The sequence below is a fragment of the Asterias rubens genome, chromosome 4 (assembly GCF_902459465.1).
Source record: "Asterias rubens chromosome 4, eAstRub1.3, whole genome shotgun sequence".
Classification (NCBI taxonomy): Eukaryota; Metazoa; Echinodermata; class Asteroidea; order Forcipulatida; family Asteriidae; genus Asterias; species Asterias rubens.
Window position 1 is genome coordinate 19,919,025 of NC_047065.1, and position 65,571 is coordinate 19,984,595.

At 38.2% G+C, this 65,571-nt stretch overlaps 2 protein-coding genes across 2 annotated transcripts; both read left to right on the plus strand.

The window, feature by feature from the left end:
• The first annotated feature begins 5,030 nt into the window (after nt 1–5,030).
• Nucleotides 5,031–9,541, plus strand: LOC117289697 (sorting nexin-21-like). The gene is made up of 3 exons (XM_033770937.1): nt 5,031–5,387; nt 7,798–7,919; nt 8,700–9,541. Exons 1-3 carry the CDS (start codon nt 5,132–5,134, stop codon nt 9,378–9,380), a joined length of 1,059 nt encoding a protein of 352 aa, XP_033626828.1. The 5' UTR covers nt 5,031–5,131; the 3' UTR covers nt 9,381–9,541.
• Nucleotides 9,542–23,822: 14,281 nt separating this feature from the next.
• Nucleotides 23,823–60,514, plus strand: LOC117289164 (adhesion G protein-coupled receptor E2-like). The gene is made up of 26 exons (XM_033770162.1): nt 23,823–23,841; nt 24,814–24,991; nt 25,284–25,450; nt 26,734–26,913; nt 27,461–27,553; nt 29,616–29,743; nt 30,770–30,983; nt 32,499–32,618; nt 33,615–33,925; nt 35,093–35,137; nt 35,617–35,664; nt 37,234–37,354; nt 40,237–40,386; nt 40,706–40,772; nt 41,456–41,564; nt 42,041–42,090; nt 42,533–42,659; nt 43,019–43,125; nt 44,341–44,446; nt 46,241–46,394; nt 48,308–48,441; nt 50,860–50,945; nt 53,219–53,345; nt 54,578–54,688; nt 58,773–58,833; nt 60,420–60,514. Exons 1-26 carry the CDS (start codon nt 23,823–23,825, stop codon nt 60,512–60,514), a joined length of 3,108 nt encoding a protein of 1,035 aa, XP_033626053.1.
• Nucleotides 60,515–65,571: the final 5,057 nt, after the last annotated feature.

Consider the following 65,571-nt stretch of genomic DNA (forward strand, 5'->3'; position numbering starts at 1 on the left):
TAATTTTTCCATCTAGTGGGGAAGTCGAAGAAGGTACCTGAAAGACGTAACGAACCTAAAGGAGCATTTGCCTAACAGGAAAAAAATAATGTATTGTTTCAACTTTGAGGGCATGTTTTTAGCTTGCGCCAAGCGTCACTATGCTGTGTTGGCACTACATGCGATTCATCGTGCCTCGATTGACGTCACGAACAGCGCCCTCTCGTTTTTTGTTTTTTTTCCAATTTGTAAATAACATGGAAACTAATTTATGTAAACCTTAGTTAGTTGTTTATTCATATTCCACTCATCAAAACACATATTTTAGTGACAAAAGCTTTATTTTGACAAAATTCCACTTCCAGGTGACTTTGAAGCCTTTTAATGTTCTGTAGTGCTGGTCCAAAATCAGGACAAGTTACCCGAGTAACTTGTCCTGATTTTGGACCAGCACTATGAACGTTAAAAGGCTTTAAACTGCGGAGTAGACAAACATTCACAGAAACATACACCTTAGGCCACAATTCTTATACATAGTCCTACATACACGTAGTATGTAACAATGTTCTGCGTATCATCCTCATTTTCAAGATATTTTTGTAGCATTCCTTAGAGTAATTCCACAAGCGCGATGTGCCCGCGTCGACTGCCATATTATTTACTTGTCGCAAAAATACACACACACAACTTACGTCGTGTCGGAAAACCATGTTTGCCTAGTCTTGTCTCAAGGTGTTGGCTTGTAATACAGCTTTTAGTAAAGCACCCTCTAATGGTGCAAGGGAACAATGATACTGAAGTACATGTACTAATGGACATCGCGTTAAACAAAAAAAGTAACAACAACGGCTCCAATGAAAAACAATCAAATCGCAATTAAAGTGCGTCCCAATTAAAGGTACGTGCTGCTTGATCTACATGTACATCTATTCAGCTCCTTGTCAACGCCAACTCGGATATACAAAAGTAGCTCGCAAGAAAAAACGTGCAATTGGAAAATGAATAAAAGGGGAAATCCACTTTCAAGCGAGGTTTCACAGGCCTGTAGTACATGTAGTTGCGATATGTAACCCTCCTCCCAACGGCCGCCAGGCCAGAAGGTTACGAGATTCTCTCGAGCGGCAAATGACAATCTGGTCCAACACGTATTATTTCGACAGCTAGTCACCAGATTTGCCCCATTTTTACCACTTTCAAAAATCATGACACAAATTCTAAGGGCGCGAACTTAATCATGTCTAATTTATTGAACACTCAAAACACCATTGAGAAAATATCTTTGAAGAAAAAGGACAACAACTTACCAGATCCCGGAGCGAATTCCCAGGTTTATGTTTTGAACATGTCGCATCGCTCTGCAAACGCTTTATTTATTGGTTGGACTAAACCATTTTGTGAAAGGGTGTTAATACAAGGCAGTGCTGCGGTGCATGTGCGCTATATTATGAGTGAAAGGCGGGCAGCGTACGAACACCTCGCACGCACTGCCTGGTGTAGTCCCATCCAAAAAATAAAACATTTGCAAAGTGATGCGACAGGTTCAAAATATAAACCTGGGAATTCGCTCCGGATCTGGTAAATTTTTGTCCTTCTTTTCTAAAAATTTTCTCAATGATGGTTAAGTGTTCATATAAGACATTGAGGATTAAGTTGGTGCCCTTCTTAGTCATTAGAATTTGTGTCACGATTTCTGAAAGTGGGAAAAATGGGGCAAGTCTGGTGACTAGCTGTCGAAATTATAGTATCGTCATTGTAAATTGTACGTGTTGGGACTGTTGTGTTTTTGGACCAGATTCAAATTGTCATTTCCCGCTCGAGAGAATCTCGTTACCCTCTGGGTCTGGCCTGGCGGCCGTCGGGAGGAGGGTTACGTCAACTAACACATTAACAGGCCCGACTACATAAGAAACCAAATAATGTACATTTTTCGCACGTACATGTACACACATCATCATCATGTACGCGTCAGCCATCACGTACGTGTACACACTTTCTAAGCAACTGGTTTGGTTGGTAACGTAAAAACGTATGCTTCTTCGAATGACGATTTTGTTAATATTAAAATAGCACGAATGAAAACTCTACTAACACCAATTTTCGACGCTACAATTGATCACTAGTTAACATAGAATGTAACAACACCACACTCACCTGAAATGAACGGATCATAAGCCGTTTTTTAACGGAAAATACATCTCAGAATATACACGGATTCCTCCTGTAGCGTAACGGGCATGGCGGTTAGTTTGTGCTAAATTTAGGTATCGTGGTATCACGTGACACACATTTTGATCAGGTGGTATAGTCCGTAGCGTCACGTGATAGCATTAATAATGAGCTGAACTAGTTGGTGTGTGTGTGTGTGTGCTGCATGCTACTTCAGGGGCATGGGGCACGGACGGTCTGGTCACACGAATTACGCAAGAAAGCTTATGAAATAATGTTTGCATAATTTATTTTAAAGATAAAGAAAGGAGCAAATAAAAATTATATTACCGATAGCTCACACACATTATTCGAATGCTTTGAACAGGGACCTATTATAGTCCGTCCAAACATGCAGCAATTAATTTTGATACGTGTAGGACACGCATCCAAAAATGGCCGTGTAACTGGAATTTGGCAGCGTTGTACACTATCAGTAAAGCCTCAAGTTATTGACAAAGTTACCCTCAATAAATCTGTCAATTGCAAACAAGTGAAGGCTGAAAAACAGTGGGAAACCATCATACAAAGAAAGAGTGACCCAAATTCATAATCAGCAGAAAATAACTGCTTGAAAAAAAAAACAATTCTGGCTAATTTGAGTGGTCTTCTCAGCAGTAAACTTCATTGTGATAACAGTCTTATAATATTGGGCCTGAGCGGTTGGTCTTCAATAATAATAGACGATGTGACCTGTGACATCAAACAAAAGAGCCACAGAGCCTGGACTTCCTGCAGGCATGATTTGTATACAGCTTAATGGAAGAAAATTGCACTGTCCAATTCTTATCAACTTTTAATATGATTAAGGAGGCACATCTCAAAACTTGTTCAGCTTTGACTTTCATAACTCTTGGTTTTATGTGGAAATTATGACACAAAATGTCAACATTCCCACAGTGTAGTAGTGCCTGCCAGACTACTTCAAGAATGTACAAGGTCACACTTATTGTAAACAAGGTTCACATGGTCTATAGAATGTCCCTGTAACGGCCAGTACCCGTATTCGATATTCTTTAAGAACACCAGTGACAGGACCTGTATGGTGTACCACCGATACGTTTTATTAAGAACAGAGGTTTACAGATGGTACATTGTAGGCCTAAGTCAATGTTTGTGAGCAGACAAAAATACAGCGGGAAATGACTAGAAAATATTTAGCCAATCAAATCATTGGTGCAAACGTTTGACCAATGACCGTGGCCTCGTAGGCCTACTGCCAAAACAGGTGGCCAGTCCATTTTCCGCCCGCCGTCCTCAGTATACTGTGCATGATGCACGATTGCCTGTCAACAGATCAAGTAAACTTGAGCTGACAACAAAAGAAAATGTTTTATGACATATCCGGGGTTTTTCGGGTCACTAACCTCTACCCTCTGATGGACCAGTAACTATAAACAGGTAAGAATTGAACTTTATTTTTTTTAGTAGACGTTTCAGTTTTTTTTTATTAAACAGGGTGAACAATGAAAACTATAACATTCGCCACACAACATGGTCATCTCGACAACTGTTAATATCAGGCCAAAAAAAAAAAAAAAAAAGTTGCCCGGACTTTTAAAAAAAGAGAGGAGGATGAGGGCCTTATTATGTATTATGTACTATTTTTTTTCAAGATGACCGCTTAGTATTTCAAATCAAACAGGCCACAAATTCTTCAGTTTGAACCCATCGCAAACTTATGTTATACCTTGCATGAGGAGCTGAGTTAACACTAACACAGGCGGATAACAATAAACAAAGATTTGCTGGTAGGAATTCACTATTGTTTTATGAAACAGACGCGTCTAGACGGCTACAAGTGTTTGAGAGCATCACGTTAGATTCGGGAAAAGCTCCTAGGCCAGTCTTTTTGTAAAGATGGATTTGAAAAAAAAGAAAAAGAAAAAAGAAATCGAAAAAATAATAACAAAATAATAGTAGAAAAAAAAGATGCAGACCCAAAAAGGATGCGGGCAAAAAAAAAGAAAAAGAAAAAAGAAATCGAAAAAATAATAACAAAATAATAGTAGAAAAAAAAGATGCAGACCCAAAAAGGATGCGGGCAGGACGATCAACTGGAACTTTTTTTATTTGGCCTGACAGTTATCTGTATCGGTTTTAAGTACTTTTTATGTGTGCCTTAAAGCCACTGGACACATATTGGTTATTGTCAAAGACCAGTCTTCTCACTTAGTGTATCTCAACATATGCATAAATTAACAAACCTGGGAAAATTTGAGCTCAATTTGTCATCGAAGTGGGGAGATAATAATAAAAGAAAAAACACCCTTGTCACACGAAGTTGTGTGCGTTTTGGTTGATTTCGAGACCTCAAATACTAAATCTGATGTCTCGAAATCAAATTCGTGGAATACTTCTTTCTTGAAAACGATGTCACTTCAGAGGAAGCTGTTTCTCACAATGTTTTATACCATCAACCTCTCCCCATTACTCGTCACCAAATACGGTTTTATGCTAATAATTATTTTGAGTAATTACCGATAGTGTCCACTGTCATTAATAATTACCGTTACGTCGTCACTTTTATTGTATGGCCCTATTTCAGAAACCTTAGTGATGAAAGAAAGTGAAAAAAAAATACAAAAAATACGTACGTCTAGACTCGAGTGCACTGCATACAATTTCGGGAATAAAATAGCAGAAACAAAACAAAGTTGCGTTCAGTTTTCCCAAAAGGTGTCTATTGACTATTTCTCCTACTTATCATTAATTATGCAGCTGCTGTGATGCTGTGAGTGCATGGAGCTATGTGAGTAGTGTGAACAGCGTTTTGATATTGCAGATTTACTTATTGGAGAAAAGACCGAACAACAAACAAATGAACTCTAGAATGTCACCAACCAATATGGCGGACGATCTTAGAGAACAACACTGACTCCGTTGGTTGGTAAAATAAAAACATGTCTAGTTCTTTAGTTTTACGTCGCATGTAAGCAGCTGAACCATGGCTTCCAAGTTAAAGAAGATAGCTTGCGATGTGAGCATCGATGACCCAATAAGCTCAACCTCCGGTAGCGATAATGATCTAGGTAGCGAAGATATTGATCTGCAATTCAGTGGAAGATTGTCGTTTCGGAGTTCCGCCCTTGTCCGTGCAGCAGATGGGGAGGCTGACAGTGATTTGTCCGCCGATGATGAGGATAGTGACTCGGTAGCTGAGTACAGGCGCGGACCCGCTTGTGGTGATGCTGCCCGTAAAGGTATTGCATGTTGATGTTATGTGATTATTTATGTTAAATAATTGTAAGCATGGTTAGATTTTATAGAATAAATATTGTTTTAATAAAAGAAGATGCCTTGAGATGCATGCAGTTGCACAGTTGCTTGATGATCAATCACGATGTTGGTTCTGTCAAACTCAAACATTGTATTATTATTATTATAATAAATGACGTGAGAGTCGTATTAATTTGATATATTATTATATTTAGTACTATAATATTCTGTTATTTATTAGTGATCGTAGCGTATGGACTGGTTGTTCTTTTGACTTTGTGTACCTTGCCAAAATCTTACGATGTGACTAAATAGTGTAGGTATTGATATTTAGTTCGGCTGTATATTTTCCTAAAATCTATTTTATGCAGAATCTTATGAAAAACTTACAACATTTCCACTTCTTTGTGTACATCATGTGTCCTACAGTTGCACTTTGCCTCATAATTATGTGTCAGCTTTAAAATAACTATGAACGTTGATCTATTTAAGTTAAATATCATGATTGGTATGAAAAACAATGTTTATGACCAAATGTAAATCCATTGGTATTATTTTTTGATAAGTTTTACAATGTTATATGGAGGTTGTAATGTATCTTCTAAGTTCTGTCTACCTTGTTTTGTAAGACAAGCATTCCATCACTCACATGGCTTACATGTACAGTATGCGATTATCGCATCATCGTCCAGCATTAAGTCAGTACACGCGTTAGTCTTGAAATCAAGTCGGTAGACTTGTCATCAAGTCTTTACACACGTGTAAACATAAAACATGGACATACATGTACGCACAATAACATATACATGTACGTTTGTCCAAGATTCGGGTACTTACATGTAGTTTCTTTAGATTATAGTGCCGAGTGCTTTGGTAAACATAATGCGATACAAGTATGTGAGAAATTCACACCATTGGAATGAAGGATGGACCCCCCTCCTCCAACATACATCATCACAGACATTTTAGTGTGTCTTGTGGCAAGGTTGAAGAATATTTAAAGGGGCACCTGCACATACATGTATGTATGCATTGTTGGTTCCAAGTTTTTTCAAGAAATTGTTTCTTCATGAAATTATGAACTTTTTTTTTCTTCAGATAATTAAAAACTCTTTCTTACTTTTTATGTGAACTAATTATTAGTTTTAAAGGAACATTACAGAATTGGTGTTGCTAGCAAAAAAGTTGCTGGCAGTGTAAGCATTTTATGTAATCCACCATATATACATAAACTGACAAACCTGTAGAAGTTTGAGATCAATCGGATGTCTGGGTCAAGAGAGAAAAGTGAAAAACCGATTAAACATTTTGCACTGCATCGATGCCAAAACAAAAATGAATAAAACGCTCACTGAGTGATAAACTCCAAATGCGAAATTGGATTACTTGTTTCTCATCAAATATGAAATTCCTTTAAGAACTTTTTTTTAAAAAGACGTATGAAAATCGCACAAACAAAAAGTATTAGATATTTGAATACATGTAGTACTATGCCTTGACTGCGCACAATAAAGTTATTTTTACATTGCATCATTAGAAAAAGGTCAAGCCCACTTTGTCCTGCCGGCTTACATGTACTTCAGTAGGTTGATGTGGTGTGTTAAAGCAATCGCACAACATCAGTAAACACACTTCGTGTTTCACAACTTTACTAAATAACAAACCTGTGAAAATTTAGGCTCAATCGACATTGGGAGAAAATAATGGGAAAACCCACCCTTGTTTCCGCACGTTTCGCCGTGTCATGACACGTGTTTAAAATAAGTCCGTTGTTCTAGATATATCAAGAATTGATAATTGTTTTAATGTTTTCTCAAAAAGTAAAGCATTTCATGGAATAATATTTCAAGGGAAGTCTTTCACCATTCTGTAAACCCTGTAAGTTATTTGTAAATCTGTGAACTTTTAATTTTTGTTCTGTTCAGAATGTGTCCAATTGCCTTAAAGGCAGAGGACACTATTGGTAATTACTCAAAATAATTATTAGCACAAAACCTAACTTGGTCACGAGTCATGGGGAGAGATTGATGATATAAAACATTGTGGGAAACGGCTCCCTCTGAAGTGCCATAGTTTTTGAGAAAGAGGTAGTTTTTCCACGAATTTGATTTTGAGACCTCAGATTTAGAATTTGAGGTCTCGAAATCAACCATCTAAATGCACACAACTTCGTGTGACAAGGGTGTTTTTTCTTTCATTATTATTTTGCAACTTCGACGACCAATTAAGCTCAAATTTTCACAGGTTTGTTATTTTATGCAAATGTTGAGATACACAAGGTGAGCAGACTGGTCTATGACAATTACCAATAATGTCCACTGTCTGGAAAGCTGATTTGTACATGTATCTTTTTATATAAAGTGTTTCAATGTCGGTATTTTCTTAATTTGACAGAGAGAACAGGCAGCGTTCACAGTCTTCAAGTTGGCTCCATGGCTAACAAGTTCATCCCTGGAAGGACAGTTTTTGAAGTTGTTTCTGCCAAAACAATGAAAGATGGAAGCAAGAAATTTGTTGTAAGTACATTTTGCTTTCTTAGAACATGGAGTCAGTATGTACATGTAGTTCTATAAAGGCCGGTTGACACAAAAAGTAGGCAGCAAACATAAAACTTTAACACAATGCACTGTTTTGGAAGCAAAAAGTTATAATAGATGGCATCTATTAGGCCTATCATTAAACACTGTTTACTCAGAAATTTCCTGAGTTTCGTAAAAAAGATCCGCAGCCAAATCACGCAGCCAAATCACGCAGCCAAATCACGCAGCCAAATCATGCAGCCAAATCACTCGGCCAAATCACGCAGCCAAATCACGCAGCCAAATCACGCAGCCAAATCACGCAGCCAAATCACGCAGCCAAATCACGCAGCCAAATCACCCAGCCAAATCACGCAGCCATATCACTCGGCCAAATCACGCAGCCAAATGATGCAGCCAAATCACTCAACCACGACATTGACATTGCTTGAGCAGATGTTTGACCACAAGACAACCGAGCTTCATGTACATGTTGCCAGATGGCTTGAAAGCAGTTTGAATCATTACAGGCATGCATCTTTTCAGCTGATGTCCTCCTTTTCTTTTCAAAACAGTGCCATAGAAAACTGAAAAGCACTGCTAAAAAGGCAAGTGTGATCACCCATTTCCTCTTTTTTTTGCAATTAGAAAGTTGCATGTCTGTCATTAGCAGCAGGTACTGCAACGATTTAGTTTGTCGTCTTTCGCATTGAAGATAAAGGGTGCAAACCAATTTTTATCATTACACTAATGATTTTTCTTTTACATGGTTGACAGCTTTACACAGTCGCTGTACTAAGAACGATTAAAAGTGACACATCACAGGCTACTGTAGAGAGGAGATACTCTGATTTCCACAAGCTGAATTGCGAACTCCGAAAGGGATTCCCACAGATCATGGACAGCATTGAATTTCCTCGCAAGACCCTCACAGGAAACTTCAAGCACGATTTTATCGCAGAGCGAAGCCGCGCCTTTGAGGTCTTCCTGGCGACTGTCTACAAGTACGAGGAGATCCGACTGTCTGAGGAGTTCCAGGATTTCTTTTATAATCACGATCTGAGGATTGCTTACCGGTACATGTCACAAGGAGACTACCAAGAGGCTATCCCGTATCTTCAGAACACTCTTCATCTTCAGGAGAAGATGCTCGGCCTGAAGCACCCAGACACGGCACGGACTCAGTGTGCGCTCATTGTTGCGTATACCTCCCTCGAAGGAGGAGAGGCACATGTCCACGGTTACGCCGAGTCCGCTTGGGAAAGCATCGGTAGGGACGAGACTAATCCTTTTATCATCCCACTTTTGCAGATCTTAATCGGCTGCCGGTGGCGTCTCCAACAAGACAAGAGAGATTTGGAGAATCGGCTATCGCGATATGTCAAACAGGGTATGACCGGGCCCATTGATATGCCAACTCTAGAGGACCTCGTCATGCAGTGTCTTTCACACCTGTAGATGATGGGTTCTTAAAGGATTATTGCAGAACTGTTTTTTGCTAATAAAACAGTTGCTGGCAGTGTAAGCACTTTGCGTATTCCACCATAATACATTTAAACTGACAAACCTGTAGTAGTTTGAGATTCGATCGGCCATCTGAGTCACAAGAAAATAGTATTAAAAAAACAATTACTATTAAAGAAAACCCCAATAAAACGCTCACTGGGCGATAAACTCAAAAGGGGAAAGTAGTTTTTTTATTTCTCATCCAACATGACATTTGAGACAGAAATATTTCAAGGCTTGTTGTCTACTAGCATCATCATTAGACCATGTGATCTTAGACTACATGTAAGTTTTTTTTCTTACCAATTATGTAACCTTCCTTCAAGTTTTTAAGTACTGAAAGTAGACATATTCCAATGACAAGGAATTTCTTCTTATTAAAAATGTGCTCAATGTTTTAAAAGTTGGAACTTTCTAGTGCACACTCCACAAAACACCACAACTGGTAGAATATTTAGCAGGCAGTACACAAAAGAAATCGCAAACTGTGCTTGTTTTTTTAATGCGATGTGTGGTTGAATTAATTTTAATTGTGAAATATCTGAATGTAAAAGAGAGAAACAAAACTAAAATCTGAATGAATTAGTTCCCTTTATTTTGCAAAACCTGATTTTATCGGGACCCAATTTCTTAGAGCTGCTTATGAGGACACACTTTTTATAAAGCCTCAAATCCTATACACTTTTTTAAAACCCCTGGCCCCAATTCAATGAGCTGCCAATTTCAAAAAGTAGCTTTAAGCATAACAACATTCCGCTTACCACAACTTGTGACTGGTATCCTGCTAACTTCTGCTTAGCAAATAAAGGTTAAGCTATAATTTCTGCTTAAGCAGCTCTATAAAATTAGGCCTTGGAGATAAATGTATATTTACTAGACTTATGAGAAACCCACAATGAGTGCATACTAGAGTTCGGGTAGTATTCAACCGGAGTGCGATCAGTATTTTCAATTAAACACTTGTTGCTGCCACTAAGAGTGATTTCTAACAATGTATGCATTTGTAGATCATATGTACTGTCTGTAGATAATTTAGTGTAATTCTCAGTCAATTTTACAACTAGCTAAAGTATTACTTGTACCTCTGGCAGTATAATATTATTTGAAATAACAAACCTTTCCAGAAACAATTCTCTTTATTCTAGAATTTAAAATAGTACTTCAAAAAAAAATGTAATCCACCTTTAGTAAATTATCGTTAATTGGTCACCAAATAAGTTATTGTTATTCCCATTTTATATTGCAATATTTTTACTGAAATTCAGTACTGTTTCTTTTTTACAGAACTAACTTTATCATTCGGCTGAATGCTTGAGAACTTGTTTTGGCAACTGTAACACACTATCAAATCTTGGCTACAGTTGCAAAAACACATACCAGATATTTTAGTTTTTCTGTTAAATTGAGTTATTGACTTAATTGTTCACTTGCCAACAACTTTATATTTTTATTTTTGTAATTACAGATTGCCTTATATTGTTGCAAATTATCGTATTTACTGTCATAATTATTAGTAGTACATGTAATTTGAATGCATTTTTGTTCAACCATAAAAGTATTATTTTTAGAGAAGCAAAGGTGAACATGAACTACAAAACTCAATAAGTAATATTTACTGGCTTATTTTCAAACAGTGTTTAAAGGCTTTTCTTTACTTTCTGTTTTACACATACGGAAAACAGATGAGTGGAAAAACTTATGTTTCAGAAAATTGCCAACTCATCAAATTAAGGAAGTGTTGCTAATGCTAACATAATTATCATTACTCAAATTATGCGCTCAAAGGAATATAAAATGTTTCCCAGCCCCCCCCCCCCTCCCCACTCCAACAAAGATGGGGGAAAAAAAAACAATTTCATAAATGAGTATTAGTATTAGACAGTTTTAATAGATATCGGCAATCTCGGTAGTCTAGTTGGTAAGACACTGCTCTAGAATTGCAAGGGTCGTGGGTTCGAATCCCACCTGAGTAATATGCCTGTGATATTTGTTTCACAGGACTCGGGAAAGTACTGAGTATACAGTGCTAACACACATCGGTGTATGGGTAAAAACCAAAACTAATATCAGAAAGTTCTTTAAAAAAAAATCGGTGGAGGGGCTTATTCAAAGTTAACAAATACTGGTATTTGATCTACGGAGGTCTTTTTGCTCCGAGAGCGTAAAAGGATACAGCCAAATGTACTTAAAACATTTTTGTAAACAAAATGTAATTACAATCTGTAAACAAAATTAGCAAATAATTTAGAGTTCTAACCACTTTCTTCACATTAAAAGTTGATAAAATTTGAGCTGCGTCATAGATCAATTAGTTTTTGTTTACTTCAATTGAGCTTTGTACAAGTCACAGAAGCCATGGCCCAGTGTCTCATGTATTTATTTTTGTAAAGATGCGTGTTAAGGAAATATAGGTCTGGTCTACTCTGGCTCAAACAAGTCTCTTTTTTTCATGTTCCTTTTTCACACCAAGATTAAGTTGGCTATGCATGGTCTCCAGCCTAAAATCATGACAGTTGTGAACAATCTAAGTTTTAAAATTAACAATTATGTAACAAGGAAATGAGATTGCAAATTCTTAATTTGAAAGGTAGTATTAATTAGTGCATGATGTTCCTACACTTAATTACTAAAAGTTAAATACTCTTGCGTGATGACACTGATCTTCGTAGAGGGCGCTCTTTGCGTCTTTAACAACACGTGGGTGCTTTAATTGATTAATAACAGTAAATTATTATATATAAATTATAGGCAATATTTATTTCAGAGTATGACAAATGTTCGTCTGTGTGGTCTGTTGACCTTGTTGTGCTTTGTGATGATAAATGAAGTGAATGGTGTAATTTATACATTGGTTGTCAAAGTCTACACAATTATTTTCTGTCCTGAACGAGAGTTGCGATTATGGAATCCATCTCGTAAAAAAATAAAACGTAAAAAAAAAACCGCGTTTTTTGGCAAATACTAAGTGCCAGACTAGTCTGTCCATTGAGTTGTGCTCTTTTGTGCTGCATTTAGACAGAAAATGGCGTCCAGGAACCACATAATCAAAGGAAACTGGTCCCAGTATGTCGCAAAGAGAGTTGCGAAATACTCGGCCAGCGGTACATGTAGGTCTGGCCTACCTAGTGTAAACTTTGGTTCCCGTACAACACTGTGACATGGTTGCTCTCAATCTTTATCCCAATAAGCTTCGGGTTTAATGTTTTCTTCCCGATACTTCAAGAAAATGTATCTTATGATTTGAATTTGATCTGCTCTTTTTCAATAGCTATTATGTGTTCTTGGAATGTTCTTTATTAAATTGTGTATTCCCGATCTAGGGTTGGCAAAAATACAGCTTGAGTTACACGTGTTGTTGTTTTATTCAAAACTCTGCAGAATCGTACGACAAATGAGCTGAAAATGACAATCTAGATATTACTATTACTACAGACCCAAACTTCATAGAGCTTCGGAAATATTACTTAACATTGTCTGCTTAGCAGAAATATGAAGCATGATATGCCTACAGGGCTCAATTTCATAGAGCTGCTAAGCACGAAAATTTGCTTAGCATGACATTTCTTCCTTGATAAAACAGGATTACCAACAAAATTGACATTTGTTGATTATTGCTTGGTACTTGTATTCAGCTGTTGTTTGATTATCCTGAAAATCACGTGGAAATTTGGTTGAGAAATCCTGTTTTTATCGAGGCAAAATTTCATGCTAAGTAAATTTGTATGCTTAGCAGCTCTATGAAACTGGACCCTGGTCACAAATTGTACATGTGACCGTGGAGGAATATGTGAGACAGCTTTGTAGTTGAAATATTTTTCTGGTGAGCGTGTTGTGCTTTAGCAATTTTTTTTTTGTGTTAGCAACTCTATGAAATTAGGCCCGCCGCCATTGGACTCCTCCGTTACATAGTGCTAGCCTCTTCCCTATTTGTTCACTTTGTTTGATTCCGGTTCGAGTCCCGCGGCAGCTTATAGGATCGGATTCTTGCAATAATGATGGACAGGTTTTGAGTCCCTGTGTAGATTTCCTCCACTTTTCATCACCAGTAAAACGGACATTTCTCCAATTAAGGGGTTTCCCTTCACAGGGATCGGTACATTCTTCTGATAGCACTCTCTTTTGAATCAACCTCCTTTTATCTGTTATTTTGCTCATTTTAATTTCATTAATTTTATTTTTTACCCATACACCGATGTGTGTTAGCACTGTATACTCAGTACTTTCCCGAGTCCTGTGAAAACATATCACAGGCATGTTACTCGGGTGGGATTCGAACCCACGACCCTTGCAATTCTAGAGCAGTGTCTTACCAAACTAGACTACCGAGGTTGCCCGGCAGCTAGAGGCAGTTCGAATCCTATGTTTTGGCAGCGGGTACCGCAACGATATAAAGAGACGTTAAATTTGCATCGGGGATAATTTTGTCAATGTGGGACAAAATCTCAGACAGAATTTCCCAGGGGTACCGGTGGTTTTTTTTTTTTTTTTTTTTTTTTTTTTTTTCAGGACAGATGAGGCCACTTACCGGGCGTATGCTAAGTGGCCTCATCTGGCCCGGTGGGAACAGACCCGAAAGTAGGTAAAAACATGCCAATGTATTGTATTGTAAGTGGCCTCATCTTTTCTGGAAAAAGAAAATACGCACACAGGTGTGGCATCAGTTAAACAAGGCGAACTTTGTTGTTAGTTCTTCTGATAGCGCCCTCTTGTGAATGAACCTTCTTCAGCCCACTGTTAATTTCCCATAATGGGGGATACAATCTCTTGAACGCCGCAATCCTCTCTTAATCATTGAACACACCATGCAAACAACCTGAACATTTCATTTATAAATAAGTCAGTTTCCACCTTTTACTTAACAAAAACGGGTTTGTTTTGATATTCTTTGTCAAGAAAATCTGACAGGCGAACTAAACCGTGGTGATTTGGAGGGTCTTCAAAAAGTGGTTTCTTGTCGAGTTGGATGAATGATATTGATAATTTCTGTCTGCTAAATTGGTCATTGAGTGACCTTTCAATCCTTGTTTTGTATTTGCTTTTTATTTAAAATACTCTCATTCTTCGGATAATATCAGCCAACCAACTGAAAGGCACATCTGCCATCATTATCTTTACTTAATTAGAAACTGGGCCCAAATTCATGGAGCTGCACAAGCACAAATGCTAAGCAAACGGTCGAGTTGGTCTTCGAAAAGCGTTTGTAACCATTTCTTATAAATGCATAACGTATAGAATATATAATGATCCACCCAGGTATCACTCGGTATTGCGCGGTTTTCTTTTAACCTCGTCGACTAACACGGTTGGCCGTTTATGGGAGCCAACTTTTTGACTACCATTATGGTCGACCGTGTTAGTTAACAAACTAAAATGAAAACCACGGGATTTCGAGGCAAATGTGTGTGGATAATTGTATTCTACTTTAAAAACATCTTTCTAACCATTATGCATTTTATAACAAACGGTTACAAACGCTTTCCAAAGACCAACTCGACCGATCCAAGGCAACGTGTTCCTTTATAAGCTAACCAGAATATGGTTACCAGCCAAAATACATATATTATTACATGTACATTTTGTGACTTGAGCCTTACTCGTTATTGTATAATTATAGGGATTTTTAAGCGTGGTTTAGTGGCCTAAACGTGTCGATCTATAATGACATACAGTATACGGTTTAAAGGAACACGTTGCCTTGGATCGGACGAGTTGGTCTATAAAAAGCGTTTGTAACTCTTTTTACAAAATGCATAATGTTTGGAAATATGTTTTAAAAGTAGAACACGATGATCCACACAAGTTTGCCTCGAAATTGCGTGGTTTTCCTTTTACTGTGCGAACTAACACGGTCGGCCATTTATGGAAGTCAAAACTTTGACTCCAATAAATGGCCGACCGTGTTAGCCGACGAGGTAAAAGGAAAACCGTGCAATTTCGAGGCATGTTTGTGTGGATCATTGTATTCTACTTTTACAACATCTTTCTACCCATATGCATTTTATAAAAAAAAAAACGGTTACAAACGCTTTCTAAAGACTAACCCGACCGATCCAAGGCAACGTGTTCCTTTAAACTGTGGGTTCCCCTTTTGGTTAATTACTTGGTTCAAATCGCATTTTAGCAGAATAGTTACATACTATGTTTCAACTCTCCTTAATACAAGTTATCACATGATTTATTTGCATAGTAATCGATTGGCTAACGTTACTTCAATATCAAACTATTGACACTTTCCTTGAACGTGAATGTACATTAGTGTGTGTTTTGCTATTATAGTATTGAAACAACCGGTGCCCACAACCCCAAGCAAAGTCAAATACAGACAGGTGCATTCTAAAGTTCCCCTTTTTTTCTTCTTCTCTTTCCATTTTTTTTTTCATTTGGTTAGTTTACATGGAGTTCTAAGTAAACAGCGGATGGTTCCTCCCTTCGTGTCGCCTTCAATTGATTTTTTTTTCTTTCTTTCACTGTATCTATAAGCCCTATAGTCATTCGAATGCATATATATGTGGATTGTAACAGTTGTCTTTTTATTAAGCAATGGGTATAGGAGCGACTTGTGATTGCTCTTATCACATCTACCGCATTATAGCGGGCTGCTTTTGTCTATAATTCCTAAAAATGTTGCCTGGGAGCTATAATGTAATATTTAGCAAAGTAAGCTTATAAAAACGCAATAGGTTTCACTACTAGTCAATATTGCGAGTTCTGCATGGTGTAAAATAGATTGATGAACTGTCTTTGCAAAAATAAGGTAAACTTATAATAGCCGGGAAAAGTTTCACAAGATCTTGATTTTGAAAACTACAAGTAGGCTTCCCGGGAATATTCATCGAGCAGATTTAAGATTGAAGCAACTTATCACTTGGAAAGTTACTAAACCGCTCACTCTCAGAGAGAACAGTAAAACTTTGAGATCTCGCTGTCTTGGACTTCATCCAGAACTAATAAGAGAACTCGAGGAATCTGTTTCTTCTTCTTCTTCTTTGAACTAACCTCCCTTTTGGTTAGGATGAAGTTCGTCGCCGCAGTGATATATTGGGCTTCTCTCCTGGTGAGTATTCATTTTCTCTATATTTTTTCTTAACAACGATGAGAAAATACAAAAAGAAAATCGTTTTAATGCCTTACAGGCAGTGGACACTATTGGTAATTACTCAAAATAATTGTTAGCATAAAACATTTCTTGGTGACGAGTAATGGGGAGGTTGATGGTTTAAAACATTGTGAGAAACGGCTCCCTCTGAAGTGCCATAGTTTTCGAGAAAGAATTAGTAATGTCCCACGAATTTGTTTTCCAGACCTCAGATTTAGAACTTGAGGTCTCGAATCAACCATCTAAACGCACACAACTTCGTGTGACAAGGGTGTTTTTTCTTTCATTATTATCTCGCAACTTCGATGACCGATTGAGCTCAAATTTTCACAGGTTTGTCATTTTATGCATATGTTGAGATACACCAACTGTGCAGGCTAGTCTTTGACAGTTACCAATAGTGGCCAGTGTCTTTAAAGACACTGGACACTATAGGTACTTGTCAAAGACCAGTCTTCTCACTTGGTGTATCTCAACATAAGCATAAAATAACAAACCTGTGAAGCTTGATTGGTCGTTGGAGTTGCGAGAATAATGAAAGAAAAAAACACCCTTTCCACACGAAGTTGTGTTTCAGATGCTTGATTTCGAGACCTCAAATTCTAAACTTGAGGTCTCGAAATCAAATTCGTTGAAAATTACTTCTTTCTCAAAAACTACTTCACTTCAGAGGGAGCCGTTTCTCACAATGTTTTATATTATCAACCTCTCCCCATTATTTATTACCAAGTGAGGTTTTATGTTAATAATTATTTTGAGAATTTACCAATAGTGTCCACTTCCTTTAAGAACAGCAGCTGTTGAGATTTTATATTTCGTTATCAATATTTATTTACTCGACATGGGCCTAGACACTATTGGTAACTACTAAAAATAAGTACTAGCATAAAACCTTACTTGGTAACGAGTAACGGAGAGCTGTTAAAATTTGTGAGAAACGGCTCCGTCTGAAGTGACGTCGTTCTCGAGAAAGGAGTCATTTTCCGCACGAATTTTACGAAGGTTTGTTATTTTATGCATATGTTGAGATACACCAAGTGAGAAGACTGGTCTTTGACCAATAGTATCCACTGTCTTTAAAGCACAGAACATACTTATTTATGACCTTCTGACCAACATCTATGCTTTAACGCCATAGCATTTAGTTGGGTTTTCGTGCATTTCGATGATAAATAAAATAACTGATTTATGATTTAAAAAACAGTTTTTATTTCAATTATTGTCTGTAAGGGCAACAGTACTGAGATATTAGTAGTCTATTTCAATAATTCATAACACTCCGTTCTCTTAACAAATTACAATTAAGTATAGTACACTTTATGCTACTTAACTACAGAGGGAACAAAGTGTTGTTTAAAGGGAAGGTACACGTTTGGTAGTTACTCAAAAACAAATATTTACTTAAAAACGGACTTGGTAAAGAGCATTGGAGAGCTGTTGATAGTATACAAAAAAACAGTGGGAAGTGACTCCCTCTGAAGTAACTTAGTTTTGCAAAAGAGGTAATTTCTCACTAAGATAATATCAGACTTCTAGCTAGAAGTCCATGCTAAATGCAACAATATGCACCAAATTTTTGAAGTTGTTGTAATTTGTTGCATTTGGCAGTCAACTCAGATGTCTTTCTTTGACTGAATTTGTTGCATTTGGCAGTCAAGTGACTGTGTGTTGGTGTTGCATTGTGTTGCACTGGGCAGTCAACTCAAATTCACACCTTGATGGAATCTGTTGCATTTAGCAGCCAAGTGATTTTCATATGTTGCATTCTGTTGTAATTAGGGTTGTTATTTCATTGGGCAACCACACAATGATGTTATTGTTATTTGGTGAATTACATATAGTTGTAAATGCTTGGGTACTTATATTGTATCGGGGTCACATCCACTAGTTTCTATTGGTTGCAAGGTCAATATACAGGGGTTGTGGGTAATGTGAGCTCTAAATCACGCCTCATTATTATGTTAACTATGCCATTGTATGTAAACTTAGAGCTTGGGTGATTCCATTGTATCTGAGCAACTTATAATGGGTGTTTACAAATAATTTATTGTGTGGGAAAAGTATTGGGAAGTAATTATGATGTAATATTGGGTAATATTTATAATTTAAATGGAATTGAAAAGAATAATGTAACAGTAAAAACATTTAAATAACAGTTACATTTAAATAACAGTTACATAAAAAAGTATATAAGGCCTCCCAAATCTCCAGCAACCCACACATTCTTATGTGGTAGCATCCTGTTAACATGTCAAGCCGTGAGGCCAAGGTTCTGCAGTTTGGATTGAAGAAAAGTGAGAGCAACATCTTTATGGATTCCATCATGGAGAAAGAGAAGAGGAAATGTAGAGGAAAGAGTCGGCCTACGGGAGGAAAGAAGAGGAATGGAGGGAAAGGGAAAGGACTCCTGGATAAGTGTGACAGGCGCTACCAGCAGCGAAAGAAGGAGGAGGAGAGGCAAGCCCTTAGAGAGTCCCTGAGAAGGAGTTGCAATGAGGCCGGCATTGCAATGACAAGAGGCAACTACCGAGCTGTAGTCGATGTGTCAGACGATTCGGAAGAGGAGTACTTAGATGGGATCGTTGATCAGCTAATGGAAGACTGCCCACCTGAGAGCCCGGTAGATGATGATGGAGAGGCAGATGAGGACTTCCAGTCAGAGGAGCAAGAGGGAGAGTTCGATGACGTAGAGTCTGTTGAAGATGAGGTTGATTCCCCGGAAGAGGCCATGGAGGTTCTAACTACATCAACTGGGAGGAAGAAGCGCCCCAGGAAGGTCTACGTTCCAGACTCGGACAACGATCCAGACCCACCGGGTGCTGATGACCACCACTATGCGCCTGATGAGTTTGGATGGAGCCGAACCCTCAGACGAGTGAAGGCGCAGAGGTTCAAGGGGCCGACACCAACTGGCCCAACCTTCAGACGGCACAGGACACCTGCCAAGTACTTCTTGGCCTTCTTTCCACTAGCTGTGCTTTCCCTCATTGCGGAATGGACCAACATCAATCTCCGTGATGGGGGGTGTAAAATTCTTTCGTCAGTGGCAGAGCTGCGTGCTTGGTTTGGTATCCGCATAGTCATGGGCCTAGTCAAGATACCCTACTACCAGGACTACTGGTCCAACAGTCCTGGGTACTACAACCGACTCATTGCTACCACCATGACGAGGAGTAGATTTGACCAGATAACTCAACATTTAGCCTGTGCAAATCCAGCAACGAACCCCGACGCATATCCCCACCGAGACCCTTCCATGTTTGCTGACAAAAAACACCACTACAGCTACATGCGGAAGCACCCCCTCTATCCCCTGCAGCCTGTTTGGGATGCTGTGCTAGCAAAATGCAAGGGGAACTACAACCTCAGCAAGAACTTGGCAATAGACGAGGCCATGGTCAAGTACTCTGGTTTCAAGGCCAAGGTTCGGAAGTTCTTTATGCCATTGAAACCCATCAGATCTGGTTTCAAGATCTACGCCCTGGCTGAGTCTTCAACTGGGTACATGGCAAACTTCATGGTCCATCCCTTCCAAACAGGCAAGCCAGCCAAGATGGTGGACATTGCGATGTCTGTGGCCAGTCCGTTTGTAGGAGTTCACCACCACATCTACACGGATAAGCTCTACACCTCTGTTGAGCTTGCTCGGAGACTTTTGGCAGCCAACACCTACCTGACTGGAGCGGTGAAGTCAACGAGCAAAGGTCTGCCCACCGATTTCAGCAAGAATTCAGAGAAAAACCCACGCCACTTCAGGAAACTGAAGGCCCTGAACAAGATGCCCCGTGGGACTTTCTACAGTAGACAAGCTGACCAACTCACTGCTGTTGCCTGGAAGGACTCCAGAGTGATGACGATGCTCAGCTCTGCTCACCAGGGGTACAGAAACAGGACTACCGACAAGCTCACACGGAAAGTCAAGGATGAGAGTGGCCGGAGGGTGTCATCGTCTGTTGCAGCCCCAAGCCAGGCAGTAGACTACACCAGGAATATGGGCGGTGTCGACAGGGGAGACCAGCTGAGAGCTTACTACACCTGCTCCAGGAAGTCTCAGTACTGGTGGAGAAAGCTGCTTTACTTCCTTGTGGACATCGCTCAAACCAATGCATGGGTAGCTTACAAGAGCCACCACGCCGCTACAGAGGGTACCACGACAACCACCACATCCGAGGATGATCTAGGCAGAAAGACAGGGAGAATGAGCCATTCTGCATTCGTCATGGAGGTGGGAAGTGGGCTAATCAAAGGCTACTCAAAGGGGAGCACTCCTCGTCAGTCCTCCACAAGGCCACTGTCATCTGCCAGCCACCATGCCTCTCCATCACAGACAGAAGATGCCGGGGAAATACGCCAAGCAGTGTAGATGGTGCCTGCGAGGCAAGAAGAAGGCGGGGAAGCGAGTAGCTATGAGTAGGCACGGCTGCCTGACTTGCAATGTTCACTTGTGCGAGGGCACCTGCTTCCTCCAGTTTCATGGCGGCCAGCAGTAAAATTGAACAAACATCCGGTACACCAAAGAGGAAAAGAAAAAGAGAGAGAAAAAAAGCCAAACAAAACAAGCCCAAGTGTAAATAATACTTTCCCAAAAAATAAGGGGGAAAAAAAAAAAAAAAGTGTACAGTGTAAATAAAAGTTCCCAAAAAGAAGAAAAAACAAGGCCAAAAAAGCCAAAGTGTACAGTGTAAATAAAAGTTCCCAAAAGAAGAAGAAACGGGGCAAAAAACATGAAGTGTATATAGTGTAAATAAAAGTTGGCAAAAAAAAAAAAAAAAAAAACATAGAGCAATGATGATTATTTCTTTTGCAGTCAGACACAAAGCAGTGCATGCAAGATTACTGAGCCCTAATAAATAGTCCCACATGTTAACTGTGCATACTGTTGCAATTAGCAGGGCAACCACCCAAAGCTAATTCCTGTCACAAACGCATGCCTGCACAATGCAACAGAATCTGTTGTTGCATTGTGTTGCATTTGGCATGGCTCTCATTTCAACTGTGTTGCATTCTGTTGTATTTGGCAGGGTAGGTGAACGGAGCCTTTTGATGGTTAGGGTTATTCCTATCTGAAAGCACACATATTCGTCCAACAAGGGTGTTTTTTCTTTCGTCATTTCCTCGCAACTTCGATGACCAATTGAGCCCAAATCTTTACAGGACTGTTATTTTATGGTTATGTTGGGATACAGTAAGTGAGAAGACTGGTCTTGGACAATTACCAAACGTGTACCTTCCCTTTAAAGAGAGCTTTACAGTTTTCGAGGGAACGAAATAATAATGTAAACGACATAAAATTCCCTTTAAGGGTTCCGTTATACAACATGGACCAAACGAACAGTTTGAGTCATTATCAAGCGAGTACATAAACACCGTCGTGGTATGCGACCCCATATATTATGAGTTGTTGTGTTGTTTCCCTCCAGGTTGCGAACATTGAATTATCCAGCTCAATTGAAAACTGTAAGTTGACCGTATTATACTTAGGGGGTGAACAAAGAATTGACTAGAGTGGGATTCAAACCAACGACCTCCGGATTAACGTGCCGGCGCTCTACCAACTGAGCTATCTAGCCCTATACTGGCGGTGTCCCTATGTTCGAATCCCACTCTAGTCAATTCTTTGTTAACCCCCAAAAATCATTTCAAAATTTACCCAGTCAGTTTCCCTTGTGGTTTATATTGTTATAGGATTTTAAAAACAAATAAACAGATTACCCAAATCACTTTCTCGTGTCATCGGGAATGGGTCCAATGTATAGGTGCCATTTTGAGTCAAGAATGTTTATTATATAGACGGGGTGAATATTCTCAAAGATAATTGACTCTTTACTAATAAATATTTGTAGTAGTTCAACGCAAAACAATGGGGGCGTTAATCACAATGACCCGCCTATAAAAGTAGCGGTTTCGATCTCGCAACTCCATGACCAATCGAGCTCAAATTTTCACAGGTTTGTTATTTAATGCTTATGTTAAGATACACCAAGTGAGAAGACTGGTCTTTGACAATTTCCAATAGTGTCCACTGTCTTTAAGATTAAAACAACAAAGCGGCTCCAAATGTGTGCGCTCCGTTTAAGTATATATACACTATGGTTTTATCTCAAATGTACAGTTGTTTTTCTTCAATCTCTTCTTTTTACTTCAGTAACACGAACAGCTGTCAAAATGTGGTTTACTTAAGTGAGGCTCACGAAGTTTAAATATTTGTAGAAATCTTCACGTATATTCAGATCGATTGACTTCTTATCCTAAAATTGAGTTTAATTAATAAATTGGTCAACATCGACATTCTCTGCGGTGCACAATGTTTATCCAGGTGCAATATCTACAGGGAATATAAAATGTGAAATTTCTAGTTTTTTCTTCAATCTTTTTTTTTTACTTCACTATTATGAACAATACACACCTCAATTTCACTGCCTATTTTCAAGAAAGCGCTTAAAAAACATATTTTCCTTAGTGTCTGTTTATTGCTTTATTGTTCATTTGTTGTATTATCTGCATTGCTATTGTTCGTTTAAAGCGCTGTGGTCTAAATGAAATGGCGCTATATAAAAACCCATTGTATTGTATTGTATTGTATTGTCAAAATGTGGTTTGCTTAACATTCTATTAATAAATGAAAAGTCAAAAACTTGTCAAAAAGTGCCCATTAGTCTTGACCGCACTGTTGTCTGGGTTCTCAATGTAAAATGCGGAGATAAATAAATAATGTTTCCCTAATTCCACTCTTTTTCTTATTTTTACAAATTTAAACTCTGGTAACATCGAGAGAGCAAAATTGAGTTACCATTAATTTGTGCTGGCCGCGACTCCGATCGTGATGCCTGTTTTACTTCTAAAACACAATCGGGAACGATGCCAGTCGCATAGCACGACACTATAAACGCACTGGGCCCAATTCCAAAAGGCATGTCAGCACAAAAATTTGCTTAGCATGAAATTTTTTCCTTGATAAAATCAAGATTACCAACCAAATTTTAATTGGTTGCATATTGCTTGTTACTGGCATTCAGCTTTTGTTTGCTTATCCTGAAAATCACGTGGAAATTTTTGTTGGTAATCCTGTTTTTATTAAGGAAGACATTTCATGCTAAGAAAATGTTTGTGCTTACAGGCTTTATGAAATTGGGGCCCGTAGAGCTGCTTTTACGTACGGAACAATTACAACGAAAACAAGTATTTGTTTAATTTTAGTTTGGAAGCATACTTCATCTAGAATCGTTTTTGTTTTCCCCATGAAATATTTCCCTCTACAATAAGAAAAAAACTCTTTCCGAAAGCCTAAAAAACGCAACATGAACATGAGATTGACAGGTAGCTAAAGGCAGTTCGAATCTCATTTTATGTTAGAAGTATGTGATGCAACGACTTATTGAATTGAACCTTTACTTTTCAAGTTTCGAAGAGCAGCTTAGTCAGAAAATAATTATTGCTTGAAAAAGAGCGCAGAATTGAGCAGGCTACCAGTCACGGATTGCACATGTTACATGGTAGTTTGGTTGGTAACCTTATACTGGTAAGCATATTTTGCTGACCATGATTAACTGCAGGCCCTAGCTGTAGGCAGTTCTTTGAAATTAAGCCCATACAACCCAAGTACAAAAACATTTCTTTTTAAATGGAAGGTACACGTTTGGTAATTATGCAAAACAAATATTAACTTAAAAACTGACTTGGTATTAACGAACATTGGAGAGCTGTTGATAGTATAAAACATTGTGAGAAACGGCTCTTTCTGAAGTAACGTAGTTTTTGAGAAAGAAGCAATTTGTCACTAAAAAAATATTAAAAGACCTCTAGCCATGAAGTCTTTTATTCCTATCTGAAAGCACACAAATTCGTCCAACAAGGGTGTTTTCATTTTCTCGCAACTTTGACGACCAATAATTGAGCTCAAATTTTCACAGGATTGTTCTTGTATGCTTATGTTGGGACACACCAAGTGAGGAGACTGGTCTTTGACAACTACTAAACGTGTTCAGTGCCTTTGACAGTATCTTTGAATCTTAGTATTTCATTTATTTATTGCTTTTTTTGTGGTGTGATATTGTTGATTGACTCGTATTGGTGTATCACATTGTTGTGTCGTTGTTTTATCTTTTTTTCCAGTCTTATTGTAAAATGTAATCTTGCTGTATTTTTAACTTAATGCTTATATTATGTAAACAATTCTGTGTATAGCGTTTTTAGGGTTTTATTTATGTCAGACGCTTTATCAACAATAAATTATTAGTATGTTTTATCATCACAAAAGAGTGATTATTTTTTATTATTTTTTTTAACTAGACGATCCACTCGTTCTTGATGAGGGTTCTCTTCTGATCAACACGACAGAGGCAACATGGAGGCACTCGTCGACCTCTAGCCCTACCGATCTGGAGGAGATTTTAACGGGTAGACTTGAGGACAGAGAGTACATCGATGAGAATAGTAATGTTTGGCCGTACCAAGTGGCGATATTTAGGTGAGTATTAAGTCTCATCCGTGATGAATGAACTACAGGGGAAAGTGTAACAAATTTATGTTGTAACCAAAATGTAACAGGAACTCGGTGCACAGTTTGCACTTTTTAGTATTTTGGCTGGGAACTTCTGGAGTACCAAATGTCACCTGTATAAGGCTATTACTTAATTTTTAGAACCAAGTTAGTTGAAAAGGCTGCATACATACAATTGATTTGCAACATGTCACAAACTTTGTATCCGGGTACAATCAATATCTTAAAGATCAGTTGTTGCTGGATTTTTCATTGCCAGACATAACGGGAGTATTATTTTTGGCGGGAGTCTGGCGGTCACTTTCACCGGTCAACCTGCTGTGTCGATTCGAAGCCTAAAAGGTGACGTCATCATTGGTACCCGTCTTCGGCTGGATGGACATATAGATGTATTCAATGAAAGGGGAACCATCGGTGGTTATGGAGGTATGTAAAACCAATTAATGCTAGTTCATAAACGGGCGAGTTTGCTTGACTTTGATTTATAATGATTTCACACACACAGATACCACTTTTTTCAGAAGGCCTGGCTAGAGTTAAGGTATGTAAATTTCAAAGTTTCTTTCAAGTGCTTAAAGACACTGGACACTATTGGTAATTGTCAAAGACCAGTCTTCTCACTTGGCGTATCTCAACATATGCATAAGATACCAAACCTGTTAAAATTTGAGCTCAACTGGTCGTCGAAGTTGCGAGATAATACTAAAGCAAAAAAGCACCCCTGTACACGAAGTTGGGTGCTTTCAGATGCTTGATTTCGAGCGAACTCGTGGAAATTTACTTCTTTTTCGAAAACTAAAAGTTACTTCAGAGGGAGTCGTTTCTCACAATGTTATATACTATCAACAGATCTCCACTACTCGTTACCAAGTATGGTTTTATGTTAATATTTATTGTGAGTAATTATCAATAGTGTCCACTGCCTTTAAAAATGAGTGGTAACCATTAGCCAATCCAATTGTTCGTTGGTAACAGTTTAACTTATTGTATTGTTTGTTAAAGGAACACGTTGCCTTGGATCGGTCGAGTTGGTCTTTGAAAAGCGTTTTGTAACCGATTGTTATAAAATGCATCTGGATAGAAAGATGTTGTAAAAGTAGAACACAATGATCTACATAAACATGCCTCGAAATTGCGTGGTTTTCTTTTTACCTCGTCGACTAACACGGTCGGCCATTTATGGGAGTCAAATTTTGGACTCCCATAATGGCCGACCGTGTTAATTCGCGACGTAAAAGGAAAACTGTGCAATTTTGAGTGATACTTGTGTGGATCATTATATTCTACGTTTACAACATCTTTCTATCCATATGCATTTCATAACAAACGGTTTCAAACGCTTTGTATAGACCAACTCGTCCGATCCAAGGCAACGTGTTCCTTTAAGCGGCTTGATCTAGTGTCTAGGATATGTGCAACCAATATAAAAACTAAATATAAAAACTATGTATATTATAACATTTTTAGTACTTCGTTTCCAGGCCTGTCTGCTAGTGTCCAACTTTATAAAGCTGGTTGAAAACAGGAATATCGTTTTCTTTGCTAAGCAGATAATGAATGGAGAACCAGTGTTGGCCTGGTAAACCTATTTCTGCCACGCGAAAAAAATTACATGTGCTAAATAAATTCATTACAGCCCCATTATCTGTGTATTTCTGTTCTAAGTTTGTGTTTTCAAAAACCTTCCTTTTGTACTATTCCCCACTCAGTGAAGAATGGTCCAGGCGGAGGGGGTGTCTTTAACGAGACCACGCCCCCTGGTGGTGCAGGCCACGGATCTTACGGTGGGGGAGCCTTTAAGACGATTACATTCCCGTCATTTAAAGTCAGCAGGTTCGGGTATCCTTATCACATGGGAGACGGTTACCATCTCCTAGGTGGAAGCTCGGGTAAGCTTAGACTTGATGACAAGTCGTTAGGCGCTGCCTATTTGTTACAAACACACATTCTGCCGTTCATGCAACAGTCACATTGCGGTTATACATTCATGTAACGGTTGTAGGTAGCGCGTGCCAATGACTCACACACATACTGGGATCGAGGATGAGTGCACCGTCCCCGTAGCTACACGGCGCTTAACAATTGCCGACTTGATTTCAAGACTAGGATAAGCTCGTTCGCCGATTGATTGATAGCCGTTTCGAAATCATGGCTGGATGGACTCCGGCTTAGCTCCGGTCAACTTGAAGCTCCGTACCGAAAGTGCACGTTTTCAACATAACTGGCAAAGCCTAAGCCGGACTCGTAGTTTCAAAAATTAAAGGGCATAAAAGCTGTAAAATCCCAGCATCTTTTTGTATGAGCGTTTTGTTCTCAGTCGTCAGGTAGTGATTTCGCAGCAGACAAGAAGACAGATAGAGTTCTGCATGTGCTCCTCGTGTAATGTTGATTCTTTTGTCTACAGTTTAAACTTTCTTCCATCGTTCTTTTTTTCAGGAGGTAAAAAGGAGTTTGCCACCGGGCTTATTCTGACAAACCCAAAGGGTGGGGGCGCTGTTGAATTTGTTGCAAAACAGAAGATCTCCATTGGTAAGAAATTTAAAACTTTTTAATACTACTCAATATAACTGGTATTGCATGCTAAATGTTTCTCAAGGGAAATACATACTATATATTGATTTAGCCGGCAAACATAATGTTTCTCCCGAAGACTAGCAAATTATATCGTAGGAGGTCCTGTTTTCGAGGTGTCCCTAAAATCGTGGCAAATCTTTTACCTCTCTGTGCGCGATGTAAACAGTCCCTAGATAAAAATGGTGTGGTTGTATTTGCCAAGCAAAGAGTCTCCTCTCCCTTGACCAAAACTTAGAAACGTGAAGGCTCCACTGGTCATTTGCACTTGTTAATGCAAAAAGTTTGGTATTTTAGGCATTTCTACAAGGTTCAAAAACATGTCATAATGTTGAGGCCATATAAAAATATTTGCCCACCGAAAAAGTTTCATCACACACTATTTCAATTCACAATTCATGATGATCAAAATCATGTGACTGAATGTTTTGCTTAGCATTCTAAAAAAAAAATACAGAGGCTTAAAGAAGCCATGTGCCTTATATCATTTTCTAATATTTTTGGAGATTTTTATTTTGTAACCCTCATATCAATATTTTTATTAATATTAAAATTTAAACATCAGCTTGTTGATTCAATTATCACTGTTTATTTATACGCTTTATTGTAAATATTAAGAAGAAAAAAAAAAGGAAAAAAAAAAAAATCAGATTTGGAAGCCAGTAATTATTCACACATTTTATATTTTTATAATTTTTGTAAATTTTTTGCAAGTTACCATGGTAATTTTGAAAAATTAATAATTTTTTTTTTAGTAAAATGAAGGCAACTGCTGGCTATAGAGTCATACTAAGAGTCTCAAAGAACACTTGTAGTCACTGCAGATGTTTCTTCCATGTATGGCTTCACCGGGAAGCCATACTTTCTCGTTTGCCGTGAAAACAGGAAAAACTCGAAACGAATGGGGCCAGTTGAAGTCATCGAAGATCGGTGTGTGGTGTGAACATTTCAATGTCCATCAAGTTTTAATATATGTTTGCATACTTCATATTAACAAATAAAGATAATTAGGGCATCGGTTGATATATGGCATCATTATTTTTTTCCCAATTCAAAGAAAAAGGCATAATAGCGTGAAAACTGGTAACCGGAGGATACTGTTCGAAACGTCAAGAACAAACTAGCTCTTCTCACAGAGCCAACAATCAAACTAAAGAGACTTACACATGGTTGTAACCGCAAGTTTCTTCCGATCAAAATGTTCGTCCAGATTTTTGTTTAATGTGATATTGCCACCAGTAAATCAGGAGCCTCCAGTATCGGGAGCCAAGCCTATCCGGGTGAAGTCCAGTGCCAAATTTCATAGAGCTGCTAAGCACACAAATTTGCTTAGCATGACATTTCTTCCTTGATAAAAACAGGATTAACAACCAAATTTCCATGTGTTGCATATTGCTTGTTACTGTGTTCAGCTGTTGTTTGCTTATCCTGAAATTCACGTGTAAATTTGGTTGGTAATACTTTTTATATCAAGGAAGAGTTTTCATGCTAAGCAAATTTGTGTGCTTAGCAGCTCTATGAAATTGTGCCCAGGGCTAATACGAGGTGTTCAGCTCAGTCTTCTTCCCCAAGCATCAGCGTGCCCCGCCAGTTTGCACAGATTCTGTTACCATTTTATGTTCTGCCAGCCACTTCAAGATAAGGGCTACACTTAACTGTTTTGGGCTATCAACCCAATTCAACTGTCACAGGGGACAAGTTTCCACCTTCTCCGGGGTTGAAATGTGGGTATCATCATCCACTAGGAGCCTGGCTGGTAGAGCATAACTTCCTAATGTCGCTTTGACGTAAAGAATATTTGAGGATGAATATATTAAATTTAACAGGTTAATTTATATGTAAGTCAAAAGATAATTATACAATTTCTGCATTCATATTTTGCTGTTTCCCCCCACTTTCTTTTTGTCGATGCGTTTTTTTTTGTTTTTTTTTTACCACAACTCTTCCAATTGTGAATCTTCAAAGTTTTCGAATGTTATTGGTGACTGTTTGTCCTTTGTTCTTTCCTTATTTCCGCAAGAGGGTCATATATCAGCTAGTGGACAGTCTGGGGTTGTCTTCGACAATGAATTCCTAGGTCGGTATCCAGACAGCGAACCGTGTGCAGGAGGAGGAAGTGGTGGGCTCATCAGAATGAAAGCCAGAGAGGTAAAGCAATATTTGACAACAGGATTCCTAAATATCTTGTTAACAACAAAAACAACTAGGGTCTAAGTTCTTAAAGGCACTGTACACGTTTGGTAATATTGTCAAAGACCAGTGTTCTCACTTGGTGTATCCCATCATAAGCATAAAATAACAAGCCTGTGAACATTTTGGGCTCATTGGTCATCGAAAGGGCGAGAAAATGACGAATTTGTGTGCTTCCAGATAGGAATAAAAGACTAGCTAGAAGTCTACTAGTAAGAAGTCTTTTAATATTTTAGTGAGAAATGACCTCTTTCTTAAAAACTACGTTACTTCAGAGGGAGTCGTACCCCACAATGTTTTAAACTTTTAAAAGTCGGTTTTTTAAGTTTTAACTTAATATTTGTTTTGAGTAATTACCAAACGTGTACCTTTCCTTTAAACAGCGCATTAATGCAATAACCGTCTCATTGTTCTTTACATTTAAAGGCCCTGGGCCAAATTTCAAAAAACCTGTAAGCACCGCAGCCGTTTTATGTTTACGAAGCGACTCTTAGCAGGTTTTAATATTCAGTAAAGCTGCTTACCGTGAAGTAAGTGCTTGCTAACCCGCGGTAAGTACACGAGTGACGTTACGATACAAATCCACGGTAAACGTGCATGATGAACGCCTACAATTGTTCTCCTTATCTTGAAAAATCATGGTGAAATACATTTATGCTTAAGCACATTTTTCTGCTACAGTAAGCACATCAATTTACAAAAACAAAAATGCTCGGCACAACAATCATGGATTTCATAAAGAGTTAAGACTAGTCTTAACTCGAGTTAGGACGAGTTACTAACTTAGGACTAGCCCTCGGATGACTAGTCCTAAGTCAGGACTAGTCCTAACTCTTTGTGAAATCCACCCCCTGTTGTGTCTACGGCTGAGGCTGTCGCTAAGAGTTTTGCTACTATGCCTTCTATGCATTAACGCATCTTCATGATAAGTCGTAGCCATAACCACAAACTCATGCACGGTCTTTGACTCTCTCTCATCTTCAGATTGAGATACGTGGAAATGGATTCCTGACAGCGACCGGTGGCGATGGCGCCCGCAACGACAACACTAGCATGTTCTGCGGTGGAGGAGGTTCAGGTGGTATCATCGCGTTCATGATTACCAAGAGAGCTCACGGGTATCTGCTTAGCGACCATCTGTTTCTTCAAGGTGGTGGAGGAACTGAACCTGGTGGTACGGGGACCTTTGAAATTACAAGTAAGACAACATTGATTCAATTAATTTGATTCATTGATTCAAATCATTTTGCGACTTGCGTAATTTATATATATATATATATATATATCTGATATCAAATAATAAACCACAAGGGAAACTGACTGGGAACATTTATATATATATATTTTTTTTTTTTTTTGGCGTTCCGATTTTAATAAAGGCACTGGACATCAATGGTTGTCAAAGACAAGTATTCTTACTTGGTGTATCCCAAAATATGTAAAACACCACAAAAAACAATGACATTTGTTGACTCAGTTCAATATATCTTCGAAGTTGCACGATTGTTCGTTGACCAAATGTGTATGTTTTCAAAGTCTTTTCATATTTGGGTGAGAATTACCCTCTTTCTTTAAAACTACGTTCTTCAGAGAGGGAGCCGTTTATCACAATGTATTATACTATGAAACAGCTCCCCATTTCTGTCTACCAAGTAAGTTTTTATGCTAACAACTATTTTGAGTAATTACCAAAAGTGTCCCCTGCCTTTGATTATGTCGCCTACCAAGGTATCATACGTGATGTAAGTGAGCTGCCGATGCCAAGAAAAATAAGATCTAGTTGGACGGGTAGCTCCAATGCAAACAGTTGGTAAATAAAACGAAAATGGGTTCCGAGGGACCCTCGAAGTGTGACGTCAGAAAGTTGCTCATACCCATCCTGCAAGCCGCACGTGCGTTTTCCATTGATGCATCATCATTTTACCTCTAAGATGACGGCGTCATTACGTCTTTGGAAAACGAGTACTTCAAAACACTGAATTCGACCATGGAACACCAAAGTAAAAACATTAACAATGTGATATAGTGTATCAACTCAAAGTAATAATCAACTCTCAAACTAACATCGTACTGTATTGATTTAAAAAAAAAATCAAATAGATGAAACAAAATCAAATATTTGAACTAATAATGTCAATACTTAAAAGCCAACATGGAAGAAGAACACCAATGCTGTGCTGTATTTGTTCTTTGTCCTTGCTAACCTGTTCTATTGACCAACTTCCGTGACTGATAGATTTCAAACTACGAAATGGTAAGTTTAGTAAATGTAACATACAGTGGCCTTAAAGGAACACGTTGCCTTGGATCGGTCGAGTTGGTCTTCGAAAAGCGTGTGTAACCGTTTGTTATGAAATGCACATGGGTAAAAAGATGTTGTAAAAGTAGACTCTGAATACAATGATCCACACAAACAAACCTCGAAATTGCACGGTTTTCCTTTTACCTCGTCGACTAACACGGTCGGCCATTTATGGGAGTCAAAAGTTTGACCCCCATAAATGGCCGACCGTGTTGGTTCGCACAGTAAAAGGGAAACCTCGCAATTTCAAGGCAAACTTGTGTGGATCATTGTATTCTACTTTTAAAACATCTTTCTAACCATAATGCATTTTACAAAAAATGGTTACAAACGGTTTTTTTTAGACCAACTCATCCGATCCAAGGCAACGTGTTCCTTTAAAGTGACATACCAAACATGTTCTGTCGACAGCGGTCATGACAATTCATAGACTTTGTCTCAAGTCGCAAATGCTGACGTTAGACTTCTTGACGTCACTTTGTTTATTTTGGATAACATCCAATCCATCCACGTTCAGTGAGGTTACAGCAGGTACAATACGCGTCTCTGGCCAAAACATTCAGAAATCTGAGAAACGATTTATGTATAAATCGGTTTCTCAGATCAACATGTTTAAGGGCAGTGGACACTATTGGTAATTTTCAAAGACTAGCCTTCATAGTTGGTGTATCTCAACTTATGCATAAAATAACAAACCTGTGAAAATTTGAGCTCAATCGGTCATCAAAGTTGCGAGATAATAATGAAAGAAAAAACACCCTTGTCACACGAAGTTGTGTGCATTTAGATGGTTGATTTCGAGACCTCATTTCTAAGTCTGAGGTCTCAAAATCAAATTCGTAGAAAATTACCTCTTTCTCGCTCGAAAACTACGTCACTTCAGAGAGAGCCGTTTCTCACAATGTTTTATACTATCAACAGCTCCCCATTACTCGTTACCACTCGAGGTTTTATGCTAATAAATATTTTGAGTAATTACCAAAAGTATCCACTACCTTTAAGTGTCAATAATTCCTGAGTTTCACACCACAATTATTACTTCGGTTACGGTCATATATTTTCGGACAACCGATACTTACCAATGTATGACCCTACTTCAAACAGACCGGCAAGAAAATTATCACGACACTTATTTTATCAAAATGAAGTTCTGAAACACAACCTTAGTTCCATAAATCGCCAATACCCCTTTGCTCACAATGTGTTGCACCAACAAAGACCATCAAACAAGGTATACACACCATTAAATTGCGATACCACTGTGTGAGATATCATGACATATAAAGTATTGGCAGAATTCATCAGCATTTACGGGTTCTTTTGAGTTCCCCCTACCCTAACAGCCTCATGATCTCGCTCCTCTCGTGTACATACTTCGTTGTTAGTTAGTTATTTAATATGAATTTTGTATACTTATTATGCGCTTTAGATTTGTTTACCTTTCTATATGTACTCATCAAAATTTAACTTTTCCTAAAAGGAATATGGACTAAACGTCGTATTGAATTGAATCAAATTATTGAATAGAATCACAGAGTGAAGGCAACTATGACGAAAGTTGTAGCTGTGGAACGTCACCACCAAGCACCGAGCCAGCCTCGGAGCCCCCGTTAACATGTCTTTCTGTAACAGCGGCATGTGACTGTAACAACACGGTTACCTCGTGTCCGGAGGTCAACGTGACTGAATCGTGTGACTGTCACACAAGCGTGCCCGATACAGGGGGATCGACCACTTCGCACCCGATGATGACCTCTCCAAACGAGGTGGATAACTCAGTTACCAATGTGATTGAAAGTACATCCCAAGCGACTGGAGAAGAGTATACGACAACTAGCGTAGGTACACCATCCCCTGCCTTTATCTGCAAAAGACATGTACTTGCTTTTCAGTGATTTCATTGGATACATTTTATGTCGTTGGATAAAGATGCAGTGATGTAGCTTCACATATCCGTGTTTTGATTGGTCGGAGGTGATGCGTGTGCAGCCGACAAACATCACCTCGGACCAATCAAAACACAGATATTGAAAGCTTACTTTACCGAACAAATAAATTGACAACTATCGGGCTAGATAGTTCAGTTGGTTGAGCGCCATTTTTCTCTGTTCAACCCCCAAATCATTCAAAACACAAGTTTAAAAATAAACAATGGTGGTATTACCCCTTACTTCAACCATTCCTATAATCTTGTTAGTAACCACCTGTTTCTTTGAAACTTTCAAATCAGTGGCTATATCATCACAAGAGACAAGTTTAACATCTTACACCCCCCCCCCCCCCACCCCTCCCGCAATTCTTATTTTTACAACCCTTAACTATTGCCGGAAATATCGAGGTAAAAATTGTCACAATTAGTTGGACAGTGCATCTTCTGCAAACGTATCTTTTAAACTATCTGTAAATTGATTTTTAGAAGCTGCTTTTTACTATGACTGTCTTAAGCTTGAGATCTCTCCCCTTCTTATCCTATTGTCTTTGATTTGGTTCGTCTCCGGATCTTCCGTCAATCTGACTCTCCTTGAATTGTATTTTCCTGTTTTCCTTAATGGATTTGGGTATTGTCTTTACATAGTACAACCTTTTAACCGGCAACACAATCTTTTAAAACTTACATAAAGGAAGGCGATTTACTATTATAACAAGATTGTCAAATGCACTAATAACACTAAAACTGCGGTTTTTAACTCCTTTACAAGTTCAATGGGTTTTTCTGTACACCATGTTATGTTCTACTTAGTGGGTAGAAAACCTATTTTGATCACTAATATGTTGGACACTAAAAAATCTCCCGAGAACAAAATCCTAAAAATCTACTCCGCGGTCATAATGCATAAAAAATATAGTAAGACTACAGAAAGTTATCTAAAAGAACAAACTGTACCTGGCAAGTAGATTAGTTTTTTTAAGTTTTTTATAGTATATTTTTGTTTAGTAGATACTAACTTTTTCTTTTATAGCCGCAAACTAAATACATACACTAATGTTAATGCTTACTGTTTCAGGCCTTCGCGTCGCTCACACCCAGTAATGCTGCAAAGTACTTGGAAGTAAGTTTTTTCATTAGTCTCACCATTGTTTTTCATCAAGCTCATCATTATTTCAATTAATTCATGTTTTGGTGGGGCGTGATAAAGACTCCAATTACGTCACCATGGCGTCATCAAAAATCACATGATGTCACCTTAAATTAACACTTAGAAAATATTTATAGAGCTATGTTTGTATTGTGTTTCTGTAGTAGAATGTGGCGTGCCTTGATATCTGAGAAATTGAGTCACACTGCAAAAAATATCCGTAAAATTTACGACACTTTACCTGGCAGCTTGGGTGCCAGGTAAAGTGCCGTAAATTTCACGGTGAAAGTTTTGTAAACTACCCCTTCACGGCACAGTTTACAAAACTTCCACTGTGAAATTTACGGCACTTTACCTGGCTGCCAGGTTAAGTGCCGAACATTTTACGGAGTTTTTTTTTTACAGTGTTATAAAAGCCTCATAAACTAACAACTTTGAAAATTTGATTGCAGGAAACTCTGGTACAAATGGAAGGTAGCAGTGGAGCGGAATCCACAAAGGTAATTGTGTTAATACCATTTAGCGTAAAGGCAGTGGGTGGACACGTTTGGTAATTACTCATAATAATTATTAGCATCAAATTTTACTAGGTAAATGGGGAGCTGTTGATATAGTATTGTGAAAAATGCTTCCCTCTGAGGTAACGTAGTTTTCGAGAAAGAAGACGTAATTTTCCACGAACTTCGTGTGTCAACTTCGTGTGACAAGGGTGTTTTTTCTTTCATTGTTACCTCGCAACTCACGACGACCAATAGAGCTCAAATTTTCACAGTTTTTGTTTTATGCATATGTTGAGATACACCAAGTGAGAAGACTAATCTTTGACAATTACCAATAGTGTCCACTGCCTATAAAGGTGTTATACCTGATTGGAAAACAACAGCATTGTTTTGTCTGAAAGTTTACTGACATGAATGGATTAAGTTTATAATAGAAACATTCTTTACCGTGAGATATTGCCATCCACAATGTATCTGAAAACCTAAACACAAAAAAAAAATTAAAAATTGAAAGATTATTTCCACCAAAGTTAATGTCAGTGTCATTGAAGTTAAAGACACTAGACACTATTGGTAATTGTCAAAGACTAGTCTTTACAATATTGGTGTATCTCAACATATTATGCATAAAATAACAAACTTGTGAAATATGAGCTCAATCGGTCGTCGTAGTTGCGAGATATTAATGGGGAAAAAACACCCTTGTCACACGAAGTTGTGTGCTTTCAGATGCTTGATTTCGAGATTCTAAATCTGAGGTCTCGAAATCAAATTCGTGAGAATTACTTCTTTCTCGAAAACTACATTACTTCAGAGGGAGCTGTTTCTCACAATGTCTTATACTATCAACAGCTCTCCATTACTTGTAAACAAGTACGTTTTTATGCTACAATTTTGTTTGAGTAATTATCAATAGTGTCCACTGACTTTAAGTGCATAGTTTTACTATTTGATACCGACTCACAAAACGGATTGGACCAGACATTTCCTCAAGTTCAGTTCATGAATGAGGTTGATCACAAAAAAGCATGAATACTGTCTGCAAGTATTTTTGCCAGCTCCAACAATCCTGTTGGGTGATTCAATTACAGAATAGAGAAACTAAAGATAAAACATAATAAATTTATCTTATTCATACATAGATAATCAAAAACAAGGACAGCCAGTGGGTGGTCGAAGTTGTTTCCATTTCGAGTTTATTCATGCAGATATTTGACTTACAAAATGAAATCTAGACAAGACTCAATTTGCAAGTGAAATCTGAAGAAAAAAAACAATTAGATTATCTAAACGGCACTTGGCAGTGAAGTCGTTAGAAATCGAAATAATGAAGTTTACTCTGAAAATATTGACTACCATTGCGTTGAAAACCTACAGTTTTTAATTTTCAGAACCACTCTAACTCAATACTAGAGAATATCATCACATGATGTAACACAAACCTTATACTAAGTCGTAATCCCCCCGATGTAAAGTTTCAAATCCTACTTATTTACTACCATGTATAATTGTTTTGTTTTGTTTTGTATTACTATTCAATATCTGTTATTAATTCCATCTTTGACTCAGGAAGAAGCCGTGCGTGTGTTGCAAGAGGCGGAAGCTTTAGGGTTGAGTCTGGGCAAACAGCTTGCGGTAACCAGGAAAGATGGCGAAACCGTTTCTACATCAGCTGCGTCAGAGACTATTGGTAAGCTGAGCCTAACGAAAACAACTAATTATTAGTAATAATAATCATATACAGTGCTTGTAATAGCGCTATTCCAAAGAACATGATCATAGCGCTTGACATTGAAACATTACGAAAACTTAATAATATACACAAAAAGATGTGAAATATATACAAAGCAGAAGAAACAATTAATTATTAGCAAAGCAGCATTCACAGACCAGGTGTGTATTTTTTATTGTGGAGGCGTCGTGGCCGACCGGTTAAGAGTACCTAATTCAAGCTCTGGAAATCAGCAGAGTTTTGGCTCCAGTCCCAGTCGTGTCCCGTTAATAAGCAAGACACTTAATCATTGCTTCGTCATTCGGTTGGAACGTAAAGCCGTTGGTCCCGTGTGTTATGTATTGCACGTGCGCTTAACAAAAAGAGAAGGGGTTTGCCCAAGTGTTCCTGGTTTGATTGGCAGTATATTGTGCCATAGCATTGTGCCGTTTAAACCATGTACAATGTAAAGGAGTAGATCACATCATTCAAACGTACTCCCATCCTTGCAAGAACACAACTGTAGTATGTTAAAGCGTCTTGAACGTCACTGTTTTTAATTAATGAAGTAGGAGGAAATAACCGCAGGATCAGCCTTGGCATCCGGATATGGAGGTGTAGATCCAATCCTCATTATTATGGAAGTTAAAAAAGCCACAAGTGCGAGGTGCTGGGTGACCTGATGGTAAGCCCATCGCCCACAGAGGCTTGGGCTTTGATCTTTTCATCAAGGAAGTGAATATTATAACACCCACCCTTGATGAATAAATAAAAGATGTTCTCATCATTCAATGAAAAACACAGAAACCCTTATTCTGGTATAGACACAATTTTTTTGTGCTGACTATTTTGCGTTGAAACAGCTCTACGAAAATTGCCGTTCAATTGTTCACTAACGCATTCTTGTAAACAATGCTATCATTGAACAATCATTATACAATTGTTGCACGCTGTGACGGGGTCCATGGCGTTTTGTACACTCGAGGGGGAAAATGGCACCCGAGGCGAAGCCGAGGGTTCCATTTCCCCTCGAGGGTGTACAAAACCCATGGTCCCCAGTCACATCGGCAACAATTGTTTTGTTATACCTTTGTACAATTGTTATTCCTCTTCTCGAAGTTCTGTTGTCATCTTCAAACATTATTACGACGGACTATTCAATGTTTAATAAGCAGACGAACAAGAAACAATTCCCTCGAACCCGCGGTTGTCTCGTACACAGCGCTGGAAATCGACCAACGCCGGGAACGATCAAGGTGATGTACACCGGTGTACATCACTTTTCATGTGACCCGGCCCGTCGAGCCATGTACACGTGTTTTTGTTGCGCGTCACGTGATTGGTTCTCGACCAATTAAACTTCACAGTTTGTTACCAAGGTATAACAACGCTTCTTGTAGGCCAACTTCAACCTCAGTTGAGAGCGCCAGTACGTTAAACCCGGAGGTCGTTTGTTTAAACCCCGCTCTAGTGATTCTTTCTTTGTTCAACCCCAAATCATTAACAAATTTACTCAATCAGTCTGCCTTGTGGTTTAAGTCTAATCTAATCTAGTCTAATCTAATCTAATCGAATCTAATCCAATCCAATCCAATCCAATCCAATCCAATCCAATCCAATCCAATCCAATCAAATCTTATCCAGTCCAATACAATTCAATCCAATCCAATCCAATCAAATCCAATCCAATCCAATCCAATCCAATCAAATCTTATCCAGTCCAATACAATTCAATCCAATCCAATCCAATCTTATCCAATCTAATCCAATCCAATCCAATCCAATCCAATCAAATCAAATCTTATCCAGTCCAATACAATTCAATCCAATCTAATCCAATCCAATTTAATCCAATCCAATCCAATCCAATCCAATCGTATCCAGTCCAATATTATCCAATCCAATCTTATCCAGTCCAATCCAATCCAATCCAATCTAATCTAATCCAATCCGATCCGATCAAATCTAATCCAATCCAATCCAATCCAATCCAATCCATCCAATCTAATCCAATCCAATCCAATCCAATCCAATCCAATCCAATCCAATCCAATCTTCTCCAGTCCAATCCAATCCAATCCAATCCAATCCAATCCAATCCAATCCAATCCAATCTTATCCAGTCCAATACAATTCAATCCAATCTAATCCAATCCAATCCAATCCAATCCAATCCAATCCAATCCAATCCAATCCAATCCAATCCAATCCAATCCAATCCAATCCAATCTTACCCAGTCCAATCCAATCCAATCCAATCCAATCCAATCCAATCCAATCCAATCCAATCCAATCCAATCCAATCCAATCCAATCCAATCCAATCTAATCCAATCCAATCCAATACAATCCAATCCAATCCAATCCAATCCAATCCAATCCAATCCAATCCAATCCAATCCAATCCAATCCAATCCAATCCAATCCAATCCAATCCAATCCAATCCAATCCAATCCAATCCAATCCAATCCAATCCAATCTTATCCAGTCCAATACAATTCAATCCAATCCAATCCAATCCAATCCAATCCAATCCAATCCAATCCAATCCAATCCAATCCAATCCAATCCAATCCAATCCAATCCAATCTAATCTAATCCAATCCGATCCGATCCAATCTAATCCAATCCAATCCAATCCAATCCAATCCATCCAATCTAATCCAATCCAATCCAATCCAATCCAATCCAATCCAATCCAATCCAATCCATCCAACCTAATCCAATCCAATCCAATCCAATCTAATCCAATCCAATCCAATCCAATCCAATCCATCCAATCTAATCTAATATAATCTAATTTAATCTAATTAATCTAATCTAATCTAATCTAATCTAATCTTATCTAATCTACTATTCAGGTATGTCCGTTGTCATAGAGGATGCTGCCATGTTTGATGGTAGCACATTCCCAGACCTTAAAGATTCGGTTTTCAAAGCTGACACAAAGTGGACAGAACCTTCTCTTTCTCAACACGTATCTGACTTCCTGCCCAAAGAAAACGCTACAGGTTAGTTCAGAGTTTCAAGGTCAACAACAGTTAATTATGATTTGAAGACATTTTCGGCGGCCATGTTCTAAAGTAACACAAAGTTTTTGAAGATTAATTATAATTTAAATCTCTCTTTTGTATTGGGTATTGTGTGACATTGATATTACATAGTTTTGGGGGATGAGGATTCTGTAAGAAAGTAGATTTGTTCGAGTGGTTTTTGTGTAACTTTAAACAATTTATTTGTTGAAATGATTTGAGGAAAATAAAATGTAGCATTTTAATGACTCATTGTCGTTTTGGTTTTTTTTTCTTCTTCTTTGTTAACCCTTTACAGGCTACATCATTGTGGTAAATATTCTCTTCTTGGGACTTGGAGAGGCTCTTGGAGGGAAACTCGAATGGTACGTCTTGAGTTTTGTTTCTTTAAGTTTGCCTGGAGAAACAGAGATTGTTTTCAAGGGTAGAAATAAAGCCCTTTTGCGCGTCACTTACTAGCTCAATGTTTTATATAAATTGAAACTTGCATCGGGGTTAATTGCAAAGGTCGATTCTAGAGCAGTGTCTTACCAGCAGTATTTCTCCCTTGATAAAAACCGGATTACCAACCAATTTTCCACATGATTTTTAGGATAAGCAAAGAAAAGCTGAATACCAGTAACAAGCAACATGAAACAAATTTAAATTTTTTGGGTAATCCCGTTTTTATCAAGGATGAAATTTCATGCTAAGCACATTTTTGTGCTTAGCAGCCATATGAAATTGGGCCCAGGACACATTAGATCTGACTGACAGTGGAGCTGGTTCCACATGGGGACAATCCGCTGAAAATAAAACGACTTATGGGACTCTGTTTTGCAACGAGGAATAGATAACTTGAAGGGATCAGAAGACAGTCTAGTGGCAGGACGGCCCTGTGTGACATTAAAACTTACACATCTATCAGCGGGGAAACCAAAACGAATATTCTATGGTCTTGTTCCTCAGCAAAAAATTGTTTGACAAAGTTGCTAGAGACATCCATGAACTGTTGTTTTAATTTTCACGTATCTAAATGTTTACTGGCAACTTCTCGTCATAATTACAGGCCAACTGAAACAGTTAACAGCCGTGTAGTTGGTACTTCGGTTTACCTCAGTGCAAACGTCACAGCAAACTTCACTAACAGTGTACGCATGACAGCAGAGAAACTTCAGGTAGAGAAAACTTGCTCAAGATTCCATACAGTATTTAAATTTGTATTTTTAACGTCGAATTAAAAGCAGTGGACACTATTGGTAATTACTCAAAATAATTATCGGCATGAAACCTCACTTGGTAACGAGTAATGGGGAGAGGTTGATTGTAAAAAAAACACTGTGAGAAACGGCGCCCTCTGAAGTGACGTAGTTTTCGAGAAAGAAGTAATTTTCCCCGAATTTGATTTTGAGACTTTAAGTTTAGATTTTGAGGTCTCGAAATCAACCATCTGAAAGCACACAACTTCGTGCGACAAGTTTATTTTTTTCTTTCATATAGTTATCTCGCAACTCCGACGACCAATCAAGCTCAAATTTGCACAGGTTTGTTATTTTATGCATATGTTGAGATACACAAAGTGAGAAGACTTGGTTTTGATAATTACCAATAGTGTCCATTGTCTTTAAAATATGAATTATTGCTTCTATTGCAGAAACACGTACTTGGCAACTCCAGCTGTCGGTTCTGGGACTTCGGTTCCACGTAAGTATAAATACCTCCTCTTTCTACCCTTTGGTACGTTGTTTGGGAGGATTGTAAGAAACACTTTTACGCAACTAAGTACGATGTGACAATGAAATCATTTCCACTACTACCAGGGCATTTGCGTGCGTATGTTTGTGAAAAAAGGAAGGCAGACTATTTATAATAATATTATGCAAATTGTGCATATTTCCCCCACTTTTTGTTTTCTACTTTGTTGATTTGTTGTAGGATGTTTCATGAGAAACACAATTCTAAAAACAAATATGTTGCAGTTTTGTCTTGGTCAAGCCACTATTTTGCAGAGATTGGCTAGACTATTTTTCCTGGCATGCGTGGACGCATTCGCGACATCTCAAAGACGCGATCACACATTTTGGTAATGAATATCCACAGGCTTTTAGCGTGTGTTGTTTACACCTATCCAATTAACCCATTTTAGAGGCACCGTAGAGGGCGCGTGGTCTGCTGAGGGATGCGCAGTAGAAACCGAGAACAATACCCACGTGACGTGTTTGTGCGATCATCTGACTAACTTTGCTGTTCTTCTCATGCCGGACAGTGTCATGGTGAGAATTTAACTAATGCATTGTTTACTTCTTATTTACATAAATTCGTTGCAATGGCAATCAGAGGGCAGTCCGGAGGCGGGGAGTGGAGGATGAAAGCCAATTTACTTTTAAAGTTTTCGTCAACAATTTCCCTGATGTTTAAGAAATTAGTACAAAAGAAACTGGGTCCTGGTTTTAATCTTGCGATAGATAATGTTAGGTTCTGCTACAACTACAGAATGTAATACTGTGAATGGGATAAACAGTAATTACAACTGTTGCATTAAATTTTGCTTTAAAAAAAGTTATTGCTGATAAATTATAATTCTAGTTTGTTTGGTTTGTTTATTTGTTGTGTTTATTTTTGTGTATTTTAGATTGGAGCTGTTGATAAGATAGCACTTGGCATCATCTCCTACATTGGTTTGGGTCTTTCGCTCTTCTCGCTGTTACTTGCTTTTATATCTATCAGCGTATCACTCAAGTGAGTATTGTGCTAGATATTTTTATTAAAGGCAGTGGACACTATTGGTAACTACTCAAAATAATCGTTAGCACAAAACCTTTCTTGGTGACGAGTAATGGGGAGAGGTTGATGGTATAAAACATTATGGAAATTGGCTCTCTCTGAAGTGCCATAGTTTTCGAGAAAGAAGTAAATTTCGAGACCTCATCGATTTAGAACTTTAGGTCTCAAAATCAATCATCTAAACGCACACAACTTCGTGTGTCAAGGGTGTTTTTTCTTTCATTATTATCTCGCAAGTTCGACGACCGATTGAGCTCAAGTTTTCACAGGTTTGTTATGTTGGGATGCATAAACTGTGAAGGCTAGTCTTTGACAATAACCAATAGTGTCCACTGCATTTAAGCCTACTATGATGCTCTAACGTGGATGGTTCAAAATTGGATGGTGGCTATGAAGGGACATCGCACATAATTAACAACAACGGAAATATTTCCGTATTACCAACTTTGGTGCAAAACCTTTAGAAATTTATATATGGAAATTATATTGATCATTGAATTCTTGTGGAGTTGATAAACTTGTTTGTGCGATGTTCTTCTTGAACTTCCATTACAAAATGTGGCTTTGGTATAGCTATCAATCAAGCTCACCGAAACCAAATTTTCGTGTTATAGCTTCTCAACAGAAAATATTGACTAACACCACTCTGCTTAGCACGAATAGTAACTGGTAACGTTGTTCTGGTATGCTCTGCGTTTGTGTGCATATAAGCCGTTTCCATGAACTGTATTTTTCTCTCTGCGTGTGTGTGTGCGTTCGTTTAGCTCCCCCGGGTCAACCCCGCGGTGCTCACTCGGGTGAGCCCCTGACAAGAGCTATTCGAACAATCACACTCGCCCTCTAGCGGTGACGTCAGGCATTTCGGGTCACCCCAAAGTGCCCCACTCCACAAGCAGGGCACTGGGGGCTGACCCGGGTGAGCCCGTGGAATGACGTCAAAGCTATATTCGAGTGTACCGGGGCAGACCGGGGTCGACCCGTAGGAGGGAAGCTAATCGAACGCACCCTCAGTATTTTTATGCAACTTCGATGATAACGAATCGATCCCAAATTTGCACAGTTTTCATGCATAATGTTGGGAAAGTTGGGGATATTAGTCTTTGACAATTACCAATGGTATATCCTACCTTTAAAGAAATATAATTAAAGACTTATTTTCTCAAACAACAGGAGTCTGAAACACTTCCAGTCTGCCGTGATTCACTTGAATCTAATCGCTGCTCTCGGACTGGCTGATTTCATGTTCCTGATTGGAGCAGACGACACTGAAAACGAGGTAATAAGTGACGTACAGTAGTCATGGTAATGACACAGTACAAAGGATGACTTGTTTGTCTGTCTGTCATAGTGTGTCTATCTCTCTTGAGACCTTTAGGTTCAATTGATCATAGAAATTACACAAGCCAGAAGTATTCTTAATAATGTACAATACTTCTGATGAACCCACATGCATACTATCAATATTTATAAGGTATTAACTCAAGTTATACAGTAATGAGTTAAAGCTTTAAAGGATTATTCTCTAACTTATAATTTTTTGTATTTTGGACTTCGAGAAGAGGTTAATGAATCGATTGTTGCACTGGCGTTTCCATAAGTGCTTTGGGTGATCAATGGTCGGTTTCACAAAGGTAGTCCCAACTTAGGTATAGTCCTAGGACTCTTTAAAGACAGTGGACACTATTGGTAATTGTCAAAGACTAGCCTTCACAGTTGGTGTATCTCAACATATCCATAAAATAACAAACCTGTGAAAATTTGAGCTCAATCGGTCATCGAACTTGCGAGGTAATAATGAAAGAAAAAACACCCCTGTCACACGAAGTTGTATGCGATTAGATGGTTGATTTCGAGACCTCAAGTTCTAAACCTGAGGTCTCGAAAACTATGGCACTTCAGAGGGAGCCGTTTCTCACAATGTTTTATACCATCAACCTCTCCCCATTACTCGTCACCAAGAAAGGTTTTATGCTAATAAATATTTTGAGTAATTACCAATAGTGTCCACTGCCTTTAACTCCAGATAAGACTAGTTTTAACCATTGTGAAATCTACCCCCAGTTGAAAACAAGTATTTGCATCAAGAGAAGTTACAATGATGTCCAGTGTCAACTTATTTGCCGCCATTCTCTTCAAGTCCCACCCCTACATCACCAGAGTTGTGTACCGACTAAACAGTACAGACGTTTATCACGCTGTCGCCATCTTGGTCATAATCCTTGTATCCAATAACAGTAATGAACGCTAACATGCATTACGCATGGCACAAGATTATGATTTCGTCCAGCCTCCGTTTGGTTACAATGAGTTGTAATGGAGTAAAATCAAGATGACCACATCGTGATAAAGGTCTATTGCTGAATGTTTTAGGGAAGTTCCCGTTGGGCTGTGTACACAAAAAGTTTTTGCACAACTCTGTTTTGTTTTTGTTTTTTTTAACAACGAAATATTTCAAAGTTAAAGCCACTGAACACTATATGTAATTGTCAAAGACCAGACTTCTCACTTGGTGTATCTCACCATATGCACAAAATAACAAATCTGTGCAAATTTGAACTCAATTGGTAGTCGTAGTTGCGAAATAATAATGGAAGAAACACAAACCTTGGCACACGAAGTTATGTGCTTTACATGCTTGATTTCGGGACCTCAAAATCTAATTCTGAGGTCTCGAAATTGATTTCAAATTTATAGGAGAAAACTACTTCTTTCTCGAAAACTACGTTACTTCAGAGGGAGCCGTTTCTCACAATGTTTTATTCTATCAACAGCTCTTTATTGCTTGTTACCAACTACATTTTTTTATGCTAACATAATTTGGTAACTACCAATAGTGTCGAGTGCCTTTAAAACTTCTTAAAATCAAGTACAGATTGACAGTCATCGGAGGTGTTCCCCCAACGGTTGTCAGCCTTTTGGTGCAGCCTCTTCGAAAATAATGTAATGCTTAACCGTCAATTTAAACCAAGAATGATATGTACCTTATACTGTTATTATAAACAATCAAATCAATTCATAATCATAAAAAAAAAATTATAATCAAATCATCCAAACCAATTTATCCCTACAGGTGTGGTGCACCGCTGTTGCTGTTATTTTGCATTACTTTTTCTTGTCGACCTTTATGTGGATGTTGTGTGAAGGTTTTTACATTTACATCCGGGTCACCAGCGTGTTTACTGATGTCAAAGGTCATATGAAGTTCTACTTCCTCGTTGGTTGGGGTAAGTGTAGTTCATTATCTCAACCTCGTACATCTATGCTGAATTAAATACTTCAAAAGCACCTCAACGACTTCAGCTCTTAATTGGTCTCAACGTTTCGACTAGCTTGCTCAAGTCATCGGTAAGTCACCAATATAGGCTTATTTATATACCTCATGTGTAGAGTCCTCTAATCTGATTAGTTTAAAAAAAAAAAAAAATCGCAGAGACGACCTTTCACCGTAGTCAGTGTTGTTGATTAGAAAAGTCTTTATTCGGTATATAAAAGAAATACTGACTGCTTAAAATCGGGGAACAGTTAAAGTTATAGGCCCCGGTGATGTCAAAGCCATAGCTTCGCTTCGGGTATAGCCATGGTTTTGACATCACCTGGGGCCTATAATTTTAGCTGTGGCCCTCAAAGCAGTCAATGTTTCAATATTATACCTCACCATGCAATACCCAATCCCAGATTATCATTCCTATATATTATTTATTTTTTTGCCAATTGAAATAAAATTTGGTTTGTGGTTAACCGTTTTCGGTTGTTGTCTAATGTTTATTGCTAACCAGCTCCTGTAACAAAAGCCCTTTTAAAATCATGAGTACTAATGACAGGTATTCAGACTCAAACAGCTTGTATGCTCAAAAGGCTGCACCGGGCTAAAAATGGTTGTCGATTTTAACAGCCTATAGGTTTCATGAATTTGAAACTTATTCCAAACGGTTTACAAATGTAGACAAATCCACAACGTATCCCTAGGGTTTGCATTAAATCGGTGGAATATTATTCAGTTTATCCAATACAAATAAATAAATAATTCTGAAAACTGAACCATTCAACTTGTTATATATATATATATATATATAAAATGCTCGTGTTGAATTCTAACCCTAACCCTAACACTAAAGAACTAGTAGATAACAACACAAAATTGTAACCAAAACGTTTTTAAAATGTGCGAACGTCCAAGCAAAGCCTTTGGTTCATTAAAGAGTTGGGTTAAATATTCATTGAATATATGTTGGGCAAAATTTCTGGGTCGTCATTTTGTTATAAATGCACTGAAATAATCCAGCAGAGGGAGAATCTCAAGAATAAGCAGAAATCAAGTCTTTGTGATGGGGTTGATGGATCGAGAAGGGATTTGGGTGGGTGGTGTCGAAGGTTGATGTCAACAAGAAATTATGTTCCCTGGGGTTCCGGTTTATACCTATGAGGGTCCCGGTGGATTATGGTAGAAAGAAAGGATGGAATAAATATCTCAATATCAATCTGTCTTTTCATACCTTTTGTGTGAATAATTTCATTGTAGTTATTTACCCTTTTTGTATCAAGTTAAAATCAACAATGCACAAAGTATTTAGTTCTAAGACGATTATTTAAAACTGGTGGTTTATTAAAGTCAGTGGACACTATTGGTAATTACTCAAAATTATTTGCACAAAACCTTACTTGGTAACGATTAAACGGAGCTGTTGATATCATATAAAACGGCTCCCTTTGAAGTAACGTAGATTTAATTTGAGACCTCAGAACTAGATTTCGAGGTATCGAAATCAAGCATCTGAAAGCACACATGTTAGTGTTACAAGGGTGTTTTATTTACTAATGAGAGTTCAAATTTCCACAGTATGTCTTTGCATGTATAATGTTGAGCTACACCTAGTGAGAAGATTGGTCTTTGGCAATGGTGTCCAGTTTCTTTAAACATTCAACAATTACTTAACAAATAAGTGTTATTTAAACTTACCAGAATTGGCAAATTGTGCAATATTGTTAATTCACTAAGTACAAGGAAAACCACACAATTGAGATGGATAGTTTTGTGATACAAAACAAAACACGTTAGTCTCAATTGTATAACAAACGATAGAGCTCCATAGTTCCTCCATGCTTCAAGTAACTTGGTATGACTGTTATTTTTGTAAAGGTGTTCCAGCCATAATCGTTGGGGTAACAGCCGGGGTGAATCTTGATGGATACGGCACGGATGCGGCCTGTTGGTTGGCTACATCCGATAACACACTCTGGACCTTCGCAGCACCTGTTGCTATTGTTATCACGGTAATATTGTCATAAGTAAAAAAAAAAAAAAGCAGTGGACACTATTGGTAATCACTCAAAAAAATTATTAGCATAAAACCTTACTTGGTGACGAGTAATGGGGAGAGGTTGATGGTATAAAACATTGTGAGAAATGGCTCTCTCTGAAGTGACATAATTTTCGAGAAAGAAGTATTTTTCCACCAATTTGATTTCGAGACTTCAAGTTTAGAATTTGAGGTCTCGAAATCAAGCATCTAAACGCACACAGCTTCATGTGACAAGGGTGTTTTTTCTTTCATTATTATCTCGCAATTTCGACAACCGATTGAGCTCAAATTTTCACAGGTTTGTTATTTTATGCATATGTTAAGAAACACGATGTGAGACGACTAGTCTTTGACAATTACCAATAGTGTCCACTGTCTTTAAGAGCACGATCAGCGGCATACATCCCAGGTAGAAGCATTAATTGACCTCCTTTGAAGTAGTTTAGGTTTAGGTATAAAGGTAGTTATCATTAAAAACATTGTGAAACTGAAAAAGGGGGCTGAGACATTTTAAAGTCACACAAGCGACAAGGGTGTTGTTTCGTTCGTTATTTTCTTACAACTACAACGACCAAATTGAGTCAACAACGTTTTCGCAATGCAAACTGTCCCAATAGGGGTGTTTTTTCCCCCTTTTACTTAAAACTCTCTCAATGAGGCAATCCACCAATGTCCCAAACAACTACCCCAAAACGGTTTGCTCCTTTTTAAACCGATCGGGATGTTCTCTTATACCCAAATGCTGAGGGTACATAATGGTCCCCGATCAGGGCCTCATGTGACACAATGCAGACGGTACAACTGATGTAGCCTGAACATCTGACGTCACACTTCAAGGCTCGTGAAACGCGCCAGAGACGTGCCTCGAGACCGGCGTGTAGATTCACCTTTGACCTACCCTCATTTCACTTAGAGATACGCAGTCAAATACTATTGCGGACGTGACAGGGGTGTTGTTCGGTCATCTATAGCTCATGTTATTGTGCACGTTTATGCAATACCATTGTATCAAATGGAATCCCTGGATCTAGCGACAGGGACCTGTCTTTATCATCGACAGGGCCCAGTCTGTGGGTGCGTCCGTTTAGCTTCCCTGGGTCGACCCCGGTGTGTGGCGGTTTTTTTTCCAGCACACGATCGTCCTTGGGAAAAAAACCCACCACACACCGGGGTCGACCCAGGGAAGCTAAACGAACGCACAGTTTCTCGATCAAAAAAACAACCGCGCAAACATTCAGTCCCTCGTGACCCCCCATTCAACATCGATGTAAAAGTATTCAGGTCGTCAGACAATACCACACGCTGATCTTATGTGAGATGTTGAAATAACTGGCTGGATATATTGTAATCTTCTTCTCTGTTATTCGAAGGGAGAGAAAGACTTCTCTGGGAACGAGACACAAGATCCTCTGGGAACGTTCGTGCAGTCACTAATAAAAGCTTTTGCATAATTCAGGTCCATTTATAGGTCCGTTGTCCGTTTCTTGTTTTGTTGGTTTCGCATTTGAAGGATTTTGTTTCTTCTTTTTGGCTACGCGAAGGGAAAATCACAGGAATTTTTGTCTTTTCCTCTTGAACTTTGGAACAAAAAAACGCAAATCATGTTTTGCAAGTTGTAATTAGACGACGGCCAACAGGTGGATTCATCATCTTTTATGCAAACTTCAGTAGTGTAGGATTAAACCATACAGGTAAAGCGAAAAATAATGTTGAACGCATTTTGCATAACGAAAATACAAGAGTATATTATTATCCCACGACAATGCACTCACACATGCAAATTGTACACCTGCTTTCCCATAAAGGTTATTTCTTCTGAAGCAACATTATACAATTTATTGCAATAATTTGTTTCTGACATTATAGTAGCCCTACATTTATTCAAAGAATTTTGCTTCTCAAGAGTAACAAATGTTTTGGCACACCATTTCAGCCTAAGAACTGTCTGATGCCCAGAATCATTAAACTTAACACATCACTCAGTCCTAGCACTTGAACAGTCATCTGTCCATTTTTAATGTCAGTATCTTTGTGACACATATTGACTGCCAATGAGGTAAATAGTGCACATCTATTCACACAAGGTGACCAGAAAATGGACCTATTTCCCCGAGTACGGGTTAAATAGAATCAACGATTGTCAGGCACCTCAAATGTTCACTCAAGACCTATAGAGATGCCCGTTTCGTGCCTGAAAACGAACCTGCATTTTCGATAGCTCTTTTGATAAGGGGCCAATCAACGACGTTGCTCTATCAAATGCCGTGTCCAGTGGTAGCAATCCATTATTTTATAAAAGGCAAACTGGTAAGAAGGTTGTCTGGAAATGTCAAAACCTCTCTCTCACCTCTCTGTCTCTCACTCTTTCGCTCCCCCTTTCTTGTGGCAGGTCAATGCCTTTTTCCTGGTGATGATAATGTTGAGGTTTCTTAAGGTGAAAAGCATAGCCAAGAAGTCCAAGTATGTACAGCTAAGGTAAGTCCAGGTCCTAGTTTCATAGAGCTGCTTAAGCACAACATTCTGTTTAAGCAAAAATAATCCATGCTTAGTAAAATCAGATTACCGGCCATGACTCCACTCAATTGGTATCCTTAGTAAACAACAGCTCAATACCAGTCACAAGCAATGTTTATGGCATAACATTTTGGTCAGTTACATGTGTAAACTAAACAAGCTATGTTCGTGCTTAACCAACTTTTTTGCTTAAGCATCCCTGTGAAATTCACTGATCAATTGGTTTTTAATCTGTCACCCCATGGAAAAAAAAACACTGGACCTGCTATTTCAGTTTATCCTGCACTTGGCCATCTGTCAACACCTCAAAGTTGAATCACAGACTTTGGCGCCCAATTTAGCTTGGGGATAGAAAAATACAGCTGGTTAGTCCATCAGTGCCTGTCTCGGGGATTGATGTACCTATATACAGTATTTAAAGCCATTGGACACTTTCGGTAAACGGTATTGTCCAAAGGCCCACACCTCGTGTATCACAAATGATATAAAAAAAAATTTAAAAACTGTGAAAAGTTAGGCTCAAACGGTCATCGGAGTCGGGAGAAAATAACGGGGGAAACCCACCCTTGTTTCCGCACGTTTCGCCGTGTCATGACATGTGTTTCAAATAAATCCGTAATTCTCGACAACGAGAGCTGATAATTGTTTTAAAGTCACCTAGAAGTGGTATTTTTTTCAAAATAAAGCTTTTGTCACTAATATATGTGTTTTGATGAGTGAAATGTGAATAAACAGTTAACTAAGGTTTTAAAAAATCAGTTCTTATGTAATTTACAAATTAAAAAGAGTAGACCACGACCCGAGAGGGCGCTGTTCGTGACGTCAATCGAGGCAGACTTTGCCTGTAATGCGTAGAGTAAACACAATCGCAAAGTACATGTACGGACCAAGTCGTGAGTTTGTACGTTTACAAAATTTAAAAAAATGTTTTTTTTCCGGCAATGCCGACCAGGTGTATTGCTGCTGAATGCAGAAAAACACTTTTTGAAATGTACCAACTCACGACTTGGACGTACATGTACTTTGCACGTGTGTTTACTATACGCATTGCAGGCAAAGTCTGCCTCGATTGACGTCACAAAAGGGGTAGGCGGAGTCAGCCCCCCAAACAACTTTATATACTTTTTAAACATATAAATCGTGACAAACAATTACTAAAAAAATTGTTTTATTGTTCGTAAGCATATACTCTTATGTTTGAAAGAAAAACAATTATATTTCCAGGTGACTTTAATGATTTCTCGAAAAGTAAAGCATTTCATGGAACAATATTTCAAGAGAAGTCTTTCACTATTACCTTCTGTAAACCCTGTAAGTTATTCGTAAATCTGTGAACATTTATTTTGTTTTCTGTGCCGAAAGTTTATAATGGCTTTAATGGTAAAAAAAAATATATATATATATATATTTTTTTTTTTCCAAAATTAAATAAATACTATCGACATCTCCTCAGGATTCTTAAAGCATCAGAAAGTTAGAAAAAAAACATAAAGAAAGTAGTTTTCCCACATTTTGAACTCAATTATGGTATGCAAAAACCTCTTAAAGGCTAATCACCAAGCACGGAGTCCATGTGCGCAAAATGTAGGGGGCCTTACCCCTAAACCTACCCTACCCTAAACCATAACCCTACCCCAACCCTAAACCTTTTTGAATTACAATATACAACCATTTTATCTGACCGGTTAATGCAACTGTTTTGATTCTTAAATGACATCCGCTATATGCAGTTTTCCCACTTTGGACAATAAATGCTTTATTTGCTAGCGAGAAAACTAATGAATAGTAATCGGTGATTTACCTGTCTCGCTGAACAGTCAGAGTACTAATCCCCCACCAGAGAGAATGAATACTGATATATGGATATACTTCGCCATTATTTATTATCAAAGAGTTTTTGTAATACATGCCCAATTAAAAGGTATGTATGAATTAGCTGTATGACTATTATACAAACGTGTGTCCCTTCTATACACGCACTGCCATTGTACTACGTTGTTAGGCGTTGTTGTGTTTTGTCCGACCGGCTTGAAAACACACACTTTTTTTCTCTCTTTTTTCGGTTATTGCTTTAGTTTATTGTTTAGGGTGTTTGTTAGGTTGCTGTGATATTTATTTATGTTGAAAAACAAATGGCAGAGCGATCTCGCACTTTCATTAATGACTTATTTTAAGTTTTTTTTTACCCATAGTACAACACTAAGCATTTTTATTGAATTCCATTTGTGACGTAGGAAAGCAACCCGGGCCGCCATTATCCTGCTTCCACTACTAGGCACAACTTGGATTTTCGGTCTCGTCGCGTTCGGATCTGGCAGTGTGGTTTTGTTTTACGTCTTTGTCATTCTGAACTCGTTACAGGTACACGACTCATACCGTGTATCTCAAAACAAAAAAAACTACACACTTTTGAAATGGCTGCCTAAATATACGATTCTGTGGGTTAAGAGTTAGATGTATGCTTATTTGACTCAACTGTCATTATGACACAACAAAGTCCGAAAATAGTTCCTGCTTGGATGAGCACTGTTCACTAAAGAATAAGTAGCCGACATCTTGGAGTGAATTTTGGAAGCTCCAAAGGACTTACCCCCCTCAATTTGGAAGGCTAATTACTGCGCAACATAATTGTTTATACCCTTCACAAAAGTGGGCAGTGTCGCCCAATCATTAATTATTTTAGGACTTTTTGGCGTCATATGAAAGTTGAGTCCATAAGCTATCCATAAATCTAAATATGTTCCCCCAGAATCATATATTTTTTAATTGGCAGCTACTTCCAAAGTGTATAGTTTATTTTTGAGACACCATGTGCTGAGTATTTATGTATCTTTTCTGAAGACGATCAGAGAACACTGATCGAAACGTCAAGTAGTAAAACCACTTCTTTTCAGAGCCACCACCATCATACAGCTACTAACATGGTGCTTTATAAATCTATGTTTTGGGGGGGAGAGGGGAGAGGGGGTTGTTTAACCAAGTTACGTCCCAACGTCTTGTTTTATATAGGTAACTATGCGATACTTTTCACCACTAAGATTTTAAACTCTGAATGGTGATACACCTATGAACTAAGAGCTTTAGTTGTTGCGAAACAAAGCTATTGGTAGACAATTCATCCTTTTGATAGTTTCCTCTGGGGAGACACTCAGAGAATACTGATCGAAACGTCGTGGTGTTACACTTATTATGAGAGAGCCAGATTTGCACGGTCATACTGCTTTACCTGAGTTCCTGTTACCAAGTTCCTCATGCATCATTTTATAATGATGCCGATACTAATATAATTATTTTTCAATGACTGCTCGCAGAATGTGTTCATTTGCATATTCCACTGTCTGACCAATGACGACGTAGCTAGCTGCTTATAATATTATTATTACTATTCTATAACTACACACAGGGTGTGTTCATTTGCATATTCCACTGTCTGACCAATGACGACGTAGCTAGCTGCTTATAATATTATTATTACTATTCTATAACTACACACAGGGTGTGTTCATTTGCATATTCCACTGTCTGACCAATGACGACGTAGCTAGCTGCTTATATTAATAATATTTTTATTACTATTCTATAACTACACACAGGGTGTGTTCATTTGCATATTCCACTGTCTGACCAATGACGACGTAGCATCAACTCTCCGCATAAAACTCCGACGATCTCGAACTCAGATTGATGTTTTCCTGTCATCCACTGTAAGTTTCAACAATTCGAAAAAGACGAGTGTTTTTCTGCTCCACCTATTTACTCATCTCTCTAGAGAGGAATTAGAGTGAAGAAGTCGCGAAACGAATCTTATGAGTCATCAATCAAAAATATTCAACTGTTTTTTTAGGCCTTTCTAAAGCTTCCCTCCCAGAGGCCCGTATTATACAAGTTTCGAATGTACGTTTCTGAGAACATTTTTTGAAATAGTTTATTTTTTTCCTCAAGAATACCACATCTTCCCTATATAGGATCTTTGCCCTTTTACTATTCATTGTTTGAAGAGTGCAGCGAGTTAAATTAACATCAGGAGCCGATTTCACAAAGAACTAATATTGATCTTAAGATGTATATCAATCTTAATTACTAAGCGTGATGTCTCCGATTACAAATCACTATTGTAATGCTAACAACTCATCTTAAACACACTGGACACTATTGGTAATTGCCAAAGACAAGTATTCTCACTTGGTGTATCCAACATATGTACATAAAAAATGTTAAAATTTGGGCTCAACTGGTCATCGAAGTCGCAAGAGAATAATGAACGAAGTACACCCTTGTGCTTTTTGTGCACAAAATTGGGTCTGCTTTCAGGTGCTTATTAAAGGCTTCAGCTGAAGTATTTTATATTTGAGTTTGAGAGAGAAATTACCTCTTTCTCAAAAGCTTTGCTACTTTCAAGGAAGCCGTTCCTTACAATGTTTTATACTATCAACAACTCTCCGCTGCTCGTTAACAAGTAAGTTGTTATGCAAATAACTATCCATAAATACCTAAGACAGTTTATCTTTTCTGATTTGTCGAGACGGCATCACGAGGTGTTGTTTGAACGGATGATATAACACCAGTAAACAGTGTTATAACATGGGCGTGACACGCGCGCTTGCACCTGTGCGTATTAGACAGTTTCTTCATTCATATTGGTCGAGAGCAACGGCTGAAACAGTTGCGCAACATCACGCGATACGCGCGACGCGCACAGCATCTCCTTATAAGGAGTTGTTTACCCGAGGGCCTAACCATTTCATAGCTGGAGGGGTGTTGTGTTGAAAGAAATCATTGAATAATTATAATTTTTACATTTGTTTTACCTCTTGACCAAAGGTGTTGATGTTCTTTGACCGTAAAGGTATTTATGAATGGGAATCAAAGTGTGTTGAACCGGTTTTCAACAAGTGGTTTAAACCCGCCGAGGCCTGGTTCTTGATAATTTACATCGACTTCGTCTCGGTAAAATTATCAAGTCCAGGCCTCGGCGCGGGTTTAAACCACTAGTTGAAAACCTCTTCACCACACATTGATTCCCTTAGCAGTGTCCAGTGCCTTTAAAGATGACTCTGACTTGTGAAATTTAGCCCTGTTAATACCCGCTATTCCACTGGGGCCTTTTTTTGATGAAGCAACTCAATCAATTATAAAGGGAAAGTGCATTGTGTAGATTTTCTAAAAGAAATCTTCGGTCAGCAAGGATCCGATCCCTGACTTCAATAATACTCGAATAATAAACACGAGTTGTGTCAACAGTAGTCATTTCGCACTGTATTCCAATTTGACATCCAGAGATGAAAAATAATTATGTCCAAGTTGATCTCTGTTCATCCCATTTTTTAATTATATTTAGAAGACTGAGTTTAGGCCAATAAAGGACTGGACACCTTTTTGGTAATAGACCCTTCCCATGAAATAATGTGAATTGCACATAGCGCGTGCGCACTAACGTTTTGGTTGGCAAAATGAGGGAACATCGCGCGGTTTTGTACACGACTAATGGCTGCGTAACGCAGACGCGATTGCGCGTCTGCTCAGTGCACAACTCTATGGCGTTTGCCAACCAACAGGGTCAGGGGTGCGTTCCACTCGCGTAAACGACTCGCAACTGTTCGCGCAAACGTTTTTTTATCGTTTGAATGATTGGTGCGTATACGCGATGTCAATATGGCGGCGCCCTGAAATGAAGATGGCGCGCACCATACGTAAGTTTTTTTTAAACTTCGTTTTTGCTGCAATAGTCCTCTTTTTGACATCATTACATCAACTAATTAACTTTGTTATTCCAAATCTGCATTATCATCCACCGAAAATACAATGTAATTATGTTTGTGACAAAGAAATAATACCGTATGCTTGTCCGCCATTTTAAAAATCACTCGCCAACACCTCCGAAGTATGTTCGCCTAAAGTTGCCAACGTTCGCCAACGGTGGCGGCGAACAACTCGTTCCACTTGAAATTGTTGGCGAACGTGCGCAACTATTGGCAACGTTTGCGCGAGTGGAACGCACCCTACTCATGCGTGAATGTGATTCGCATATTTCATGGGAAGGGTCCATTGTCAAAGACCAGTATTCTCACTTGGTGTTAAAGACAATGGACACTATAGGTAATTGTCAAAGACCAGTCTTCTCACTTGGTGTATCTCAACATATGCATAAAATAACAAACCTGTAAAAATTTGAGCTCGATTGGTCGTCGAAGTTGCGAGATAACTATGAAAGAAGAAAATAAACACCTTTGTCACACGAAGTTGTGTGCTTTCAGATGCTTGATTTCGAGACTTCAAATTCTAAACCTGAGGTCTCGAAATAAAATTCGTGGAAAATTACTTCTTTCTCGAGCACTACGTCACTTCAGAGGGAGCCGTTTCTCACAATGATTTATACTATCAACCTCTCCCCATTACTCGTTACCAAGTGAGGTTTTATGCTGATGATTATTTTGAGTAATTACCAATAGTGTCCACTGCCTTTAAATCTCATCATTATGCATAAAATAACAAACCTGTGAAAATTTGGACTCAATATTGTTCATCGAAGTTGCGAGAGAATAGAAAGAAACACCACGATTGTTGTACAAACTTGTGTGCAGATGCCTACAAATGCCTCAGACCTGAGGCGTTTTCAAATTATAGTAAGAAATTACCTCTTTCTCGAAAACTATTTTAAGTGAGAGAGAGCAGTTTCTCACAAATGTTCTTCTTTGAACGGCTCTTCATTTTGCTCGTTACCAAACAAGTTTTTATGCTAGCATTTATTTTGAGGAATTGCCAATAATAGTCAATGCCTTTAAACAACGTTTAACATATTCATCAATAATTGTACAGTCTGGTATAAAGGGGAGTAATGGGGGACTTCATTAACTATCTCCCATAGCTCTCGTTCCCTTTATCGAACAGCGTGTGGAGGATCGAGGCGGCAGCTCTGCAGCGGCAGTGCTGCCGCCTCGATCCTCTGGAGCGTCACTGCAGCCGATTTCACGACACGCTAGAATAAATCCTATCTCGAATTAGGATGAGTAAACTAGCCATAACTTAGGATATATCTTAAGGTTTTCATGTTACAGTGCAAGACTGGGGCTTCTCCTGCAGCCGATTTCATGAAACGCTAGGATTAGCCCAATCTCGAGTTAGGACGAGTGACTCGTCCTAACTTGATGGGTTCGATGCATCCTAACGACTATGTATACGGAACTCAACTCGTCCTAAGTCCTATATAGTACTAATCATAAGCTAGGAAGAGTTTGATGAAATCGACGGTTGGACCCGCTCGCACGCTCCTGTAGAAATCCAACATACGGATGTAATTTCAAAGGCAGTGGACACTTACCGTATTGGTAATTACTCAAAATAATTATTAGTACAAAACCTTACTTGGTAACGAGTAATGGGGGAGCTGTTGATAGTAAAATACATTGTGAGAAACGGCTTCCTCTGAAGTAACGTACATTTCGAGGAAGAAGCAATTTTCCACGATTTTGATTGCGAGACCTCAGAATTGGAATTTGAAGTCTCGAATCAAGCATCTGAAAGCACACAACTTCTAGTGACAAGGGTGTTTTTTGTTCCATTTGTGTTTTGCAACTTCGACGACCAATCTTTCACATGTTTGTTATTTTATGCATATGTTGAGATACACAAGACTGGTCTTTGACAATTACCAATAGTGTCCAGTATCTTTAATAAAAGTGCACGAGGAGAAACACATGCTATACCGCGATTTTATTTTCTCTCCGACTTCCTTTGTTTGGTTGAGTAAAATAACCACGAGGTGTCCTGTTATCTTATTATGTTTTTTAGGATCATCGAAGACTTCCGAAATCCAAATCAGCGAAAACAATGGAGCTAAAAACCAGTTCAGGTATGAGTCTTTGTTCTTTCAGGAACTGGTTTGTTTGTTTGTTTGTTTGTTTGTAAATGTGGTTTTTGTTTGTTTGTTTGTTACACCACTGTGGTTAAAATAAAATAACTAACACGGGGTTTTTCGCAGATTTGTGTGTAATGTAAGATCACTAAATTACTTTTTAGGATTAAAGGCAGTGGACACTATTGGTAATTACTCAAAATCATTATTAGCATAAAACCTTACTTGGTAACGAGTAATGGGGAGAGGTTGGTGCTATAAAGCACTGTGAGAAACGGCTCCCTCTGAAGTAATGCAGTTTTCGAGAAAGAAATAATTTTCCACGAATTTGATTCCGAACCCTCAGATTTAGAATTTGAGGTCTCGAAATCAAGCATTGGAAAGCATACAACTTCGTTTGACAAGGGTGTTTTTTCTTTCATTATTATCTCGCAACTTCGACGACCAATTGAGCTCAAATGTTCACAGGTTTGTTATTTTGTGCATATGTGGAGATACACCAAGAGAGAAGACTGGTCTTTGACAATTACCAATAGTGTCCACTGCCTTTAAAGGAACGTTACAGAATTGGTGTAAGAAACATAAATCGTGAAGATCACATATTTACATAAAATTTACACGGTCTAATGATGATGATAGTAGAAAACATCCCTTGAAATATTTCTGTCTGAAATTTAATATTTGATGAGAAATAAATAATGTAATTACCCGTTTTGAGTTTATCGCTCAGTGAGCGTTTTATTCATTTTTGTTTTGGCATCGATGCAATGCAAAATTTGTAATCGGTTTTCACTATTCTCTCGTGACCCAGATGGCAAATCGATCTCAAACTTCTACAGGTTTGTCAGTTTATGTACATTGTGGATTACATAAAGTGCTTACAGCAACTTTTTTGCTAGCAAAACCAATTTTATAGCTAATATTCCTTTAAGCAATAGTGATTTTTTATTTTTTTTTTTATTAGGGGGGGGGTATTTAATTGGTATTGAGAGTATTCTGTTGAGATACTGGTGTGGAATTTATAATTAATTACATTATACACTACTACTATTAATATTAAATAATATTTATAAAAAGCGCCTTTTTCAAAAATTACAAAGCGCATGTACACAATAATTGATTAAAGGTTAATCTATAATTTTTCCCGTCGGTTCTTACCATTCCATGACAAAGTAATTATTAGCATAAAACCTTTCTTGGTAACGAGTAGTGGGGAGAGGTTGATAGTATACAACTTGTGAGAAACGGCTGCCTCTGAAGTAACATAGTTTTCGAGAAAGAAGTAATTTTCCGCGAATTTGATTTCGAGACATCAGAATTAGATTTTGCGGTCTCGAAATTAAGCATCTGAAAGCACACAACTTCGTGTGACAAGGTTGTTTTTTCTTTCATTATAATCTCGCAACTTCGACGACCAATTGAGCTAAAATGTTCACAGGTTTGTTATTTTATGCATGTTGAGATATACCTGACAAGTGGGAAGACTGGTCTTTGACAATTACTAGGTTCTGATGGCTTTAATATTTTAAGGTCATCGCGTTGTGATAATATTTCAAGACTTTATTGCTTTGCCCGTACATCAGGTGGATGTCGAGATAAATCCGGAGCCTTCGATTCAGCTGCGTGTGGATCTTCCGAACAATGGGCAACCCTCCAATCCCAACCTTCGCTCAACTAAAGTGCACGTTAGAAAGCTATAAAAGATATCGCTGCCAAAACATAGGATTCGAACTGCCTCTACTAGCAATCTCGGTAGTCTAGTTGGTAAGACACTGCTCTAGAATATTGCAAGGGTCATGGGTTCGAATTTCGAATCCCACCCGAGTAATATGCCTGTGATATTATCGGTGTATGGGTACAAACCAAAATTAATAACAATAACTAGGGTAGGGAGTGTGTCTACCTGCTGGACGGAGCTCCTAATAACAAAAATATTATTGAAACGGTTACACAAAATATTAAACTGTTTTCCTTACCTCGAAACATATTTTCGTTCCCCCGAAATAAATTACCTCATTCCCTTGAAATAGTATTTCAAGGGAGCAAATAATGTTTTGAGTGAACAAAATAACATTTCGGGAACGAAATATGATTTGTGTTACCTGTTCAATATCTTGTTTTCCCTGTCCCGTATACCTGCGTGATTGTAGAAAAGCTTTTTTAACAGTTCCTTGTAACGGTATAGTGGTGCTCTGTTTAACAATAATGTTAAAAGTTATTAACAGGATCGATAAGTTGATTGAGTCTGAACTTTTAGTGGTTATGATTTCCATACAACATCAATTCTAGTCTGTGAAATATTTCCCTCTGAAATAAGGTCATATATTCGAGAAAACTGTATCTTAAACAAAAACTGTTTAAAGGGTAGGTACATGTTTGGTAATGACTCAAAAAAAATGTTAACTTAAAAACTGATTTGGTAACGAGCATTGGAGAGCTGTTGATAGTATAAAACATTGTGGGAAACGAATCCCTCTGAAGTAATGGAGTTTTTGAACAAGAGGTAATTTCTCACTAAAATAATAAAAGACTTCTAGCTAGAAGTCTTTTATTCCTATCCGAAAGCACACAAATTCATCCAAGCTAGGGTGTTTTTTCTTTCATCATTTCCTCGCAACTTCGATGACCAATTGAGCCCAAATTTGCACAGGCTTGTTATTTTATGCTTATGATGGGAATACACCAAGTGAGAACACTGGTCTTTGAAAATTACTAAACGTGTACAGTGCCTTTAAAAACGACACGGGAGGTTCTAGGACAGTGTTTTTATTTGAGCTGAACTTTGTTCATGATTTTGTAGCTGTTCATAGTTGCATCAACGGGTTAGGTCCAAGTTTTTACAGGGTTGTCTTTTCATGCATGTGGTTGATTGCAGCTCTCTTAATCCTGTATATGAATTCATTGTTGTAGTAATTGTAAAAAGTCGAATGCCTGTTTTAAGCTACTAAATGGTTATGTAAATGTGTTCGATATAAGTTGACTTTGAACTTATAACAAGTTATATTAATGCAAACATAGAAGTAAGAAATATTACGTAAGATCTTGACATTTGTAAAAATCATTTAGAAAATTGTTGTGCCTTTTGTCTAAACAGTGATTCAGTGCGATTTATGAATCTGATCTCTTGGGTTGGCATTCGGTAATTCCTGGCCAAGATACTTAATCATAGTTGCTTCGCGTCAGCCAGGAGTATACCTGTAGATATGTTTGATGAATATTTAGCAATAATTGGGTGCCTTGATATATGCATAAAGTATTGTAGTGAATAATGTTGGCCAGTATCAACTTCATCAAACTAATAAATCTTTCAGGTTATTAAATGTTTAGCAATAATAGTGTGTGTGTTCCGTTTGGTTGCGGTATTCAACGATACTCCATGAGAGGTATCAACAATTATGTTGAAGTTTGACAAATATTCCGGGAAGAGTAAGATGCCTTGATGAATACCTAAAGTATTGTAATAAATAATGTTGGCCAGTACCAACTTCATCAAACTAATTAAACTAATTCTCCTGAAGACGAGCAGAGTATACTGAAGACGAGCAGAGTATACTGTTCGAAACGTCGAGACCAAACCGGCTCCTTTCAGAGCCACCACTACTTCAAAAGAGTTTTTACCCATGGTTGTACCCGCAAGTTTACTATTAATATTTATATTTATAGTTGCTCTTATTCTCCACACCATGCAAAGCTACAAACACCATTTAAACTAATTAATATTTTAGGTTGTTAAATTAATGTTTTGCAATAACATTGTGTGTGGGTGTGTGTGGGTGTGTTCCGTTTGGTTGCGGTACTCCATGAGAGGTATCAACAATTAGGTTGAAGTTTGACAAATATTCCGGGCAGAGTTATGTGCCTTAATGTATACCTTAAGTATTGTAGTTAATGTTGGCCAGTATCAACTTCATCAAACTAAGCAATATTTTAGGTTGTTAAATTAATATTTAGCAATAACATTGTGTGTGTGTGTTCCGTTTGGTTGCGGTACTCCATGAGAGGTATCAACAATTAGGTTGAAGTTTGACAAATTTAATATTCCGGGCAGAGTTATGTGCCTTAATGTATACCTTAACTAATTGTAGTAAATAATGTTGGCCAGTATCAACTTTATCAAACTAAGCAATCTTTTAGGTTATTGAATATTTAAGCAACAATTATTCTGTGTGTCTGTTTTTGAGGTATTGCATACTCCAAGAGAGGGTTATGCTCGCTCGGCCCCATCTGCCAGTCTATCCAGGACCGCTGGGATGGGCTAATCGCTTGCACAGATTCTTGTTCAGGAAGTACGTCATGCGTACAGTGCATAGAAATAATGGAGCAGTGTGAGTGTGATGCATGATGGGACTGCGTATTATTAAACCAATGACAGTGCATGATACGTTTGCCCATCCCAGCGCCTTTGGTTAAAGCAAGGCGCTGAGGTCGAGCGAAAAGGTTATGCTGAAAACTGACACATAATCTACCGAGCAGAGAGTAAGATGCCTTGATGTATCCCTAAAACATTTTGTTTTGTTTTTTGTTTTGTTTTATGTTCATCAAATTTAGTAAGCTTTTAGGTTATTAAATAATTACAATACTTATGTAATAAAATTCAAGACTTTCTAACACAAATACATATACATGTATAAAGATAGCTTTGTTTTTCAGAATCATAGTCAATTAAACATTACTTCTATCCCCGGCATTAAATGGATTGTATATGTTTGGTTTCAATCCTAAAAATTGTAAATAATTCATTTAATCGCACAAACGATAAAATACATTATTCGCCGCAGAAGACCCCCGCTGTGCACCAGAGCCGTGCTGCAATTCACGGTGCTTACACTGGTGTTAGTGGCTTCCGCTACTGCATTGTTGTTGGGCATTAATTTCGTTTCTCGTGGTGACGTCCCGTGTTTGGGTTTGGGTTCGGACGTAAGCCATAAAGGTAACCTAACTGTTCACAGGGTAGCGAGGCTGACCTTTAGTTTGATCTTTGTTTTAGGTGGCGTAACAAAAGCATTTTACATCTGTGAAGCGGGAAAGCCTGTGCAAATTTCATTTCAGGAGGCGAATGCGCTAATGAGATATTTCCGAAAATCCAGATCGGTTTTGCTTCGCAGGAAACATAGATAATTCTGCAATGGGGGATTTAGGACGCTTGGCGTCAGCAGACTTACCAGGTAAAAACCAGGATATTTAATGGAGATCAATGGTAACAACTATGTTCTCCGTAATGTGCGCATGCTCAGAACTGCGTAAATATAGAACTTCTTTGGTAAGTCTGCTGCCACCTAGCGTTTCAAAGTCTCCCATTGGAATTCACAATCAGAGAAACGTATACTTTCCTAAGACTCAAATTTGGGGGATTAAAAGCGATATTTTTTTTCTAAAACCTTAGTACTTCGACGTGAAAAGTTTCTGAAGATGCAGTTTCCAAAGCTACGTGTACTTTTTACCAAGAAGTTGTTATTGTCATTAAATTTACCAAACGCTGGGGTGGATTTCACAAAGGTAGTCCTAACTTAGGACTAGTCCTAGGCAATGCTAAGAGATAGGACCAGTCCTAAGTTAGGATGAGTTACTGGTCCTAACTTAGGACCTTAGCATTGCCTAGGACTAGTCCTAAGTTAGGACTACCTTTGTAAAATTCACCCCAGGCCCTATAAAAAGACTGAAAAAACACGTGTTTTTGCAAACACCTTTTCTTGTTTTCAAAAAGTATCTGCGTGTGATCATACCATCTTAATCAAGCAAACTTTCTGTGACAAAGCTTCGAGTGCCTTGGGATTATTTTCTCCAATACCTGATTTGATTTTTAATTACTTTAATGTCATGTAAAAAATTCAGGGAGCAACAGGTTTGTTGTTGGAGTCACTGACCTATACAATGAATGTACTTTTAGTTCTCTCCTAACCATGGATTGTGAAATGTGAAGGGTGAATTGGTGATTGTCTTAAAGGAACACGTTGCCTTGGATCGGACGAGTTGGTATATAAAAGGCGTTTGTAACCGTTTTTTAATAAATTGCATATGGTTGGAAAGATTTTATAAAAGTAGAATACCATGACACACACAAGTTTGCCTCGAAATTGCGTGGTTTTCCTTTTACTGTGCGAACTAACACGGTCGGCCATTAACGGGAGTCAAACTTTTGACTCCCATAAATGGCCGACCGTGTTAGTCGACGAGGTAAAAGGACAACCGTGCAATTTCGAGGCATGTTTGTGTGGATCATTGTATTCTACTTTTACAACATCTTTCTACCCATATGCATTTTATAAAAAACGGTTACAAACGCTTTTCAAAGACCAACTCGACCGATCCAAGGCAACGTTTCCTTTAAGTTCATCTAGATGGTAAAGAAGGGAAGCTTAAAGAATTATGTAGTGTTGTTATTCCACTCACTGTCTAGATATATTAAAGGCAGTGGACACTATCGGTAATTACTCAAAATAATTATTAGCATAAAACCTTTAATGGTGACGAGTAATGGGGAGAGGTTGATGGTATAAAACATTGCGAGAAACGGCTCCCTCTGAAATGCCATAGTTTTCGAGAAAGAAGTCATTTTCCACGAATTTGATTTCGAGACCTCATATTTAAAACTTCAGGTCTCGAAATCAACCATCTAAACGCACACAACTTCGTGTGACAAGGGTTTTTTGTTTCATTATTATCTCGCAAGTTGCTGTGAAGGCTAGCCCTGGCGGCCTTACACTTTCGTATTATACTACAGAGAAAGAGTCCTAT

Excerpts from the sequence above, each read along its gene's own strand:
- LOC117289697 (XM_033770937.1), top strand. The coding sequence starts at position 5,132 with ATGGCTTCCAAGTTAAAGAAGATAGCTTGCGATGTGAGCATCGATGAC. Across the intron at positions 5,388-7,797 it reads TGGTGATGCTGCCCGTAAAG|AGAGAACAGGCAGCGTTCAC; the intron begins GTATTGCATGTT and ends TTAATTTGACAG. Across the intron at positions 7,920-8,699 it reads ATGGAAGCAAGAAATTTGTT|CTTTACACAGTCGCTGTACT; the intron begins GTAAGTACATTT and ends CATGGTTGACAG.
- LOC117289164 (XM_033770162.1), top strand. Across the intron at positions 26,914-27,460 it reads TCTCCTAGGTGGAAGCTCGG|GAGGTAAAAAGGAGTTTGCC; the intron begins GTAAGCTTAGAC and ends TCTTTTTTTCAG. Across the intron at positions 41,565-42,040 it reads TGACAGCAGAGAAACTTCAG|AAACACGTACTTGGCAACTC; the intron begins GTAGAGAAAACT and ends CTTCTATTGCAG.